At 40.5% G+C, this 72,089-nt stretch overlaps 1 protein-coding gene across 4 annotated transcripts; it reads left to right on the forward strand.

The window, feature by feature from the left end:
- Positions 1-8,254: 8,254 nt before the first annotated feature.
- MYOCD (myocardin) lies at positions 8,255-52,779 on the forward strand. 4 transcript variants are annotated; one of them, XM_063456062.1, is made up of 14 exons: positions 8,255-8,474; positions 24,106-24,171; positions 33,958-34,013; positions 37,138-37,213; positions 37,943-38,104; positions 40,885-41,063; positions 44,539-44,661; positions 44,876-45,120; positions 46,156-46,303; positions 47,019-47,969; positions 48,526-48,654; positions 49,460-49,582; positions 50,534-50,591; positions 51,343-52,779. In XM_063456062.1, exons 1-14 carry the CDS (start codon positions 8,420-8,422, stop codon positions 51,882-51,884), a joined length of 2,913 nt encoding a protein of 970 aa, XP_063312132.1. In that variant the 5' UTR covers positions 8,255-8,419; the 3' UTR covers positions 51,885-52,779. The 4 variants fall into 4 exon arrangements, with proteins under 4 accessions (XP_063312132.1, XP_063312134.1, XP_063312135.1 ...); XM_063456064.1 differs by lacking the exon at positions 49,460-49,582; XM_063456065.1 differs by lacking the exon at positions 37,943-38,104.
- The last annotated feature ends 19,310 nt before the right edge of the window (positions 52,780-72,089 follow it).

Raw genomic sequence — 72,089 nt, forward strand, 5'->3', positions numbered from 1 at the left:
TTGACAGTGGGGGGGAGAGGAATGGACAGTGAGGGGGGAGGAATTGACAGTGGGGGGGGAGAGGAATGGACAGTGAGGGGGGGAGGAATTGACAGTGGGTGGGAGAGAGGAATGGACAGTGAGGGGGGGAGGAATTGACAGTGTGGGGGAGAGGAATGGACAGTGAGGGGGGGAGAAATTGACAGTGAGGGGGGGATGATTTGACAGTGAGGGGGGGAGAGAAAGAAATTAACAGGGAGGGGGAGAGAAAGAAATTGACAGGGAGTGGGGGGAGAGAAAGAAATTGAGAGGGGGAATTGACGGGGAGAGAAAGAAATTGACAGGGGGATGAGAGTGACAGGGTAAGGAGGGTGAATGAGAGTGGGAAGGTGGAGGGGAGAAGAGAGTGACAAGGGAGGGGGGAGAGAGAAATTGACAGGGGAGAGAAAGAAATTGACAGGGGGTGAAAGTGACAGGGTAGGGAGGGGGAATGACAGTGGAGAGGTGGAGGGGAGAAGAGAGTGAAAATGGAGGGGGTGAGAAGAGAGGGACAAGGGGGGAAGAGGGGGGAGAAGAGAGTGACAAGGGGGGGAGAGATTTACATCCATCCATCACACACACACACACACACACACACACTCACACACAATGCACTCCTTACACACAAAGACAATGCACCCCTTGCACACAGAAAAATACACAATGCATTACACACACAATGCATTACACACACAGACACACACACACACAAGCAATGCATCCCTTACACACACAGAAAGACAATGCATTCCTTACACACACTCAATGCACCCCTTACACACACTCAATGCACCCCTTACAGACGCACACACTGCATCCCGTACATACACAAAAACACCCCTTGCAGCCCTTACACATACAAACACAGATTCACACAATGCATTCCTTACACACATATCAGGAAATCCCCTACACACTCCAACCCCTGTGAACAAACTCATTGGTGGAACATGAAGGTGGACCCTGGGACCCAGACCTTGAGCTGTGTAAAGGGCCCCAAAAAAATGGAGCTGCTTCACGTTCTCCCAGAACATTTTGTGACCACAGTTACAAACAGCCTCCATAGATCCTGTTCTACACCAGACCAGTGGAGCCAGACTGCAGCTAGAGCCCATCATCATCCTCATCTGGTTGTAAGTAGGCAATCTAGCATATTATTCGTGGCACTAATCTCTAATTTACCTCACATTAAAGAAACACTATAGTCCCTAGAACCACTGCAGCTTAATGTAGTGGTTCTGGTGTCTATAGCCTGTCCCTGCAGGCCTTTTAATGTATACACGGCGGCACTGCAGCACTGGCGTTATATGGGTGGGGCTTTACTTTTGCCTAGGGCGGAAAAAATCCTTGCACCGGCCCTGATGGGGGGTGACACATGACACTGGAAGTCATGGCACCCCCCTAGTCAGTGGTACTTGGGGAGGGTCGCCCCCCACCCCCCACCCCCCACTTAGTACACCACTGCCTCTATGCCACATTTAGCAAGAGACATTCCACAAGAGAGTTAAGCATAGAGTGGAGCAACAGATAAATGTTTGACTAGCCAGGCTTTAGGTATATGTTTTACAACAGGCTATGAAACTGGCAGTGTCAGCATATTGATAACGTAGGTTTGACAAATAAGTGATTTAAAGCTAGGTTACGGTATCGCTGGGTGCAGATATAGTGAAGCTATGGGTGGTTTGGCTCGAAAAGAAAAGTACAAGACACAGATGCAGAGTATAACTATTAGGCATGTGCTTCAGTATAAGGTATGAGTTCAAACAGGAAAAAGAAATGAAGGATATGATCACCCCGTTAGAAACAGGCTGATCACCTTCAAGCCACCCCAAAATGGCGTCTCAAACAAAATAATAAACAACTTTATTGGAAAAATAAGGGTAAAGACTCAAGCGGCAAAAAAATGGCTAAAAGAAAATGAGTAGATAGGGCTAGGTTTCTGCTATGTGGCTACAGCTATACATCCTAATATCAATCTCGAATGTTTGTAACAAACTGTAACAAAAATGGAAAGTATGGATGCAAGTAGCAATGTAGCTGGAATGTAGCAGGCACCAAGCCCCACAGGATTAACACTTTAAATACAGAAATCGAAAGGATAGAGGAGGGCATAACATAATTTGGAATAGAGTGACCGCACCGCGGTTTATTTTCACTCTATTCCAAATTATTTTGTGCCCTTGAGAAAGGCGGTTTGGACCGCCGAAACGCGCGTTTGGGCTGCCCATGGGTTGCCATGGTGATTTATATTTGAACTGACATAACCTGTTAGCAGGGTACTACACTTTTTTATCTAGGAGCCGTTTTTGAGACTCTGGAAATCTATTAAAGGGAGGTTGGGCTACATTTTTTGGTTTAACTGTGGTTTGATTTTACATGTATATATTACCTCTATCAGGTCTGCTAGGTTATCTCCACTTTATTTTCACTCTTATGTTATGCCCTCCTCTATCCTTTCGATTTCTGTATTTAAAGTGTTAATCCTGTGGGGCTTGGTGCCTGCTACATTCCAGCTACATTGCTACTTGCATCCATACTTTCCATTTTTGTTACAGTTTGTTACAAACATTCAAGATTGATATTAGGATGTATAGCTGTAGCCACATAGCAGAAACCTAGCCCTATCTACTCATTTTCTTTTAGGCATTTTTTTGCCGCTTGAGTCTTTACCCTTATTTTTCCAATAAAGTTGTTTATTATTTTGTTTGAGACGCCATTTTGGGGTGGTTTGAAGGTGATCACTGATCAGCCTGTTTCTAATGGGGTGATCATATCCTTCATTTCTTTTTCCTGTTTGTGCTGTATGCAGGGTTATGCCCTTTTTTCTACCCCAATAACCCTTTTCCTCTGGGGCTCCCTATTAGGTTTTATACCTAGGAAGCACCTCTCTTTCTATAAGGTATGAGTTCACTCTGGTTTGGAGGGCTCAGTGTGTGGCCGTCTGCTCGCTTAGAATCAATATGTATGTACGTAGTGGGGAATCGTGATGCAGCCTAGAACAAAATCTAACCCCATTCAACCCCCCAGTAACGACAGACCACTTAGTATGGATGAAACAGGCCACAGCATTTATTATCACACACTAAATTACTGCATAACACATCCATAACTTTATTTATGAAATCTCTTCTTTTCTGTAACCAAAACGTTAGACATAAATAAGCATAAATTAACATATATACATATATAACTCCACACATAGTGTTATACAGTGACCCAACCGTCCTTGCCAATAAACCTAGAGTGGTTCCTAATCACCACTTCCTCTCACCTCCCCCCTCGTCATAAAAATCATATCTTTCCAATGCCTGCCATCAGCCGACCTTATCCACGCTCGATGGGCACGAGACCTCAGGCAACCTAATGTTTAACCTTTGGAGCAGGGGAGGGTTGAGACCTTAAAAAACTTGTTTATCTCATTCCATATACTTAAACCTCAAACTCAATTGGCAAGGACATACCCCCGCCTAGCTGTGACTAAATATACTAATAGGGCGGGTGGGAGGGAAGCTGTTTGCTGGCCCGAAAACCCAAGTGGCACTGAGGTAAGACCTCCCCCACACTAACTTACACAGAACATAATCCCACCCACAGACTCTTTCCCAACCAATCCCATGCATCTATCCCCACACTCCTACATGTGCCCTTGTCCGCTTAGCTGCGCTATCTCCCCAGGGCTTGTTCCAGCGGTGGCCTCAAGCCCTGCCATGCCGTGGTGTCGTCAGCCAATTCCCTCTGTGGGGTAGTCGCGTGTGCCTTCAAGCAGGTCACGGTAAGCCGTTGTCGCGGTCTCCCTGCGCTTTCTGCACTTGCTGTTTAGTTTGTTGTTTGGCCCCGTGCTGGCTGAAGTGAGCATCCAGGCGCCGCAAGCTGTGTTGGGGATGCTTGGTGCATAGGGTCTGCGTTCGCTTGTGCCGGCCGCCATCCTCCGCCATCTTGGGTGTACCTTGCTGCCCTATGGTGATCGGAAGCAATGGTCGCCGGCTGCCTGTGGAACCCAGCGAGGACCGGGACAACCCCCGCCGGTCCAGGGGGGGGGGGGGTTAGAGGTGAGTACGGTGAGGTTGCCATCTGCAAGGTTACCAACCAGGAGAGCGGCCGCCTCTCCCTGGCTCGGTCGCAGCTAGGCCTCAAGCTGGAATCGTGGGGACCCGGTGAGTTGCGGGTACAAGTCTGGTATCAAAACGTTTTCCCGGGTCTCCCCCACTCTGTAGTCACCTTCCCAGCGGTGTGCGTGCGATGATTTGAGGTATATCCCCCGTTTTAGTGGCTGGCTTGCAGGAGCTATCGTGCAGCACGTCCACTCTGCTAGGCCCCTTATTAGAGCCTTCCAGTGCCTGAGGACCAAAATGGCAGAGCCTTCCTTTCTTATTTTAAATTATTCTTAAATTATAAAACGATAAAACGGGTCAGTGGCAATGCTCTTGCGCTGGCATTTTGGAGTCCAATGACTGGAGAGACAGAACATATTTATCAAAGAGGAAGCTGGCTCAGTGGTTGACTCTTCAAAAGACTCACACTGCATCTTGGAATATTGCCTTTAGGTTTATCACCTGATCTAAAGTGGATTCTCAAAGAAATGTCCTATGTCCAAATACCTTCAGCAGGAACATCACATAATTTATACCGAATTACAGATTTTTGGGAGAGTAAAACAGAAACAATTGATCATGAACCTTCCAAAAGCAAAGAACCAATCTCTGGAGTTACATTATATCGTATGAAATGCTGCTGGCTTGCTCCGGTAATACAGGTTTAGGATGAATGGAATACACACCGAGCAGCTCATCTCATAAACAGAATTTGGATTTCTGGGATCTGCTAAGACATGGCCTGGATCTGAACCAATCAGAATTACAAGCTGACTCTCATCCTCAATTCTCTGCAGATATTTCTGAATTCAGGTACACATTCTAACTGGCTAATAACAAAGATAAACCGTTTTTTCCGCAATAACCAATCTCGGAAAGCTCTGCAGGTCGCTATAAACTCCGAAACGTGGTATATTTCACTGTCTGTAGCTGTAGGGAAGGAGTTAAATACTTTTATTTGAAATTATTGTTGTAAAGTCGACTCTCTCTCTATCTAATACAGTTGCTAAATCACTCTTGGTGAAATATTTGTGGTTAGAGATTTCCGCATTTCAGTTTTAGTGAAATGTGCCCACAGGTTATTGGCTAATAGTCTATTCAGCAAGGTTACAGCATATCCCCCCACCTCCAACACAAAAAAAAAAAAGCACAAAACAGCCGCACAGGTAGAAATGAAAATGTCCTCGATGCAGCAAAGAAACGGTCACAGTGGGGACCTTTCCACGTGAAGATGGGTCCCGTTACCAACTTCGGTAAGAACCTCTATATCCAATATAGGTGGCATTATTGTGGTTGACTGTTTCGGGGAGTGAATGATTGTTGCTGTTTTTTCCAAGATGCTGTGATGCTGAGAAACGTGAAAAACTGGAGAGTTTGAAATTCCACAATTTCCAGTTTACTAAATAACACTGTAATATTTAAACATTTAAAAAATGTCCACGTTTGTCACGTACAATGATGCATTTCATTCATACTTTGCGGCTGGTATCATGCATACAAGTATCTTTCTTCCACTGCGGTAGTTTGGTATATGATCTCGACATGTTTTAATAATTCTTACAAATGCTTAGTCACGTCCCTCATTGTGCAATGTTTTCTTATTGCACCAAACAGAATACACATGGAACCCTGTTAAAATTAGCATCTACTTTATGGATTGTGAACAACATATTGGGAGAAGTAAGAAACAGCCAAAATATTTAGCAGCCCGAGTTGTGTTTTCTCTACAACATACAATCCTGGATTTAAAGGATTTAACCCCTTAAGCACACAACTTCTGGAATAAAAGGGAATCATGACGGAATATTTCCGTAATTTGTCCTTAATGGGTTAAAGAGGTATTATCAAATCCCAGGATTTTTCTTATCATATTTACTAATGTTTATATTTAAAGAAACACTATTGTCACCCAGACCACTTCACCTCTAAGAAGTGGTCTGGGTGTAGTGGCCCTGTCATTTTAACCCTAAAATTGGAGGGCTAAACATACCTCTAGTTGCTTTCAAACTGACAACCACCAGAGGCACTTCCTCCTCCAGAACCAAGTGAAACTTATAGTAGCATTTGATTGCAGGAGCTCGGAGTTTGGCCGTGCATGCATATGTGTTGTTTGTACCAGGGATGTATTTACCACAAGGCAAACAAGGCATTTGCCTAGGGCGGCACTTTCAGGGGGGGGGCGCCAAAAAATGCCACCCCAAACTCCCAGACAAATGCCTTGTTTGCCTCGTGTTCTGGGGCTGTCCACCTTACTGTGAGTAAGTGAGTGAGTGAGTGTAGCTGTCAGTGTGTGTCTGTGAGTGAGAATGGGTGTGCCTGGGAGTGTGTCAGTGTGTGTCATGTCATGTTATGTGTATCTGAGAGTGTGTGCCTGTCAGTGAGTGCTGGTGAAAGTGTGTGTTGGTTAAACAGTGTGTGCCAATGACTGTATGTGTGTGCCAATGACTGTGTATCTGTCAGTGAGTGTATATCAGTGCATGTTTTAATGAGGGCATGTGTCTGTCAGTCAAACAAATGGCCTTGACACAAATCGGGGGGGCAAATTTAGATTTTGGGGTTGCCCAAATTTAGTCATGCCCAGGGCAGCACAAATCCAAAATACACCACTGGTTTGTACTGAGAGTTATGCCAAAAATGCACTTATTTATTCAAGTGACACTCAAGACTCCTAAACAGAAAGTATGTCCTCTTTTTTATTTTACAAAAAGTGCAGATTTCAATAAAAATGTGCACATTTTTAAATTAACCTTGTTACACCCTCCTGGCTGTCAATCAGACAATTAGTCCCATTACTTCCTGGTTTGGTTAGCTCAAAGGAGCTAGACTCAAGAGGCAGCAATTGCTCAGAGCACTTGCCTTGCAAAGACTTTTCATTGAGCTGCATTGGGAAGTCTGTGATTGGACAGCCACAGAAAGTCTGGGCAGGGTTAAAATGGGAGGGCTTACAAAGGCTAAGGACAAGAGATCTGCAGCTTTTGAAAACTGTTAGATATACCCCTACTAAAAAAGGCATACTTAAATGCATGTTTTCACTTGGGGTATATCTACTAAACCGTGATTTTTATGGTAGTTGTGGAGTGTCCCTTTGTATGTACCTTTCATATATTACATGGTATTGAAATGCACTGTTGCACAACTTTCAGCTATGAGTTACTATACCAAGTGCCACTTTTGACTAGTTGCTAGTGTCTAGTTGTGATGTGTAGTGAAAGTACCTCCTCACGAGTTGTAGATTTAACCTATTTAAATCTAGATTTAATCAAGGAAATCAAGAAAAAGAAAGGTATGGTAGAATAGATGAGGAAAAGAGAAAAGACGGGTCCTTAAGGATATTAGGTAGCAGAATACGTAGAAATATGTGCGCATGGCCAGACAACAAGTAGTAGTTTACACTAATTGTTGTTGCTGTGTGTACTTCAGACAAGAATGAATTATGAGAGGTTACATACCACCGACATAGAGGGGCAGACAAAAAGTATTTCTTGCCTGCTTTGTGTGACATATTTATTTTGTATTATTATGCAATGTTTAGGCCAGTTAATTTTACCTTCCCCAATTTCCCCAAAGCCGGCAACTAATTTCTCACGTAGAATGTTATACAACGCCGAATGAAAATGATTTCGCCATTAGAGTCTATGCTGGCGCAATGTTCTGTGGTCATACTCAATTTCAAACTGCATTTTTTTTGAAGATGCAATGAACAGATGTTTGGTTCTTTTTCCTGTTAATACGTACATATATCCTACTTTACTGTACGGGGCTGCTAGTGCTGAAATCCGTAAAGAGCTTCGTGAATTTCTGAATGCTAAAATACATGAGCTTTGTGCAAGGTTTAAGCTTTTGCAGCCAAGATAAATGACTGGCTGTCTACATCACTTGGGTCTGTGCGAAGTGAAGTCCCAGAGCAGAGCTGCAGAGTAGGTCTGCCTGTGGTGAGGGGAGGCAGTTCGCTGATTGGTTGCCTTAGTTTTTTGGTGGTGATGAGGATCAGATATCAAACTGATGCTTTTAGCACGAGCCACTAGTAGACAATGACATCAGCTGTATCCCAGTGATGCTGATAGTAAACTCTGGGGAGGAGTTGCCTTTTTGGATGAAACTTAATTAGTTCAGCACAGCTGAAGTAGGAGCATTTGCCTCTTGTAGAAGGTCAGTGTCTGATGGGACCAAATCCTTTGAAGCTTCAGACGTCTCTCAGCTGTGAAGCCAGAAGCAGCTGATCGAGTCAAGGGCTTGGATGCATTCGTATCATCCTCATGGTTTTACTGAGGAATATTTTTTGACGTTGGAATTCTGATCAACGGAACAACATGACACTTTTGGGCTCTGAACACTCACTGTTGATTCGGAGTAAATTCAGATCAGGTAGGGGGAGTTTGAAAAAAAAGAGGCAAATGATGCCTACGCCAGCAAATGTAAAACTGTTTTATTTTATGGCTTGATGTCAAAAAAAGTCTGTTCCATATGTTTTCTGGAAGAATGTAATCTGTAGCATATTCTATAGAAATCATACGTCTCTAAGAAGTCAAAATCAGGCGGTCTTTAATAATTCTTATAAACTAAAAAAGAAGTGTTATTACGACTTCAGCTGCTGCAGAATTTCTTGGTTAGCAGTCCTGTCAGTCAATTTTTGTTCTGTATAACAAGGGGCATGACTTTAAGAAACATAGTTGACAGCTCCTTAGAGTTCTGAAGCATTGCCTGTACCATTGGACCTTCCAGGCATACCGTTGCGATCTGGAATAGTATAATTTGATAATGCATTTAATAAATGTTTTATTCTATTTATAATTAATTAAAATATTTAAATGCTTAAAGTTAGCAAACCTCCTTATCTATTATAGATCTGAAACTGACTATTATTCTGAGACCCTCACTTTTTTAAAAGCCATAAAATTATCTGTGTGTTACCAAGTGATCTCTATCCCCCCCTTAAGCTACTGTTTTTTGGCTGTTTGCGTGCTCTTTAAATAAGCACTTTTCGGAGAAGCAAGCCACTTCCTACCACAATCTAGTTAAGCTTTTTAAATGGAAAATGCTGTGTTTGGAAATAGTGCAAATAGCTCTTTATGTAACCATCTGCATAAGAGACGGCAACACATGTGTATATAGATAAAAAAAAGTGTGTGTGTGTATACACAAAGTGTGCTTGGTTGCATATATACTGTTTATGTCTTGGCTAAACATTGTTGTGACAAGCTGTCATTGGCTTTACATACATTAAATGGGATTAAGAGGAAGCTGTTGTTCTGTCATTGTTTTGACAACCGGAGCAGTTGGTGTTTGTTTGTCCGGTGTAACTTGAAGGACTGCGAATCTTCATGGATCATAGGAATGACCTTCAGTATTTACCTGTAACAATCCTCTCTTGCACTATATTCGCTAAACGGGAAAATTTGTAGAAATGTTAAAATAAATTGCAAACTGTATTTGAAAAATTCTTCAACTCTGCTGTTGTTCCATTTGGGTTTATTTAAGTCTAATAATCCACAATTCTCTTATTAATTATTTGTAATTCCCGATTTAGTAAATTAACCCCCGAAACTGACTTCATTAAACCATCCGTGCATGCAGAAAGCAAGAACCATTAGCTATCCTGCAGAGTGTACCTTAATATTTTGCAGATTTAAAATATCTATAACGATGGTGCTGCCTATTACACCTTACCCGCCTGCAAACTTTTTTTTTAATAACAAACTTACAGAGTATGTATTGATTATAACAGCTGTGGTCTGTGCATGGTAACCCAAACAGTGTTTGGATATTAATCATAATAAAGTATTCAATGTATTACTAAAATACGCCATTATATGTCGGTTTAATTCAAGCAATGTTTTATTTTTTTTACATTTTTTTTTTAAGATGGCTTTTTATGCTGTAACGTTGAGTTATAATGTACGGCGATAGACATTGCTTCATTTCACAGTAGCACAGGCCTGGAAAAAAAGAATAAAAAATACTAATATATAAATATATATATTTATAGCCTCTGAAACAGGTTGAATAAGCTATATATAAATGTGAAAAAAAAAAAAAAGTTTTGGGATCCCAACAGATATTGCTTTATCTTGAATTTATAAAGTGCTTAAATCCAATGACAAAAGTGACAGTACGATAAGGGAACAATGTTTTCTGTCACTCAGACCCCAGGCTGCCTTTTCATATCAAATGTACCTTAGGAGCAAGATAAATGATGTCATGGTGAGGAATTCAGCCCCAATGCAGATCAATACTGCCCTCTGTCTTAAGAGATAGAAATGACAAGCATCGATGTAGCTTCGTAGCTCTCCCCCTCCCTAAATTACAACCCTGAGGAGTCAAATATAAACCGATCTTTATTTTATTTTTATCAGCCATTACTGATGTCATTTTAATTTATTTTGCTTTAAGTTAATAAATGTATGATTTTAGACGGTGGTATACCTGGAATTGTAGCTTTTAAATAGTTATAACTATTGTTTTTCTAATCCTAACGTTAAAATTTTAGGACATTAAAGTAGAGGTGTGTAAATAGCATCGTCGGATATTAGGTAAAAACGCTGTAGCGCTGAAACTGGAGTTTCACGTTGTACTAAATGCTATAATATTTTATAATAATCTGTTTTGTAAATACGCAATCGCCAAGTAAGACAGGTTGTTCGGGTAGATGTTGTATTTACTGTCGTGATATTATATTCCATTTCCGAGTGATTCTGCTTTTCACGAACGGCAATATTTAGTCTACTTATCTGTCAAATTTATATATTTTTTTTCCTTCAAAAACTATTTTTGTAATTTTGCAGTTTGTAAGTTAAGAATTGTTAAAATTGCGTTTTTATATAGCACAATGGCTGTACATATTTGTTCACAGAACACTCTTGCATAATTCTATTCCACCTCCCCACAGAAATGTTTTGTCTGTACAATACCACCATAAAATATATTTTGGCTGTGCCCCCTCCCCCCTTCCCCCTTCCCCTAAGAATTTATTTTGGCTCATAGACCCCTGTATATGCCACCTGCCACAGAATGTATTTGCCAATTATATTTCACCTCTAGAAACCTCCCTATAGCGTATCCCCCAATATAATGTATTCTGATACTACTCATTGAGCAGGGGTATTCTCTACCCTCTAAACAGAATACTTATATTAAGTGTACTTGATATGCATCTCCCCTTCCCTGTGTATCCAAACTCCCCACAGAATGTATTCTGAGACTACTTGCAGTGTAGGGATGTTGTGTACCTTCTCTCCAGTATTTATTGCATTCGGAGTATACTCACTCTATACCTTCTAAGTTAGTATATTCAAACTCCCGACAGAATGTTATCTGAGTGTTCCCACTGTGTAAAGATGTCGTATACCCTCCCCATCATATATATAAACCATACCATATAATATATATAATATATATAAACAGACTGTATTCTGAGTGTACACACTGTGTACCCTTCCTATCATATATAAATAAATTCCTCACAGAATCTATTTTGAGTGTACTTGCTGTGTACCCTCCCCAACATAGATATAAACTCCCCACAGACTGTATTCTGAGTGTACTTGCTGTGTACCCTTCCCATCATCTATAAATAAATTAACCACATAATGTATTCTGAGTGTAGTCTCCCCAACATAAAATATATAATCCCCCACAGACTGAGTGTACATACTGTGTACCCTTCCCATCATCTATAAATAAATTAACCACATAATGTATTCTGAGTGTACTCTCCCCAACATAAAATATATAATCCCCCACAGACTGTATTCTGAGTGTACATACTGTGTACCCTTCCCATCATATATCAATAAATTAACCACAGAATGTATTCTGAGTGTACCCTTCCCAACATAAATATATAATTCCTCACAGACGGTACTCTGAGTGTACTCGCTATCTAGGGATGCTCTGTACCTTCCTCACTAGTATATCCATACTCGCCATAAATTGTATTCTGGATAGTTAGTAAACCGATCTCGGTGGAGGGTTATTTTAACACATACCAATCTCCATTTTGAGAACAGTTTTGTGTGATTTTGGTGTGACACCTTAATTTGTAGAGAAGTAATGTTGCGCAGCCACTTAAGTCCGACATTCGGTGTAATTTATTAAAAATCTATCCAATCTACAGCACTCTGCAGTAGTATTCGTTAAAAAACCCCACAAAAAACATACCCCTTCAGTATACCCAGTCATAATGCCCCATCCTACAACCATCGGAGGGAGTTTATAGCTCCTTATATTTACAGGGGTGGGTGCTATATGTTTAAATAAAGGCTTATAAACGCGATGCAGTGAAGTATTTTTCCAGCCTAGATTACTATGTAACTTTCTTAGAGGCAGAGTATGTTTACAGTTTCTTCGAGTTGGTGCATTTTCCTATTATTGTGCATGGTATGTCAGATATGGGAACGCCTTCTCTCCACAGGGTATAATAACAGATAGCAATTCCTAAGCTGGTCAAGCTGAGTGTCGAAATGAACACCAATACTGTAATGAAGAACAACTGTCAAGCCAGGCTATGCATTTGGGGGTGTCTTATCCTATAGCAGCCTGTGGAAACAATGTATTCTGCAACCTCTGGACCTTCACAGAGGTGCAGTCTTGCATCTTTGATCTAATATACATTGTAGGATTCAGGTTACACCGTTAACACGACTGCATCAAGAAACGTTCTACATTCTGCGCATGCACATCTGGACCTCTTTTTTACAGGAAGTTCCACTATAATAATTTGGAAAATGTACATTAAAACTCCAGGAACAAATAAACCCCTTCGCACAACTTCATATAAATTCTTTTAGGATTTGTGCTGAATGTGCACTGCCACTGTGACTATCCCTGTTCAAATCACTAATTACAGTTTGGGTGCACTAGAAATTCTGAAGCAGTTGTGTGCACGCATGGCACTGTCTTCCAGCAGAGGTGGTAACTAGCTGAACACAATTTTAGGAAGGTTTTAATATTCTAAGAAGGAAAACAAATCAAACACGGTCTATCCATTTCAGATAGGGATGCCCAAAAAGTAGATCCCCAGATGTTTTAAGACTACGGCTACCATGATGCTTTGTCATTGTAAAGGCATTTTAAAGGCATGCAAAGTATCATGGGAGTTGTAGTTCTACAACATCTGGGGATCTGCCTTTTCGGCATTCCTGTTCTAGAGCTTGCAAGGAAATACACTTTTATCCCGGGGCACCTCACCTTAGATAAGTGACGGATGGTCTAATCTGCATTCTTAATTTCCTATATTCTGTTCTTAATTAAATATTACATTTGTAATGTTCTGTTTGTTTTTCGAGTGTATTTAATGAAATTAGTACAGTTTTTAGTTTGACAAAAAACAAACTACAAAACATAATGGCAAAACGCACAGCAGTGATGGTTTGCATATGATGCCCACATCAGGTTTTATGAGTAGATCAGCTCCTAATCTCTCCAGTTCCTGTGCAGCCAATATACACTGCGTTCTGGCTTCTTGTCACTGTAACCATATGTTTTTAACTTGATTCTAAACATCAAAAAGGAAGTGTCAGGAAGAAAGGCTCCAGACAGTTAAATTATGTGATGTTACTCATTAACTCTTGCAGCAGCCTCGGGCCCTTGTTAACCAAAACAACAGCTGTGTCTTCTACAGAATCACTCTCACAGTGCGAGTGGGTAAAACAGATGTGCATCATGCTTTCTGAAACGGAAAGGGTTAAACCAAGGGAGGAAGCGGTACGAATTTAGCCGAATTACTGCCATCTCACCTGTTAAAATAAAGATATCCAAGAAGAGGCATTCTCTGTCTGACGGCTGCTATGGACTACAAGTCATATCATGTTCAGCCACCCTCTGCAGTGCTGGATTATGAGCCTAACGGGCACGGTGCTGACCATTATGGTGGCCTTATTCAAGACTTGTAGATTGATAACACTAGAATTGCCATACATCCCAGGTGTCCCGGATCTGGTAGGACAGTATCAATGTGGGCTCTGTGATACTGGACTGGAGAGAGACAAGAGAAGCGACCACGGTGCACAAAACCAGCATTACGTTTACTCTTTGATTGCCAGTCACTCCACAATAAATTTGCACCCCTACTTTCAACAAAATCCCCAAACTGCCCCCCTGCACACAATATTCCAGAGAATGGTGGTGGTAGTGATGTCATATATCCTACATTATTATATATAAATACTATATTTGTAATATTTCGAATCCATGGACGTATTAAAGGGTCTGCAGCTGCAGTTCCAGTTGCCCCCATATTATCTGGCCCTGGAACAGTAGGTTCTACCGAAACTGTCCACACACTGGGCAATGTGATGGTTTCAGTAGTATGAGCATGATCCAGTCATATTTTGACGACAGATGTTCTAAGTTCAGTGCTTCGGGCTCAGAGTTCAAGTTAAATGTTTGGGAGCAGCTGCTGTAGCTGTGGTTTAGGAAGTGAAAGGGTTTCCCCTCCGCCTCAGCCCTGTGCTTATTCCTGGTTAGTTATACCTCGTGTACCGAAACACTTTCATTGGTAAGGTATCGTGGCCTCGCGTTGGAACTAAAAGTGTGCCCGGGGCTACGAAGAACCTGCCCACCATGCTGTAACATTTTTATTAGTAAATTAAACTGTCCCCGTTAATTTCACAGATTGATGTCAGGCTCAGAATTGCAGAACTCATAATTTATAAAATGATCTCAAACGCTCGCTCAAGTCATAGTATCTAAAATGATAAAACATTTAACTCATCCACATTAACACTGAAAACAGATTAGAATGGTCTTGTAATCTGCATTCTTAATTTCCTATATTCTTTTCTTAATTAAATATTACATTTGTAATGTTCTGTTTGTTTTTCGAGGCTTGGGGAGATTGGACTGCTCTTCTGAGAGCTCACTCAGTGGACCCAGCAGCAGGCTGTCTGCATCACATTCTTTTCTGTATCATAGACAATATATATAGAAATACACTGGGTTTATTAACTAAACACCAATTTTTAATGAATACAATCCAAATTGCAAAATAAAGGTTCAAATGGCCAATTTGCGAATTTTATCAAATCATTTTTTTTGTCTATAATTTACAATTAATATTTAAATTCACTAAATGTTTACAGTTTAATTAATAAACATCTGTAGTTTATTCTCTAAATTTATTGTAAAACCAGACTACAATGTTAAGGCCAGATTAATTTATTAGGATTATTAGGATTTGGAAAAATTCTGCAGTTCTCTTTTTTTTTTTTATCTGTATGGCTATTTATGTCTTGAATTTCACAATTTATTTTTGATGATGCTTTGGGTTAATGCATTGTATGTTATAGGAGCCCTACAAACACATGAAGTCATTCAGCTTACATAAGTGCTGCTGTATCTTATGTGTCTGGAGTTGTCATTTAAAAAAATAAATAAATAAATAACAATACGTTTATAAAAGCAGATTACAACAGAAAATTGCACTTTTACAAGTGGACGCCCGAACACCTCCAGACAGTCACGTATTTTATGTGCCCACACCTTCCTCGTTCTCTATTAATCTCATCTCCCTATACTCAACTGTATCTCTTCTCCTTTATCAAACCTCATCTGCCTCTCTCTTCCTCTGGTATCCCCAATTGGTGTATCCTACTGTGCAAACCCCAATCTGTGTCTCTCCACCTGTCCAAACCTAAATACGTATCTTTCCAACCCCCAATCTGTGTCTCTTCTCCTGTCCAAACCCCCATCTTTGTCTCTTCTCCTTTCCAAACCCCCATCGGTGTCTCTTCTACTGTCCAAACCCCCATCTGTGTTTCTCCTCCTTTCCAAACCCCCGTCGGTGTCTCTTCTCCTGTCCAAACCCAAATACGTGTCTCTCCTCCTTTCCAAACCCCCATCGGTGTCTCTCCTCCTTTCCAAACCCCCATCGGTGTCTCTCCTCCTTTCCAAACCCCCATCTGTGTCTCTCCACCTGTCCAAACCTAAATACGTATCTTTCCAACCCCCAATCTGTGTCTCTTCTCCTGTCCAAACCCCCATCTTTGTCTCTTCTCCTTTCCAAACCCCCATCGGTGTCTCTTCTACTGTCCAAACCCCCATCTGTGTTTCTCCTCCTTTCCAAACCCCCGTTGGTGTCTCTTCTCCTGTCCAAACCCAAATACGTGTCTCTCCTCCTTTCCAAACCCCCATCGGTGTCTCTCCTCCTTTCCAAACCCCCATCGGTGTCTCTCCTCCTTTCCAAACCCCCATCTGTGTCTCTTCTGCTGTCCAAACCCTCATTGGTGTCTCTCCTCCTTTCCAAACCCCCATCGGTGTCTCTCCTCCTTTCCAAACCCCCATCGGTGTCTCTCCTCCTTTCCAAACCCCCATCGGTGTCTCTCCTCCTTTCCAAACCCCCATCGGTGTCTCTCCTCCTTTCCAAACCCCCATCGGTGTCTCTCCTCCTTTCCAAACCCCCATCTGTGTCTCTTCTGCTGTCCAAACCCTCATTGGTGTCTCTTCTCCTGTCCAAACACCCATCTGTGTCTCTCTACATGGTGACCCCCATTTGTGCCTCTCCTCCCGTTAACCCCATCTGTGTCTCTCCTCTTGTTAACTCCATCTGTGTCTCTCCACCTGTTAATCCCAATCTGTGTCTCCACTTGCCGGTCCTCCCACTTGTGTCCCCCCCATCCCTCACTTAGCTGATCTCCAGGCTGGGAGCTGCTGGCTGCACTGTCTGTGCTGAATAACTACTCCCCTGCGGATTCAGTCAGGAGATAGAGGCAGAGATGAGATGTAACTTCCTATCCGTGCCTCTCTCCACACCACACCCTACTGGCAGGTACTGGTATTGCAGTCTAATCTCAATCACAGAGAAAAATGCTGGCATTTGTATTGCTGCTTATTTAGCAATACCGGCCTAGCAGCCTTAAATCCTGGTTGTGCCAGTAAAATACTGGCCAGTTGGCAACCTAATAGTAGCAGAGGGCCCAGAGAACGCTAGCAATCAGAGCTGGTCCTATTTTCCTCTGACAGCTCTCGTTCAGTTAGGTTTAATCCCCAGGGCCTCATAGTCCTTTTCTGTTTTGCAGAATAAAAAACATATGTATGCATGTGTGGGCATGTGTGGCGGTCTAACACATGGGTTCAATTTCTAATTTATTTCTAATCAACATAAATAATTTTCATTTATTTTAGTGTCAAAATAATCCTTTAATGATTGAAGTGAAAGATCCGATTTTTTTAACGTATCCATGCCAAACTACACTGAAATAAATCTGCCCCTTAAAGGAAAAACCACAAGTACCTTAACTACTATAGCTCCCCGGGAATGCCCTGGCACCCTTACCTGGGGTCCCCCCTCTTTGCAGCCAGAAGTGAGAGCTAGAGGCTCCTGCTAGGAGCTCCATTAGATCTTCTTCCCATTGTACAGCGCTACGGAATGTGATGGCGCTATATAAATCGTAAAATAATAATAATAATAATCTTCTGAGCAAAGCTCTGCAGTGCACGTCCAGTTCACTGTCTGACAGCGTCAGCTGCAGGAAGAGGGAGCCGCACCGCAGGGACCCAGCTAAGAAGTGTAACCTATACTAAACGGTCCAACAACTTAACATTGCGGTGGCGCCAGGGCACTTCTGGCAATATAACCACTACTTTGCGTGGTTTGAGTGAATTTTTTTTTTTTTTTTAGGGAAATTTATGGTTAAATGTGTGCCCTGTGTGATGGCATATCTTACACAGACTGCAAATATAAACATTTTCATACACTGACAAAACTGAAGATATGAAAACTCCATTTGTTTTTACATTAAGCTGAAAGATGCTGGTTTTTGGTGATTGCTGCGACACAGGGTAGATGTTTCTGGCTAGCGAGCCGGTAAGTAGGCCTTCAATTGTCCAGCAAACTCCTTGTGAGTTTAGTTCTTCAATAAGCAGGATTGGGGGTTATTGGGTTGGCGATAGAAGCTGACAAAGGATTCTGGGAGTTGTAGTTGCACATTAGCTGGAGGACTGGATGTAGGCTTGGTTCTTACCGGTATTGTAGCACAGCCAGCCTTTCCAATACTAGATATCAGTTAACTGTTCGTAACATTCTCAGGTCACTCTGACCAAATGCTACAGGAAATTCTGTTTACAGAAACATATCGAGCCCCAGCGATTATATCTGACAAAGTGCTGTGAGGAATTGCTATCTTGTAGACGAGGAATATAAATACAACGTGTTGCAACAAAACTTAGAGACTTACCGTTGTTGTAACGGCTACATCTCTGGCAGACCACACACTCTAATAATCTCAGGGACCATCGCATATTTTTCTCATAAATCGTTTTATTTTTACTTTTAATCTTTTTTTAAGCAAAATTCTGTGGTTTTCTGCAAAGTGGCAACTCATCAGTTACATCATTTAATGGCTGCTTTCCTGCCTGAGATACACAAACCGTGAAATTCAGTTTGTAGATTTATTTTGAAGAACAATTCACCACAAAAAATACAAGTTAACTTGAACAATCTGTCTACCTCTCTTAGTAAAATGGAAGGGGATAGCACCTGTATGAGTGCTTTGATGGAACAGCCATATCTCAATAAAATAACCGAGGACGGTTTCTTTACTAACATGGCGTTTGCAGAGAACAGAGAAAGGAAATGCAGATTTTAGGTGAAAATTTTAAAGTTTGAGATTTTTTTTCAGTTGCCTATATTGGCCTAAACATTACAAGTCCCTTGTCTGCTTTTTTCTGACGTGGAATAAACCCCTTTATTCAGTGGGCCCCCAATAATGCCATCTGCATTATAATATCTATCGAGAATGACTTAAAATCTCTTAAAGGGACACAACAGGCACCCAGGCCGCTTAATCTCATTGAAGTTGTCTGGGTGAAGCGTCCGACAAATCAATCAAAGGATTTAAGAAACAATGAGAGAGCGGTATGTTTAACCAAATCATGACAGACAACAGAGATTCTAGAAAACCAGTGTAGCTTGCTGTGACTGTACATCTGGTAAGAGGCGGGTGCGGTGGCCAAAGTATGGACGTTAGGGCCTGTCAGTGCACCTTTATAAAAATCAGTATGAACTAAAGGGAGAGATAAAAACGTCAACCAGTTATCCATCTCAATGCAGTGTGTGTGAAACAGAATATTAACATTAGTTATTTACTGAAGGGAGTTTTGAAAGTTAAGGCCAAAAATTGACAAATTGCAGTTAACTAAGTTAACTAAGTTTTAAATTTAGCTACTCTGGCCTTAAATATAAAGTTTTCTCGGCATTCACTTTTAATTCTCACTTTAGTGTATAGTCCTGGCAGAGAGGGTTATTTGTCGGCGTTCCCTGTTCCCATGTATGGTTGTTATTAGCAACAGTTAAAAGCAAATGTCTTTTTTTTTTTTTTTTTAAGTTTTTGTTTACTTTCATTGCACCATATAATTTAGTACGGTGCATATTAAGTTGGATTTTGAAAGTACCAGAAAGAATAGTACTTTCTCCAGGAGTAGGTTTACATCCCCCCCTTTCTTGTGTCCCCCAATGCTGCTCTGGTATCTGGCTCCCCCATTCTTGTGTCCCCTAAAGTAGCTCTGGTATCTAGCCATGTAGTTGTTTTGTTTTTTCTTTAAAAAAAAAACAAAAAAACACACAAAGTAGAATTGTTAATTTACCTATGGCCTCAAGAGGAGCCTATTGCATGTAGCAACACTGGTCTATGTTTGTAATCTGTCTGAGTCTTTCTATGCTCCATCGTTGGAACAATACAAGTGTACACTTGGTTTGTTGAGTTATGCTGCATGTTGAAAATGTAGCTTTTAAGATGTCATTCTAAAAGCCATTCTATATTTACTAACCTAACTCCCATTCTGAATTCCCTAGAGCTCCATTTTGGATAATATTTGTACTATATATAATGGTACGAATTCAATATATTTCATCAGACGAGTTAAACTATATATATTCCACTATTCTTTTTTTCTCCTGGCCTGAGTAGATTTAAACTTGGCAGCATAGCTAACACTCACACAAGGCCTGTAAGAAGAGAAATTCAAGTTTCACGCACATTATTATTGGTATTTATATATAGCGCCAACGTATACTGTAGTGCATTACAATATTATAAAAGGGGGGAATTTGAGTACAAGTGATACTATTACAAATTTTGCCTGGAGTATTAGGTTGATGACGCTTGAACAGAATTTATTCATAAATTTGAAAGTAGCCGCAATCGTCTTCTTCCAAAAACTGCATAGGTACAGAGAGAGATGGGTAAAACTAGTAAAGATACTGAAAAAATGGGCCTTTCTTGTACTATATTAATTTATAATGCAGCTTGATGATAATTGTAATCAAAAGCAAAACTTAAAGAAACTGACATTGCATTAACTCCTTTTATTGCTTATTAATTAGATCATCGAGAAACATACGAACAGAGAACTTTGGCGTTCTCTTACCAGTCCAAAGACCTTTGTAAACGTGACCCCACAAAGTTTTGGCACATATAATGTCTTTGTCAAGCTTGTGTGTAGCCGTTGTATAACGATATACATCCTTTGTAAAGTGAAACGCGACAGGAATGGGCAAAACAAAGTAATAGAAATTTATCAAAGTGTTCTGAAAAATGTATTTTGGGGGTTCAATGTCAGTTCCAACTCATTAAAGTGTTTTGAAAGTAGTATGAATTGTAGGCTCTAATAAATGTTTCTGTCCCCACATTGATTGTTTACTCGCTAATCACACAGCACTGTGTGAATATTCCAATTGTATTCCGTCTCGCTTTCTACGCCAAGATGAAGTGGTTTAAGAGGACGCCAGACAATAGAATACTTTTCTGATGTTAGATAGGACAGAAATATTAATAATTTAAATGAACTACAGGAAAAGTGTTGCAAAAGAAAAAAAAAAGACGGAAAAGAGACAAAATTAATAAATAGTGGAAAAGACAGAATTCATTATTCACACTCGAAAAACAAATCCCCCAAAAGGCGCGTTTTATTTCAAAAACATATTAACAAGGGGCCCTAATGCTGCCCTCATCATATGACTCTGATTAATTTAAAAAAAGTTATAAACCTATTAGACCCAGGCTTCACCTATTACTGCAACTATTTGTTTGCCAAGTTAGAGATAAAAAGACAACCGTTCTGTTATCAACCTGTAGATCTCTTCTACATTGTTTATGTAGGAAGCATTCTGGCTCTCGTTGTGAAATATAATCGCATTCGCTATACTGTTACCCAGATTTAGAGACACTCAAAGCAAGGATATAGCTGGTTAGGCAGTGCTGAGCCTGCTCATTTATACATACACGGGAGAGACAGTCATGGGTGTGATATTACATTTTTATATCCTACTTCCTATATCCTACTAGCTACATGATGTGATTGTAAGCTCTTCAGCTACTATTCTCCTATCTCATACATGTTTTGTTAGAATAAAATATTTGTCTTGTTTACCTATGGTACATCGCTGCTGTATTTGTTGGCGATATATAAATTATTGCAATTGCACTTGAGGTACAGTAGAAGTCAATAGTTAATGTTCAAGACAGAGCATGATAAAGCCAGAAAAAAAGGATACATTTATTTAAAGGTCTCACGTTTAGGGGATGCACTCACTGCTCTCCAGATGCATCCAGTGTGCTCCTCGTGTGGGGTAACGGTGAAAGTCTAAAGCCTGATTTGTATGCTTAATCTGAGTGACCTGTATTGGACACATGCTCAATTCTGTTCCACTCTTTCATATTACAGTGATGTAAGGATTCAAGGGAAAGAATGTCCCCCCCCCTCTCTGGTGTGATGTAATTCAGAGACCTTCTCCACATGTCAAGCAGGGGGTCATATATAAACTGTACTGCTTGCATACAGGGCTGCAATTTTAAACAGACTGATTCGGCAGATCATTATTAGCCAATAGTTAGATCTCCAGTTTTTGTGGACAATTCATAATTCATGTGATACTCAGACGGCTATAAACTTAATTTAGACTTGCAGTTCTACCACAACTGGCAAGCAACGTTATGCCTTTCCCACATCAACAGGCCAAAAATTAAAGACCCACCTCTCTGTGGAGAAATAAGGCGATTAAACTTACCCCGCCTCCATGGCTGAGATCATCAATACTGATGATCTCAGCCAATCCAAGGTAGTGTTTACAATACTACAGGCTATAGACACCAGAACCACTACTTTAAGCTAAAAGGAAATAAATCTAAACTTGCATCCCATAAATTCATAATAATACTTAAAGCAATTTCTGTGCCTTTTATAAGCATTACAGGCTCCAAGAAAATAGTGACAGAATTTTGCATATGAACCAGTTCTGGATTAAACCTAAAATGTAGGTAAATGGCTCTAAAGAATAATGGTGCTTCTTTATTGATGTGTGAGTGGTGTCTAGTGTACCATAACTCTCAGGCATTTCGCTCAGCATTGTGGGAAATTCCTAACGATTAAGCCCCTTACGGACAAATAACATTCCACTCAGTTCCCACAATTCATTGTTAAAGGACCTATAGCAGCATAGAACTCTGCGGATGCTTAATTATCAGAAAACTCTATGTGAAGAGATTTTAAATACTGCAGTTTATTGACAGCACAAATATAATTGCCATTACATGGTTAACCCTTGAATACTGACTTTGTTTAAAAAAAAAAGAAGTAAAATTCATTTGAAACGTAGAATGCATTGCTAGCTCATAAAATTTTTTTTACATTTTTGTATAAAGATTACTGTCCAAGGATACATAGGAGGTAAAAGAAAATACTGCGGATATAAAGAAATATTGAATGGATGAAAAGTATTAACAATTGTGAAAATTAACCTTGGTGTAAAATACCAGCGCACTGCACACGGGCACATTAAAGAATGGTAAACTGACAGGCGGGCAGAGTAGTTACGAAAGCCTTAAGGAAAACCGTTAGACGATTGCTTTACGTGGATTTCACTAAAATCCTACTGTTTTATATCCCATAAAACTGGAATTATATTTTCTATCAGCTTGGTGAAAGAAAGTCTTGCTAATACATAAATGTATTTATATAAAAATGATACAGCTGTGTATTTTCAGGCCCTGCTAAAGCAATTATTTACAAAGTCTAATTTCTTCTATATCGCACCGACCCTCCGTCTGCCTCCACTTTCTCTGCATATGGTCCTGGTTAAGCTTAAAGTAGTTTTCTGTCAGGCATCAAATGGGATGTTAGAATGGGTCTGAATCCATGAAAATGATATGTCTGCTTCACATGATCATACCTGTCCTGTGACTTCTGAGTCACGTCTCCTCAATTACATTTTAATCCAATGAATTCCTCGTCTTTAAGTAGATTCAGACAGTGATCTGTTTACATCCTTAACGTAGGAACTTATAGAGGTTAAACGTAGTGGTGTTTATTTCATTAGAACAATTAATTTACTAAGTTTATTGCAAGTCAGGCAAGGACGGTATTGGGAGCAGAAATCTATGTGAAACAATGACGTTTATTTAACTTTTTTTATTTTGGTAACCACTCCGAATTTTCGGTTTTACCCGAAAGATTGGTTTGATATGAAATTTGATCTGTATATATTAAACATCAAACAAACAATTTATTAAGGACTGCTAAGATAAAATCTTTTGTTAATATTTGGACATGAAAGTAGCAGAGGCCTGAAAACGTTTAGATCACTTGGGTCGACGTATTGAATTTGTATTTGCAATTACTAACAGTAGATTAGACAGGTGTATTCGGTTTGAGGAACAGAAATTTGATCTTCGCAAAGTGAAACTGAAACTCGCACATTTCTCATTGCGCAAGAAGTGTAAATATACTTTTATTTACTGTGGTCAAGGTTCTAATATCCCTGTTCACCAGCCTGGTGATAACCTGTGTCTATAACAGCATTTTTGCATGTCGTCCTACTACATCATTAACACCAACTTTAACCTCCGGACAACTGACTTCTAATCCTCCCTTATCGATGAACAAGAGTCCTTTGGCAGGAAGTGCATGTTTCTCCGTGGAGATGTAGGAACGCTGCCACTGGAACTAAATTTCTCTGAATATGGATGGGGGGAACGTCTGATTCCTGACTTTCTTCTTCTAATAGTTTTACAGTTACGGCTTCAGCAAAGAAGGACTCAAGAGCATCTGGTGGACCAAGGCATCATGCCCCGTGAGTATACCTAGATTACATTCGTGTGTCTTGACATCCGGTGATCCTTTACAATAGACTTTTTTCCATGTCTGTCTGCCTGCACCCCCAACAGTGTGGGTATTTGTGGCTCCTCTATTAATAGTAAAGCTGGATCGATCAGAAAACCAGATACCTCGACACGTGAGGAGATTCAGAAACTCTGCAGGTCCAACATGAGACCTTTAATAATACGGCCTGGACAAAGTCCACAAGACCAACATCTCTGTCTGTAGAGTGAAATCTGATAAACCTATCTTTTCATTATGTATCATTATACACTAAGTAGAGCTAAATTAACTAAATGTCTTTTTGTTCCAATAAATATAACATTGGAGTAATTCTTCTGTAATCATTTATGCTGCCTATATAAAATGCAATTTAGCTATTTACAAAATATTGTTTTATACCGAGAAAAGAAGAACTGAAATTCCTTAGAAATACTTAAAGATCAATATACAAAATGTGCATATTAAAAAAAAAAAAAAAAACTGAGCTAGTTATCAGTGTAAAGCTTACGTAATACTTGATAAAGTTCATATCAAGTTAGAAACGGATGATAGAAAAAGATCAGCCAATAAGAATGCAGATTGCACCACCAAACTTATGACATCAGCCAATAGGAGCATGAATTCTATCACTGCCCTCCTCCTATTTAAGAATTCCAAAATGGAAGCCCTTAGACAAGCTGGTAAAATCATAGATTGCACCCATACAAAATACTGAATAGAAGCTTGGATAATTAATGCCCAGTATTAATAACACCATACATAAAAGTATGCATAACCCAACGCGTTTTAATCATGGGATGAGTTGGCCCCTTTAATTTTGTAAGATACTAAAACCCATGCATTTCTCCATTTTATAATATGCTTTTTTTTCTTTCACAGAATTATAAGCATTAGTCTGACGGAACTTAGCTGCAAACAGGTTCATGTTAATATCTAAATATGCAATTATGTAATGCAAGAACACTGCCAATGATATTGCATTTATAGGGTGAACCACAGACCAATTTTCGCAAATCTCAAATAACGCAGACAGTAAATAATGGAGCAGTTCACTTTCACGGGAAACACTGAACAAAACATTTGGATATAGCAGAAAATTAGAGACATCCTTCTCCTAATGCAAAAAATACTTCCATCCTTCCATGACTCTCTTAAATCCCAAAATGACCATCTTTCCTAATCTAATAAAAGATCAGCTGTGGTTAGCGAAAACCATTTTACATTAATACGATTTTCCATTGTAGACTTTTTTTGCTACCCTGATTTGTTTTAGTGCTGTTGAAGAAATTAAATTAGTTTTTGTTTTGTTTATGACTTAAACGTTTATTCATTTATAGAGATGCTTTGACTATAGCAATGGCCCGGCACAAAGTAAGATGATCACTTCTAATGAAATAAAAGGTGTAGGAATGTCTCTATTGGGATGGCTTACAAGACAGACAAACTCCAACAATTTAATGTTTGAATGCATAGTAGAACCTTATAACAGTGCTGATCAATACAATGTTTGGAACACAGACAAGCATGTGCTTTTACGTTGCAAAGGACAACAAGGTGCAACATAAAGGCACGATTGGTTCTATTCCGATCACATATATTTCTTCATCATTAAGCAGGAAAGTTATTCGAAGGGCTTAATTTATCAGAGTAAAACAATATAACTGAGAGATTTGAATATTTTTTTTTAATTATTCAAGTTTTTTTAAATATATTGTTTGTTTAAATCTGTATTCTAAAATAAATAATGAACAGGAGAAGATAAGTGGAATAAAAAAATGAATCTGAAAATGCCATGAAAGCCCGGATTAAATGGATTCTTCTTACTAGATTACCCAGAAGGGAAATTTTTTTAGCAACGTGGCTATGGAGGGGCTTGGCTCTGGGTGCTGGGGAGAGCCCATGTTTTTGTCTAACACCCCTGAAATAGTTTGACAATGAAAGAGGGGATAGCACCTGTAAATTGAAATTGAAAACTTTATTGAAAACCATAGACAACTGCAAATAGAAGACGGCTAACTGGTGAACGCTATCAATCCAATTTTGTAACTTTTACTTTTTGTTGCTTTTAATTCTTTGTTGGTAAATAAGAAAAATGAATACTAAGAGATAATTCAGGCATGTGGTTTGTAGAGGATAAAAATAGTATTTATGGCCAGGCAGATAAGACCGCATCTAGACTAGAGACAGATTAGGAGGCTCCTTAATGGTGGAGACGCTCCCTAGTGAGACCACCGTCAGCTCATGGACGTATTTTACATTTTTTTTTTGCTTCAATTCCTTTTTAATACTATCTATATAATGCACTAAATAAGATGGGTTTCTACATTAAAAATGTGCTACCAAAAGCAGGTCTTTTAATTCATTTTTATTTTATTTTAATAGATTAGATTATTTGAATTGAGTTTTACCCGGTGCTGTGCTGGTGACACAGAGTGCATTAGGCTGTGCGGTAATTTGGGTGGAACAGGCATAGATTGTATATTGTTTATTTATTTTATTTTATTTATATTGAGTATGTATATATGTGTATAAAGTGAGTAAATGTATCTATATATCACAAATACATATCCAATGGAATATATATATGGAAAGGTAGTTCAGAATGTGTGACTTTACATACTATACTTACAGCGTATCTCCTATTAATCATTTCACTGTGAAGGAATCTCTGTCAATGTATATTTATTATGTAAGATGTGTCAGCCACCGGGGGACTCTCACTGGTAGACTTGGGTTCTGGTATGAGAAGCATTGTCTCAAAGAAATATCGTACAACATTTTAACTAGCATTTAACAACACTTTTGTTTTCTGGGCATTTTGAAGGCTTTTTTTTAATAGTGTTGTCTATATAGTATGGTTTTGTCAGTTGCCATGTTAACCTTCACTGAGCACGACAGTTAATAAAAATGTATTTGGCCTCTATTTTAATTCATGGTGTGGCACACAACTCTTACAAATCTTACCTTGAGTATTGTATTCCGTTCTATAGAGCAGATCCCAGGAAGATATAGAGAGGTAGTGATAGTACGTTATAGATCCCTGGTAAGATCTCACCTAGAGTATTGTGTTCAGTTATATAGAGCAGATCCCAGGAGGACATAGACAGGTAGTGATAGTACTTTATAGATTCCTGGTAAGATCTCACCTATAGTATTGTGTTCCGTTCTATACAGCAGATCCCAGGAGGACATAGACAGGTAGTGATAGTACTTTATAGATCCCTGGTAAGATCTCACCTAGAGTATTGTGTTCAGTTCTATAGAGCAGATCCCAGGAGCACAGAGAGGTAGTGATAGTACTTTATAGATCTCTGGTAAGATCAAAAAAATGGGTCACAAGAGAATATTGAGAACGGGCAGCAGCTGAAATAGCTTGCCCTTCGGTGGGTCCCCGCTCAGATCTCAAGCTGGTTTTTGTGCCATTACAGCGAGAACATCTCTGAAACATATCAGACTGGTCCCACCCATATGGGCAGTCCAGATCCGAAATGCCAGCAAGTTCCCTCTGCACGAGAGACACAGCAACCCCACAAGATGAGCTAGAACCAGCTTGAGCTCCATAAGTTTAAACGGTAATCCAGACGTGGACCCCTTGCTCACGGTGCCTAGAGAGATATCAGCTATGCCTCACTCCCAAGCAACCAAGTCCTGCTGAATCTTCAGAGCAGAGACTGGGCCCCTTAAAACAGCATTAACACCCAGCACTCCCAAGCAACCAAGTCCTGCTGAATCTTCAGAGCAGAGACTGGGCCCCTTAAAACAGCATTAACACCCAGCACTCCCAAGCAACCAAGTCCTGCTGAATCTTCAGAGCAGAGACTGGGCCCCTTAAAACAGCATTAACACCCAGCACTCCCAAGCAACCAAGTCCTGCTGAATCTTCAGAGCAGAGACTGGGCCCCTTAAAACAGCATTAACACCCAGCACTCCCAAGCAACCAAGTCCTGCTGAATCTTCAGAGCAGAGACTGGGCCCCTTAAAACAGCATTAACACCCAGCACTCCCAAGCAACCAAGTCCTGCTGAATCTTCAGAGCAGAGGTATCATCTCTGGAAGATCTACTCAAGAATACCTGTATTACTGTTTCCTTTAAACTCTTATTTTAAAATTGTGTTCTATTCCATCTTCCTCCCTATACTATCACTACTTAATTGATACCTATATCTCCCATCCCGATCTTCTGTTCTTGTTTTGCTTAAAGCTGCTGTGATCATGTCATTTTATGTTCATTCTTTAAGACTTTTTGTTAATTGTTTGTTTACCTAGTGTTACTACTCACTGATAATCTTGTAAATTTATGTTCATGGTTTATGACTTTCACCTATCTGATCCTTCCTATCTTTTTATCCCAAATGTTATCTCCTTTTAGTTTTTCATCTCTAATTAATTACCTCAATAGCCCCATGTCTCCCCACCCATAATAGTGTGTTTTATTTCTTTTTTTTTTTTTTTTCCTAACCTCAGACCTTATATTTCAGACTGGGCCCCTTAAAACAGCATTAACACCCAGCACTCCCAAGCAACCAAGTCCTGCTGAATCTTCAGAGCAGAGGTATCATCTCTGGAAGATTGCCCACCCACCCCTCCCCACACCATCCCGCCCCATGGTCGACAACTTACTTATAGATAGTGCACATCAGCTGGTTTCCTTAACACACCAATCAAATCACTAAACCTCTCCTCACCTGAATATATTTAACACACTGCATCCTTACATTGGTTTAATCACTCATTGATATTTGTGTGTTTGTATATATGATCTACATATCTATATAATACACTTTTTCTAATGTTCTCCCTTCTATTTTTCACTTTAACACTAACTTCTCTCATCACTAAAATATCGCTATCCTTTCACTCACCTATCCCTAGCAACACCATAATTATTACTTCAACCTTACTCCCCTCCCCTCTCTATTCAGCCCATGCACTCTACACATACCTTTCCAGCCTATCTCCACCAACTCCTCACAAATCCTCTACATACATACCCTCCTACAAAACTTTCAAATCCTACTCCCACCTTCACTTCCTTTCTATCCTTCTGCTCCTAGCTGCTGGTGATGTCTCTCCTAACCCCGGCCCCCTCGCAACAAACTCAGCACATACTAACCCAAGGATCCACACTAATCTCATACCCATCTCATGTTCCTCTAAATCCTCCTTCAATACTGCCCTCTGGAACGCACGCTCTGTTTGCAATATAACTAAATCCACTGCTGTCCATGACTTCTTCATCTCTCGTTCTATAGATTTACTAGCCATAACAGAAACCTGGCTCTCCCCCTCTGACACTGCCACCCCTGCATCTTTGTCCTTCGGTGGTCTCCAACTTACCCACAACCCAAGAAACTCTGAATGTAAAGGTGGTGGTGTTGGGTTTCTCCTCTCCCCTCACTGCTCTTTTAAACCTCTTCCCACCCCCCCTTCTCTCTCTTTCCCATCATTTGAAATACACTCAATTCGCCTTTTCAAACCCTTCTCTGCTAACATTGCTGTTATTTACCGCCCCCCTGGTTCCCCTCTTCTCTTCCTTGACCACTTTGCTGCCTGGCTACCCTATTTCCTCTCTTCTAACATTCCATCCCTAATTCTCGGGGACTTCAATATTCCTATAAACCCACCTTTGACCTCTGCAGCCACCAAACTACTTTCCATCACTTCCTCCCTCGGGCTATCGCAGTGGGCAGATTCTCCCACCCATGTAGCTGGCAATACCCTTGACCTAATCTTCACTTATGCATGTACAGTATCTAATATCTGCAACACTCCATATCCACTCTCTGATCACCACCTCTTATCATTTGCTCTCACATACCCCCTCACCCAAAAACCTCAGCCTAACCCCCCTCAACTCAGGAGGGACCTTAATTCTCTTGATCTCCAACAGTTGTCATCTGACATTGATTCACAACTGCTGTCCATCCCTTCCCTCTCCTGTCCTTCACAGGCCATCTCCATATATAACTCTACTCTTACATCTGCCTTGAACACTGCAGCGCCACTCCAAACAAGCACCTCAAGGAGGACCCGCCCCCAACCATGGCATACTAAATCAACGCGCTACCTGCAAAGATGCTCCCGTTGTGCTGAACGCTCCTGGAGGAAGTCTCGTACACAATCAGACTTTCTCCATTATAGATTCATATTGTGCTCATACAGTGCAGCCCTTGCCCTTGCCAAACAGTCCTATTTTTCCACTCTCATTAGTTCATGTTCCCGCAACCCCAGGCGTCTCTTTCACACCTTTAATTCTCTTCTTCACCCTGCTGTGGCCACCCCCAAAACAAACCTTACTGCTGATAACTTCGCATGTTACTTCACTGACAAGATTGAACAGCTAAGGAAAGAATTCTCCCCTCCTTGCCTTTCTGTTTCTCAATCACACATAGATCATGCCTTTCCTACCCTTCAGACATTCTCCCCAGCTACTGACCAAGAGGTGGCTGCTCTTCTTTGCTCCTCTCGCCCCACCACTTGCCCGCTCGATCCTGTCCCATCTCACCTTATTAGATCTCTCTCCACTTGTCTCGTGCCTTCTTTAACACACATCTTCAACTGCTCGCTCTCCTCTGGCATCGTCCCTGCTGACCTTAAACATGCCACTGTAGTACCTATACTAAAAAAACCATCCCTCGACCCATCCACCCCCTCTAACTACCGTCCCATATCCCTGCTCCCTTTTTCCTCAAAGCTTCTGGAAAGACTTGTCTTTACCCGTGTGTCTCATTTCCTCAATTCCAACTCTCTCCTTGACCCTCTTCAATCTGGCTTCCGCCCTCTCCACTCTACAGAGACTGCCCTTATCAAAGTTACTAACGACCTAATCGCAGCTAAATCCAAAGGCCACTACTCCATACTAATTCTTCTTGACCTCTCAGCGGCCTTTGACACCGTTGATCATGCTCTCCTTCTTCAAACTCTTCAATCGCTTGGTCTCTGTGACTCTGTCCTCTCATGGTTTTCCTCTTATCTCTCCCAACGCTCATTCAGTGTCTCCTTTTCTAATGATACCTCCTCCCCTTGCCCTGTCTCAGTTGGAGTTCCCCAAGGCTCCGTCCTTGGTCCCCTTCTATTTTCTCTTTATACTGCCTCTCTTGGCAAACTTATTACCTCTTTTGGATTTCACTACCACCTGTACGCTGATGACACCCAACTATATCTCTCCTCCCCGGACCTCTCCCCTGCCGTCCTGCAACGTGTCACTGCTTGCCTTTCTTCCATCTCTGACTGGATGTCCTCCCGCTTTCTGAAACTCAATCTCTCAAAAACTGAGCTCCTTGTCTTTCCTCCTCCTAATACTGATCCTCCTCTTTCGCTCTCCCTCCAAGTTTGTGGTACCAACATCAGTCCATCCTTGCAAGCACGCTGTCTTGGCGTCATACTTGACTCTGGTCTCACCTTTGAGCCTCACATCCAGCATGTTGCCAAATCCTGTAGATTCCATCTTAAAAACATAGCCCGCATCCGCCCCTTTCTTGCACCAGATACTACCAAGGAGCTTGTCCATGCTCTAGTAATTTCCCGCATGGATTATTGTAACCCTCTCCTGATTGGTCTTCCCAAAAGCCGTACTGCACCCCTACAGTCCGTAATGAACGCTGCTGCTAGACTGATTTTCCTCTCTAGTCGTTTCTCTCACACCTCACCCCTCTGCCAGTCCTTACATTGGCTTCCTGTATGCTATAGGAGTCAATTCAAGGTACTAACTCACACCTATAAAGCACTGAACAACTCTAGCCCCTCTTATATCTCCTCACAGATCCATAGGTATGTCCCTTCTCGGTCTCTCCGTTCTGCCCGTGACCACCTCCTGTCCGTTGTCCGCACTCGTACGGCCAACTCGCGCTTGCAGGACTTCTCACGGGCGGCTCCCTTCCTATGGAATAGCCTGCCTACCGCCATCAGACTCTCCCCTAGTCTTGCATCTTTTAAGAAGTGCCTTAAAACCCATCTCTTTAGGAAAGCTTATGGCCTCCAAGACTAACCCTTACCTCACATACCTGTCTCTTTCCCTCTCCTAAAGGGCAGCCCACCTTATTTGATTGTAAATTCCTGTCCTAATGTGTTTTACACCCCACCTCCTATAGAATGTAAGCTCGTTTGAGCAGGGTCCTCTTCAACCTATTGTTCCTGTAAGTTTATTTGTAATTGTCCTATTTATAGTTAAATCCCCCTCTCATAATATTGTAAAGCGCTACGGAATCTGTTGGCGCTATATAAATGGCAATAATAAATAAATAAATAAATAAACTGATGATGCCTAACAAGGCTGAAATGATCCTCTGGGGTTGCTGTGTCTGGGGAAAATAGGGACTGCAGTGCGATGATAGAGGCAGTAGTGTTAGGGGATATGAGCAGTAGTATGAGGGGATCGGGGCTGTAGTCTAAGGAGACAGGGACTATATGGTAGGGGGCTGTAGTGGGTTAACAGAGGCTGTTGTCGGGTGGTAGGAACTGTAGAAGGTTTAGGGGCTGTAATTTGGGGATTAGGAGCTGTAGTGGGGGATAGGGGCTCTAGTGGGTAATAGGGGCTGCAATTAGGGTAGGAGTTACAATTGGGAAGCTAGGGCCTGTATTTGGGAATAGGAGCTGTAGTGGTGGTTGATACTGTAGTGGGGGAAGGGATTGTAGAGGGGGTAGAGACTGTATTGAGGGGATATGGGGCTGTTGTAGTAAGGTGAGGGTCTGTAGTGGGGGTTATAGAGTGTAAATGAGATGTTGGGGGCTATAGTAAAGGATAAGGGCTCCATGTGGGGGATAGGGGCTGCAGTTTGGGGAATAGGTACTCTAGGGGGGATATGGACTGCATTTGGGGGGTAGAGATTGTAGTGGGGGAGAGGGATTACATTTTGGAAGTGGGGACTATAGTGGGGAAAGGGGTTGCAGTTGGGTGGTAGAGGCTGAAGTAGGGGTAGGGGCTGCAGTGGGGGTCAGGGGCTGCAGTTGGGGATAGGTATTCTAGGGGGGATAAGGACTGCATTTGGTGGGTAGGGACTGTAGTTGGGGAGAAGGGCTACATTTTGGGGGTTGTGACTATAGTGAGGAAAGGGGGCTACAGTGGGGGTAGGCACTTTTGTAGGGGTTAATGGTCTGCATTGGGGTTTAGGGGCTGCAGTGGGGTCATAAAGGCTGTAGTATAGGGTTAGGAGCTGTAGCGGGGCTGTAGTAGGGCATAGGAGCTGAAGAAAAAAACTAAAGTATATTCCACTCCCCCTGAAGCTTACCTTGGGCCATGGAGGGAGGAATCCAGTTCCCTGGTGGCCTGGTGGTAGATGTGCTGCTTTATCTGCTCCTTCCAACCTCCTCTGGGGAAAAATGAGAGCATTATCATGGTAACTTGTGTCAACGCTCTGATACTTAGGAGGATGGAGAAGTGGTTCTGTCCAAGTTCTCCTTTCTACCCCTGCTTCCAGGGGCCATTGCAGGTGAAGCAGATCTTTGATCTCCCCACCGGCCAGCTGTGCAGCCCCCTGTCTTATAGATCCCTAATAAGACCTAACCTAGATGTTGTGCTCAGTTAAACATACCTCTAGGAGAATATACAAAAGTCGTTAATAGATCACTAATAATGCTAATAGATCATAGGAGCCTAGAGGTGCATAGAACAAGTGAATGTGTTTGCCTTTCAATGGAAATATTAGGAAATGGCAAAAGTGTCATCCAGGAATATAAAAGACCTTCCTTCACAAGCAGACATGTACAGATGCAAATGCAGTTGTTTATATTAAACTACTTTGTTGTTTGCCATTTCTAGCCCTGAAGAACCCAGCTGCATTCCACGAGCAGAGGAAAAACTTGGATCGAGCCAAGGTAGAGTCTAATATCTCTTTACTTTTCACAATAAATCAGAAAGTGTGCGTTTCCTGTTCACTTTGGACATTAAATACTCTGCTGTGACTTATTTTTTTGTTCTCGAATATCCCTTCCAAATGTGATTTTCTGAAAGACGTAAGATGAGAAAAATATAGATATAAAATGACACTTTGGTTTTGTAAACAGAAGTGGCGTGCAGTGCGAGCCCAACACAATTAGTTTAGTTAAACACCAGATTTACGACACAATTTGGAAAGCGTTATAGAACTGTATACACACCGCATTCTAGAATTATTTGTAGAAATCAGATCGTTTTTAAAGAAGAAAATGTTTAGAGCGTATGGCACAGAAGCCAAATTACTAAAAATTAAAGAACCATTAAAGGAGCACTATAGTGCCAGGAAAACAAACTCGTTTTCCTGGCACTATGTAGTCCTTAGGTCCCCCCCACCCTCATGGCCTCCTTCCCGCTGGGCTGAAGAGGTTAAAACCCCTTCAGCCACTTACCTTTCTCCAGCGCCAGGCTCCCTCTGAAGTCATCAGGAGGAGGAGAGTTCCCCTGGGGAACTCTCCTCCTCCTGCTGACTTCAGATCCGAATGCGCATGCGTGGCAAACCGCCCATAAGAAAGCATTACTCAATGCTTTCCTATGGACGTCAGCGTCTTCTCACTGTTATTTTCGCAGTGAGAATCGCGGAAGCGCCTCTAGTGGCTGTCAGTGAGACAGCCACTAGAGGCCGGATTAACCCTCAGTGTAAACATAGCAGTTTCTCTGAAACTGCTATGTTTTCAGCTGCAGGGTTAAAACTAGAGGGACCTGGCACCCAGACCACCTCATTGAAGTGGTCTGGGTGCCTAGTAGTGGTCCTTTAAAGTCACCCAGATCACTTCATCTCAATGAAGTGGTGTTGGTGCAGTGGCCCTGTCATTTTAACCCTTTTTTATTTTTTTTTATAAACTGCAGGGTTAAATTCACCTCTAGTGGCTGTCATACTGAGACCCACTAGAGGCACTTTCCCTGCACTGACCGGGTAAAACACGAAAGCTCATAAGAAAGTATTGAATTTAATCTTTCCTATAGGGAAGCTTGGTTGAGTGTGAGATACTCATCGTGCATGCACATCAGGTCCCCAGTGAATCTGTATGAGGACAAGCAGAGGTTTCTATTGCTAAGGCTATAGTGTTCCTTTAAACAGAAAAATTAAACTCAAAACCTGTGTGAACATAAATCCTAGGTTCAAAGCAATGTGTCCATGCTACAGACCCAATAGAACGTTGGAGGCCGATTCTAACAGTGCTTCTAACAAACAAACAAACTGCGTACATGGAGACAGTGTAAGGATGTGTTCAGTTGTAATACAAATGGTCTAAATGTCACTATAATTATTTTAAATGGATCTCCTGATCTCGAGGTCAAGTGCAATCGGAAAAAATGTTGCAAACTTGATGACAAAGTGAAAGCAAGGTCTGGAATATTTGTAACTTAGTAAACAATGCAGGAAACGTATCAAGACAAAATAAGTACTATTTTAAAGGAACACTATAGTTACCTAAATTACTTTAGCCAAATAAAGCAGTTTTAGTGTATAGATCATCCCCCTGCAATTTCACTGCTCAATTCACTGTCATTTAGGAGTTAAATCACTTATTTTTAGTTTATGCAGCCCTAGCCACACCTCCCCTGGCTATGATTGACAGAGCCTGCATGAAAAAAAAAACTGGTTTCACTTCCAAACAGATGTAATTTACCTTAAATAATTGTATCTCAATCTCTAAATTGAACTTTAATCACATACAGGAGGCTCTTGCAGGGTCTAGCAAGCTATTAACATAGCAGGGGATAAGAAAATCTTAATTAAACAGAACTTGCAATAAAGAAAGCCTAAATATGTCTCTCTTTACAGGAAGTGTTTATGGAAGGCTGTGCAAGTCACATGCAGGGAGGTGTGACTAGGGTTTATAAACAAAGGGATTTAACCCCTAAATGGCAGAGGATTGAGCAGTGAGGCTGCGGGGGCATGTTCTATACACCAAAACTGCTTCATTAAGCTAAAGTTGTTCAGGTGACTATAGTGTCCCTTTAAGGGCAAAGTGTTCAGAGACATTCCACTGGTTTCCATGGTGACTGCCCTGTTTTGACTTCCTATATCTCTCCCAACAGCTCATCGTTTGTGGGTGTAAAACGACAATCACAAACATACTTTTTTTATAATTATTTTGTTTTACTTATGATCTGTTTTTATGGTCCGGATGCATCGGAATAAAGCATCGTGCATGAGTGCAGACCAGCAAATTGAATGCACACAATAAACATTACAATACTCCCAAACTGCCTGCATTCAAAGAAATAAGTCTTTTTAGAAACAGCTGATATGATAAAACGTTACCGGAAATGCACTGACTCATTCTTCACTAATCATAATATTTGCCTCCTGGTTTTCAAATCAGAGAATAAAATGTGAGTTTTTTTCTGAAACTTAAAACCCACACATTGTCATTTGAACTTGCATGGGAATATCATAAATTGCTTTTGACAACTGGTCTGCTTCATCCAGGACTTTCAAGGACAAGTCTTTAACCCAGCAAGTGCTATAAATTATCGAGATCCCATTTGTGGTGTCAGCGATATGTATGTGTGTGTGCGGGCATACACATACAATATATCTATTATATATAATTTATTTATTCATTCAACCTGACACCGCAAGTTCAAATCCTGCCTTTTTACAAAAGTATGCCAGGATAAATAAATACAATTCGGACGGAAAAGAAACTCCACTCTAAATTACACTTGGTTCCTACAAGATTTCTGCTTCTATAAGGAAGAAGATGTGGCTGATATTTTTTTAGCCAATCTTCGTTTTCCCCATTGTTTAATTATGCATATCCCATAGACTCCTATCCAGCAGTGGTTAATGGTATACAGAGTCCTGCATGTGTGAGTAGTTTTAGTCATGAAAAGACATGAGTAAAAATCAGCTGCCAAATAGCTGTGCTTTTCGATCGCTACATAGAATTTTTATTTTTATTACTTGCTGTGGGCTTGGATTTAACTGTATTACATGAGTCCACTGATCAATTAATGTTTCCTTTTTTATTATTTCTTTTGTTTTATGTAAAGCCTGAAGACTGTTTAAAGCACAAGATAAGAAACAGACCGGAGAAGTGTGGACTGATTAACATGCATATCTTTCAGGGTAAGTCCAAAAATCACCAATGTATACATAGATTTGTACTTGGTCAAACCACCTACGAGCTATTGTTCTTTGTCTGGCTCATACTTTAAGGATGACTGTGTCCTGTCTACTTGGATATAGTTACTCACTAACGTGATTTGCAATAATCACATGGCGTCCGTGTCCTCTTCAGTGCCGAGGAGGAGTCTAATGAGCATGCGCAACGAGTTCAACATGCATTAGACCTTCCCCATAGTAAAGCATTGAATCAATGCTTTCCTACGGGGGATATGAAAATGTGGGATGTCCTCATGCAAAGCGTGAGGACATCCAGCATTATTACACAGAGTGTTAAACTCCATGAAACAGCAGGAAGTACCTCTGTGGCTTTATCTAAAACGGCAATATTTTAAATTGCAGGGTTTGGGGGACATGGACACTGCGCCCAGACCGCTTCAATGAGATGAAGTGGTCCAAAGGGCGATAGTGCCCCATTAATAGTAATATTCACATAAGGATGGTGCAGAATATAGCTGTTCAATAAAGCTGTGCTTTTTGATTTTTTTTATTAGGAAGATAAATTATTCCAGTTTGGTGTCACAGATATTTGGTGTTTTTTCTTACAATCCCACCTTAACAGAAAATCTACTCAAGTCATACCATATGTTGGCTTTGCCGACTTGCAGACCAGTTACTGAGCTAGACAGAGAAATGGCTGGAAAATGACGTCTTTTGAATTTGGGTTTCTAGATTCAGCTGCAGAGGGCTCGGCTCAGGCTGCCCAAATGAAGCTAAAAAGAGCTCGCCTTGCTGATGACCTGAATGAAAGAATTTCACTCAGACCAGGTCCACTTGAGCTGGTGGAGAAGAACATTATTCCTCTTGAGTCCAGTGCCAAAGAGGCCATGAAAGGTATAATAAGTCATTAGCTCTCCTCTGCTTCTACCACCTTCTGGTCCGAAGGCTGAAAGTATCTCAGTTCTTTTGTTGATTGATTGATTGATTGTGATGCAGTTAATAAACCAAGAATGGGTTTATTGATAATGGAAGTTTTTGGACATATCTGCATTTGATTCTATTGAACTTTTTCGTTACTGCGACTGTTACGGGGCCAGTTAAGTCCTATGTATCTGCTAACTCTCATGTATGAAGTTATTAGTAGTAGTAGTATTAGTTTTATAGTGGCAATATATTCTGCAGAGCTTTATAATTATAGAAAGGGGATATTTAGAGAAGAAGAAGTCCCTGCTGAAATGAGCATACAATCTATGATGATTTGAGGTTGGCCGATATATATCATTGGGTTCTATTTCCAAGGCAGTGATGATACCTTCGCTCTAGCCAGCTAATTATAGTGATATTCTGTAATGCTCAAGACTGGTACCCATTGTAGATTAAGGAACTGCTTGTAGAACAGACTCCAGGATTTTGGGAACCCCTTTCCTGCTTTTTGCTTGTATAAAGAATCTGAGGCTACCCGTCAGGCTTTTTATCGTTGCTGCTAAGTCATTAATGATTACAAGTTTCACGTTTACAGTAGAGCGTGAAACTGCTATGGAGTGTGAAGGTGTTGTGTACAAATGTCGTATGACGATGGCATGCAAGTCTGAAACAACTGATGTTTTTCTGTAGACTTGCTCAGATTTATCAAACCAGAGATCAAGATGTTTGGACCATTTTGTTACAGATCTATTAAAACAATTGATTAAATATGTCCCAGCGGCTTTAAAAACATTCACTGGTCCAAATCTATGAAGCACGAATTATCTGGCTTTAACGTCTGCAGATAAAATGTTTAGACGCTGCAAAGTGTAGTCGAGATATTGACGTCATTTATAACAGGATTGGAGAGGAGACGTTCCAAAGCTTTAATAGTTTCCAAATGCCAGGCATCTCACACTGTGCTCCAAGTTGGCACATAGCTGAAGACTGATATCACCAGCCCATTACCAGGTTTCTTGTCAGCACCCAGGGCTCACAATCAGTGGGGCTAGAACAACGTCTACTTCTCTAGAGGAGACATCCAAGACATACCACAGACCAGTTTTTCGCCTGACATGTAGATGTGGGGAGCAATGTTTTCAGATAAATCAGTTAGTCAACGTTAGCCACCAGCATAGGCCACCTGCTAGTATAACGAACACAATACACAAAACCACTACGAAAAGTCTGTTTTAAGTTAGGTTACAATATTATACCCAGACAACCAAATACTGAAATGCAAGTAACGTAAAACAGATTCTAGAACAAGTGATTGTTCCCCAACGTTTAAATCCTCTACTCTGCTAAATACCTGCTTCATAACTAAACAAATCCATCTGGAATATAAGCAATATTCTAATTGTCCAGTTCTTGCCTGGCAATAATTCTTTGATTACATCAAATTTTACCCCATTCAGTTTCTGCGGGTCGGATTAATTACACATCTGATGTAATTGATTATATTTCTATCCCCTGCCGCACACTCTGACTGTCAGCTGTCTAATTATTTAGGTCGATAAATTATATGGTGGGGGGTGAAGATAATTGGGTACAAGAGGCGTTCTAAATATATATAAAAAGTAATTATTACACACTATAATGTCTAAACAAGCATTAATTTAATTAACTTGGAGGACAAACACAAGTCTAACCACTTGCTGGCCATGAAAAATTGCTATTAGACCCAATCTATGATGTGTAATAAAGTTGCACAGATCTTTAATGCCCTGTGAATTAATCAGATTTTAAAAAAGAGAAAAAAAAAACTCTTTCAACTTGTCGTCATATTGGGGGATTTGATACAAACAGGGGACAAAATGACTAATCCTGATAAAGTAGGAAATCTCTTCAACAAACGTATTAACCATCTCACTGAAGTCCCCAGAGGGATGGCTCCCTGATAGTCTGACTGGTGCATGGCTTTTAACGAGCTTTTGGAAACTTGTTTCGAGAACACGTGAGCCATTCCCACTCTTTTATCAGGTCCAGGAGATAGGGTGATGCATGCCAAATGCCAATAGTAGCCGTTATCTGTGTACTTTTTTTCCTACACACCCCATGATTAGTCACCAATACACTTTAACTAATCAGTGCCACCCAGGAATCAAGAGCTACTAGCAGATTGTTCCAGGCCTGGAACATCTCCTGAGTACGTGTCACAGACAGAAGTAACACATTGCATTCAATCAGTTTGTGCAAACAACCAGACTCCTCCAAAACGTCACTGGATACTGGAGGCTGTTGAGAAACAGCTCCGAATTTGTTTTTACTAGTGAAACCTACAAACAAAAGTTTGGGGCTTTATGTTAAAGGTGCATATGCAAGTTCTGCTGAAAAAGGGTCAGCCAGGTTTATTTATGTTTTTGTTTATTTTATATTTCACCATTTTAAACCATTTTAAAAGACGGTACATTTGTTTTTTTCGTTTAAAGTTTTATAGACAGTGTACTGCTCTATAATGAATGGGGGAAAAAAAATCTTTACCATTGAATCGGTTCTACCTAAAATAGTAAGTAGAGGAAACCAGGTAATTTTGGTATAAATCGATAAAACCCGTGGTGTAATTTGTCACTTTCTGTAAAATTTTATGATGAACGTACATTTTCTGTAGACTCACTAGCAGAAATAAACTGTATAAAAAATTATTATTATAAAATTATAATTATGTTAATTATATATTATTTCAATATGTCAACTTCTTATTCACAAAGGTAACCAAGTACACTTTCCAAAACCCGTGGATGCCTTTGCCTTTGAGGAAGACAGCAGTAATGATGGCTTATCCCCGGAACAGGAGCACCGTAAAGAACTGCAAGTTCATGCATCTAAATCTCCACAAGAAGTCAAGAACCTGGAAGCCACTAATTCTCCCCAATCCCGTCTGGCCCAGGTAAGCACCATGTTGGTCTGATTTAAAGGCTATTCGTTTTTTAAGTTGTAACCTTCTGAATATTTTAGTTTTAAGGTGGAACATTTTGAGTAGAGACTTTTTAACCTCGATTGCTGACTGCACAGTTTGCCATCTTTTATTGAATATTATTTAGTCAAATTCCTCAGCTATCTTGTAAATCTGAAAGGCATAACAGTTATAAGAAAGGATACAATGATATATGAAGAACCTGCGGCCACTGGTAATAGCATGAGTCATAGGATGGAATTATAGGGAGAAATGTATAGGATTCAATGTAGACAAATGTAGCGTTCAACATTTAACAGAGAAAACTGAGCATATATGTTAAGCAGGGGTTGGCAACCTTTAGCACTCCAAATGTTCTAGACTACATTTCCCATAATGCTTTCACAGTCAAAGCACCAGAGGAGATGTAGTTCACAAAATCTGGTGCACCAAAGGTTGCCTACCATGGTGCTAGTGAGTGTTCATTGACGTAATCCTCGATGAAGACGGGCATGGAAAGACTTGATTGAGATAAACAATGTAGCTATGCACATTCTCAGGCATCCAGGCACAGGGAAGGAAGAGAGGTCCAAAGACAGGAGGAGACTGGTATTCTGGCTACAAGGTAGCACAATTACTAAGAGCAGATTGAAGTATGCTCTAGGTTTTTAAAAGTTCAGCAGAGAAACATAGAAACATAGAATGTGACGGCAGATAATGTCGTCGAATGTACGATCAGCGGTGGATTTGGGTGCCATGATGTCTGATTAGACCATGAAGAGATAAGCAACTAAATAAGAGGCGATTTAAGCTCTGGGGACAAACTTTCTAAACTGAGTACTTTCACCCGGGAGAAAATATGATCCTCCTTATATAAGCATATTCAGGTTAATATAACAAACTTTAAAATGATTTCATGATAAACAGGATTTTTTACGACATGACATGATGTATAATTCCCTGAGAGATGAAGTCATCCTGGTGAATTCAGTCAATAATTGGATAATAGCAGTTGGATAAGAAATCTAAAGGGTTATTCACTAATGTGAGAATTTAAGGTTTATTTCAAATTTAAGGTCAAAATTGTGGAAGTGGAAAAATTCTCTAAATCCGCTATTCTTTCCGTTCAACTACTCTGGCTTTAAATTTAAAATTAGAATTCTCATTTTAGTAAATAACTCTGCGGTTTAATAAAATACGCTACAATAAAACCTTGGCATGATGCGGCTGTTCTAATTTATTAACTATTAACTAATCATTTTTCGCCAGGCTGGCACAATTAAACTTCTTACATCATCTGACAAGGCAAATGAGACGTGTAATTAAGGATGTAATGATTAGAATGATCCCTTATCTGAATCTTTTATCGAAGGATAATGAAAAACCTGTGTCTGGAGAAAAAAAAAAAAAAAAAAAGCAGAACTAGTGCGTTTTGTTTAGAAAGCGTGGAAGTTGCTTTAAATGAAGTAAAGCATAGCTTTCTAACTCTCTGCATTTTAAAAATGCCCTATGACATCCCGCAGTGTTCTGCATAGACTACGCAGAGCGATTGCTAACCCCGGTGTGACAGATTGCTGGCCGGGCCTCTCACTCCTCATTCCTGGGTCTTTGTTACACAGTGTACTTGGCATTGTGGGCTCTGATTTTCCAAGCACTTAGGGCAAAAGGCCAGACTATTGTCTGCCTGGTATGTCTAATTGTAAGCTAATAAAGCACAATTGGTCTCAGAGGTTTGCTTGTTGGAGTGCGGGCATCATGCTTCAAAACCAGCCCTTGTAATTTTTAGGTGAAAAAAAAATCATTTTATGACCTAAAAATGGACTTTTACTTTTTAAGGCCTAACGTGTAAAAGAAAGTAGTCTTAGATTTTAAACAGCCATAGTGAATAGGATATTTGGCTGTAGTCCTTCTGGGTTTTGTCAAACCGTTTCCAAGCAGTTAAAAAAACAACAACAAAAAAAACAGAAAAAGCTACCACAGGACCTACGGCCCAGGCCCTCTGCTGACAGCGACATAATGCGGACGTTGTATTCCGTACAAATTAATTCAGGGTTGGATAGCAAAGTCAAGATGCTAGTGCTGTGCTAAGCTCCCTTACAGTAAATCAGAAAGTGAAGTTAATAGAGTGTTTAGAATGTCACTTTTAGTAAAAGGGAAAATGCTATTTTGCATTTGTTGTGTAAAAACAAACAAACAAAAAATATAAATAAGTTTATGGTCAAGTACATAATTGTGCTTGATGCTGTCCCTTTTAAATAAGAAAGGCGAACTTTACGTTATTAGATCATGAGAATCCCCTTTCGATCATTCTGTGTCATGTAAAAACATTAGCTCTCTAGCTCCTGGGTGGCAGAATATCCGTGAATTGGTAGCAGATATTTTTGGGTGGAAAGTAATCTAAGGAGTTTTACTAAGCATTGTCTATCAAGCAATTTAACTTGAGGCTATTTTACTGCTTATTTTATAGACTGTGCAAAGCTGGTATTGTAAGGGCTTTGTCATTTTCCAGACAGCGCATAGATTAAAGGACGGCCCTCTATGTCATTGCGATTTCCAACTTATATTTCAAATGTTTTAAGAGATCAGCAGACAGTATTAAGAATAGTGGTTTCTGGACCGGAGAAAACATCTGGTTGGAATGGATCTCTAAATTACCCTCAACTCCGAGGCAAAATCTTCTGAACCTTTCTTGTCCCGTGTTACTAATTAATATCACAAACAATGACTTCACACTAAATCTGGTGTGTTTTGTCAAATTCATTTTATTTATCCTTCCCATATCTATTCCATCTTTGTTGTCTTAAATGGATTACTTTACACACCCTAAGTGTCGAGGGTTGCAAGTGTACTGATCTATAATGAATGGGAAAAAAATTCATTACCAGTGAATCGGTTCTAGCTAAAATAGTAAGTAGAGGAAACCAGGTTATTTTGATATAAATAGATAAAAACCTGTGGTGTCATTTAGCACTTTCAGTGAGCCACTTCCTGTGCAACAATAACAGCTAAAGGGCAAAGCTTGGATATCTGAGGTCTGATTGGTATATAAATGATGGTGTGCCTCACCTTCTGGACAGAATGTACATGACATGTAGCTGTAGCTATGTACTATCAGTTTATTTAGAAAAGCCGTTAAGTAATTTGGAGAAATAAAAGTGATTCCTGGGTCCACTTATTTATTTTTAAAAGAAAAAAAATGCTTACCCAACAAAAAATATAGCGAGCCTTCCGCGTAAGGAGATAATAAAAATTCATTACTCACTCGCAGGTGATTGCGTTACTTTGGGTTTGTTCATTGTCAGTACAGGTATTCCGCAAAGCACTTGGTACAAATGGAAAATAACCGCACTCATAAAGAGTACCAAGAAATGACGAAGAACTTATCTTCATGAGTGCGGTTACTCTCTGTTTGATCTGCTTATTGTCTGAGCTCCGTAACTCTAAGTAAGGCTCTCTCTTCTGTTCTAAGAACCAGACTCCAGAGAATGAAAAAGATCTTCAGGATATGAACTCACCTCCAAGTCACTCGTGTTCTATGCACTCGGAAGGTCAGCTGTCCCCGTCCGTTCCACTCACGGGAGCCGCAGTCAAGGTATAAACTTTTACCCGAAATATCATTTTACTAGAAATGAGGAAAGAGTATTAACACAAGTTATTGCAATTTGGTATAAATACATTCCTGAATGAACAACGTATTCCATATTTTAGTGCAGCTGACAGGGATTGTAAGTAGTAGGAGTCAAAAATGAGCGTGCAACTGACAATGCCACTTTTTTCCATTTTTTTTTTTTTGGTCTTTTTAACAGTCTAAATCCTCAGCAGATTGTAAGAACAGACACAAGAAACCAAAAGATATCAAACCAAAGGTGAAAAAACTGAAATATCACCAATACATTCCTCCGGACCAAAAAGCGGAAAAATCTCCGCCTCCAATGGACACCGCTTATGCCAGACTACTACAACAACAGCAACTATTCCTCCAGCTTCAGATTCTCAGCCAACAACAGCAGCAGCATTTTAATTACCCAAACATGCACCACTCTCAACTCAAGTAAGCTTTCCATTTGTACTAAGTCATCTTATCTAGAACTGCATTGCTTCGCACAGAAATAGCGAGATTAAGGATAAAACAGCTCTTTATACTTTAAGAGAAAAACAAAACACTAATAAATAAAACGTGGCCCATCCTTAGCAAAACTGCAAATTCCCCTTTCCTGTCCCTTCCAAAATAAAGTCCGCACAACAAGATATAAACTGCCACCCAATCTGCATGCAAAATTATTATTGTGCAATACAGGCTACAATTCAAATATTATGAATTTACATATAGGGAAAATAGTTCACTTAAACCAGTTATGGCCATTCCTGGCTCTAATTTATGATCTACATTTCCTACGATGCTCGACCAAGCTATTTGTTTACATAGATTAAGAAACATCTGTATGTTTGCAAAAACAGTGGTAGTGGTTTGTGGCTAATGAAACCTTTTTGGGTTACACTGTAAAATGAAAAGATTCCACCATGAGATTAAGTTACTTAAAATATGAAGATGGACGTATATAATAAATAAGCAAGATATTATATTATATATATTACTATAGGGGTGCAAATGTTTCTATTGTTCCTGAAGACGTGCTTTACTGTAGTCTGTAGGTGTCCCAGTGGTATTATCAGTTCCAGATTAGTACTGTGCATTACCCTTATAAACCAGATCACGGAATAAAAATGTAGCACTCCTTAGCTGCAGATTTCTGCTATCTGACAGATTATCGGTGGATTGCATGTGAATGCACTTTTAATCACATAGAACTGTCTGCATGCGAGCAGAGGACCTGCAGCTGGGCTACTATGTAATCAAGTTACTTAGATCTCACCCTCAATTTCTTTGAGATTTGGAAAGGTATATAACTAAATGATAGAAGAAAATAACCATATATAGATATATATATAAAGACACACACTTTCTTTCTCTCTTCTCCACAAGCTTGGCGTGAATATAACTTTTAATGCACAAACTCTGACTCAGTACTTACGGGTTTTGTTAGGACATTTTCATATTTTCTGTTTGTCTGTTTTCTTTTTTTAGGCAGCAGAATGATCAAATGGTTCGGAATTCCAACCAACCTAATATCAACAGCCCATCTTTGTCTCCGGTGAAGACCACGTTTCCTGGACAACCAAATGTATCCTCCATGAAACCAGGTCTGCTGCCTTCCAATCTCGATGACCTGAAGGTAAGTTAAAATGTATTAAAAAGTTCATTTTATTCCAGAAACCACCCATAGAAGGATTAAAAACTAAATTTAAACTATCTTATGGCTCATTTATAGTATGCACTACTATGTGCTAGGTATTAATCAGAATGGATCCACCACACTACCCCCCCCCTTAGCCTCCTGTACCGATATTGAGATGCAGTGCTCTTTAAATTTCTGTGTACTGTGCATATCGCCTCCTATCTTCCCTATTTTAGATCCTTCTGACTAAGCACGGTATTAAGAATGGGGTAAGGTGGAGATTTTAATATAACTGCTCAAAACACGATTCAAATATTTCAATCAAAATGTTAAACTGAGATTGACCTTTAAGATTCTGAACATCTTTTTCGTTAGGGTCACAACAGCAATAAGTCCATGAGTAGAGTAGCTACAACACCAGATATAAGGCATTTTACAATTAAAAAGCATTCTTGGCACAATACTTGGGTGATCAATCATTTGTAAATGTATTACTATTTTAGCTCAAGAGCTACAATCCAATAAATAATCAGTCACTGTCCTCGGCTTTCAAGATTAACAGCACTCTTTTTGCTTGAAGATCCTGTGATTTACCCTATTAGGTTGAAAGCAAATGAATATATGTGAGGCTTTGCTTACCTATTGACCCTTGCGAAGGTGAATATTTCATAAGCTGTACATCTATAAAACAACTGTTTTTATTTGTTTCCAGGTATCTGAACTGAGGCAACAGCTTCGAATACGAGGACTACCTGTGTCTGGTACGAAAATGTCACTTATGGAGCGGTTGCGACCTTTTCAGGACTGTGGAGGGAATGCAGTACCAAACTTTGGTGAAATAACAACTGTCACCTTCCCAGTGACACCAAATAATGCACTTTCAAACTACCAGACTCATCCCTCCGCAGGAGTGTTATCCAATAGTTTCTACCAGTTTGGTAGTACCAGTTCCACTCCTCCAATATCCCCAGCATCATCCGACCTCTCTGTAAGCGGATCTCTGCCTGACACCTTCAGTGATGGACCAATGTCTTCTCCTCAGTTTGGTCTCCACCCATCCCCTATCCATCTGAGTGCTGAGGAAAGTCTAATGAGCAGCATGAACAGTGGCAGCTACCAAGCAGAACTGGAAGGAATTGATGCAGAGAAAGATAAAATGCTAGTAGAGAAACAGAAGGTCATTAATGAGCTGACATGGAAGCTTCAACAAGAACAAAGACAGGTGGAAGAATTACGGCTGCAACTACAAAAAAGGAAAGGAAGCGGTGCTCCTCAAGACAAGCAAATTCCATCTCAACATTTTTTTGGGGTGCCCATTAAACAAGAAAATGTATCTAGCTGTCCATTTGCCTCAAAGCAAATGGCTTTGAAAGCACAAACATCCAACCAAAGTGAGAAATTGGGTCCATGTGGTTCACAACCAATGTCCTGCATGGTTAATAATCACTGTATGGAGACATCTGTTCAAAACTCCATGTCTTCCACATTTTTGAGTCCACAGTGTTCTCCGCAACATTCACCTCTTGGAACTACTAACAGTCCACAGCATATAAGCTTGCCGCCATCTCCTAATAACCACTACCTACTGTCCGTGTCTCCGAGCACACATGGAGATGGAGGCACTGTTTCACCACATGTAAACAATCGAGTTCACCCAACACAGGTAATAAAAAAAAAAAAAAAACCCACACTATACTTGATTTACATGATCTGCTGAATGTATTATTGGAGCTTAGAAACTGATGCAAATCTTATTTGAAGGAGTAAAACCAACAGCCTCGTATCATCTTGATCTACGGGCATTGATAAATCTGCTAATGCCAAAATATATAAGAATGTAAATTAAAATAGCATGTAAAGTCAACTTATACTGTTTTAGTGCATGTCTTCTACAGATATATAATTAAATGAACTCTCTACTAAATGCACATTTATTGACACAATTTAGTAAAAGCTTGTAATACAATAAGCCTTTATTAAATAACCATCATTGATATCAAGCATGCAATACGCACAACAATTTTAAAAGACATTTGGGACTAAAAGTGCTAAAAAAAAAGTGACAATGTAACTTGTCTCTCAAACCAGAGTGCGAGAAGGGCCAGTTTACTACAAAAATTAAATATATAAAAAATAATTATAATCTATATGCGTGTGTGTATTTACACCATTAAACTCAGACTTTAACCTTTTTCTTTTTCTTTTGCTTAATTTTGCAGAGTGCTGTGAACACAGTCTGCTTTTCTCCAAACAAGACTAATCTTCAGTCATCGTTCATCGACCAATCGGAAAGCAAGCAGAGTAATAAAGATGGCGTCTCTTCCAAGAGTCCAATTATGCAGCGAAAGGTAGAGTAACTATACTGTGGGACTCATGTCAAAAACTTGAGAAGCATAATAGATCAGATGTCTTTAGAAAATCATTGACCACATATCCATCTAACCTGGACAGTGGTGGCATTGGTAATGCGGAAGCAATAATTTCACATTACTGATGCAGCTGTTGAGGGGGTGGTCCCCAGTTGCTGGGGAAAGCCATGGTTATTGCCAAACCACTTCTAAACAGTTAAAAAATGAATCAGGGGACTGCGCCCAGACACTCGAGTAACAAACCCCCTACAATGAGCTGTAATTGCATTGGTGATTAGAATGAGCCTTTTCATTAAACTGGAAGATATAGGAAAAAGGAATACATTTGAATTACATTAGATTAAATGATTATTTATTTTAATGTCCCATACAGTTGTTTCACTAAAGGACTACTGACATAACTGATTAGTTGTTACATTGTAACTAAACTTAGTAGAGTTGTAAGAGTCCATTTATTCAGATTTTTATTTGGAAACTCTTGTGAAATTTGTATAAATGTAGTTTTTGAAGATGGAAGCGTGTTGGCGCATGAAGCTCATTGGATTTTCCCATGGTGATTATATCTGTACCTGTATCACTATCGCTCCTTAAAAAAATGACTGCTACTAAAGTATAGGAGTTCTAAGGGTGACTGCTGTGTAGATTAAGATCGCATTAATACAATTCACTTTAAATTGAATTCTCTAAGCATGGAATTGTGTTCAGTAAGAAAAAAAACGAAAAAAAATAAACTTTTTTCAAACACACAATTAATACCCATATATTTACTTGTATTTCCATACAGATGACTGTTTTACAACCATCTCCCCAGACAGGGCAAAAGCTTTCAGTTCCATGCCCGAATTTCTCTAACGCAGCCCCAGCTGTCATAAAGCAACCACCCTCCTATGAGGATGCAGTCAGACAGGTAAAAAAAACAAATACAAATACAAAAGATTTTACCTGTCTCGAAAAATAGGCAGAACTTCTATAGTACTTTATTTTGTTTCGTTTTAAGAAATAAATAATTAACTTTGCATTAAAAAGCAGTCTGATGTTTAAGGAATTCAACAGACATAGAATAATGATGTTGCATGAATTTAAAAGGCAACATTTACACAACCTAATTCCAGATAGTAATGGTGGGTTGTTTGTTTGTTTCATTTTTTTTGTCTGTTTGTTTGTATTTCTTTGCCATGAATGAATTATGTAATAGGTCCTATGCTTTCACGATAGTCACCATGGGATCCAATGAGGCTCTCTGAGCTGCTTTCACAGAAGAAGCTGCAGTGATTTACCTGATCGCTACATCTTTCAAAAACATTTAATAGTTAAAGGTTTCGTAGTTTGTAAAAGGTTTGTAGTATGTCCTGGTCACCAATAGACATGGGAACTTGTTGAAGAAGGTTTACCTTCAAAATGCGACCATGTGCTGTGTTCTAGGTTAGGTAGAATTCACTTAGAGATTATCGGACCCAGGTAACCAAATACAGGAGAGGATTGTCAGGCACATATTTTGACTGGACTCTATAACTGTATAATTGGACAAAAAAATATGATTTATTAAACTAATATAGACGCAAAAAACGAACACCTGTTTCGTTGACATTTGTCTATTCATTGAAATTATGGTGCCATGTGTATGTGTACGTCACTACGAAAGGCTTATATCAACGACAAAGTTCTGCAGAGGTGAGCGTGTTTTGTGCTTTCCTTTGATTCACTTATGATCCCAATAAGAGCTTAAATAGCTTTCATTGGGATGGGGAAACGAGGAACTGTAGCTTTCTGAGAAAAGACTATGACATTTAAGACAGTATCTCGGCATCTTTCATGATACAAGTCATTTCTATTCCTCAACAAGACTTTTGTTTTCCAGCAAACAACAAGAAGCCAGCAAATGGATGAACTCCTTGATGTCCTCATTGAAAGTGGAGGTAAGATTGCCAAAAAAGATTCCCTAAACCCACCACTAGCTGTCTTTCTTGCAGATATGTCTACGTCAAAACAATGACTTTTTAGCACACCATGCTTCCTGCTTGCCTGCATTATCATGATCATATCAAAATGTTAGGACCAAGAGGAGATTCTAGAGCAGCTGTTTTATAAAGATAGATTAAACTAATCCAATGGATAGTTAGCGTTTGCTAATTAGTATGCTTGTCTGGGTTATTAATTTTATATAAAGTAATCTAAGTAAGAAAACATTGTTGAGGTTTTCTAAGTTGATTTTGCACAAACTTTTACTGATTCTGACTATTGGTAAGTTACAACTTGTGATAGTCTATACCAGAAAGTCTAAACTCTAAAACATAACACGGTTACATAATCCCAGTTACAATGTATTAATACATTTCTATTTCATAAGCATAAACCCCTTAAGGAGTCCAATGACTCTCTGTGATTATAACAATCTAAACTTTAACCCCTTAAGGACCAAACTTCTGGAATAAAAGGGAATCATGACATGTCACACATGTCATGTGTCCTTAAGGGGTTAAAGGCAATGTTCCAAAGCGGAATGTTTTGGTTATACATGGATGTGCTAGTGTTAAACAAGGGGGCCTCCTAGGCTACCATAGAGTCTGAGGAGCAGAGTATGTGGGCGATTAAGGACTTGAGAAATACTGTTGTGCTGCTACCCATAGCAAATGATGAATACTTATTTGGTCTCTTGTGTTACCCTAGAAATGCCAGCTAATGCCAAAGAGGAGCGACCATGTGCACAGCAGAAGCTCCACCAGCTTAATGTGTCAACTGGAAACTCAAATCCACAAACGCCCAGTGCTCACCTTCCTTACGACAATGGTCCAAACAGTGACAGTCACCTTGAAGTCTTATTAAATTCCCACAGCCCCGTTGGGAGATCCACTGAAATGCGTCTTCTTAAACTTGGAAATGGGGAGCCTTCCTTCGATGTAGTGATAGATGCATATCCAGGAAAAGCGACAGAGGAGATTCTCCCTTCCAGAGAAATTTTAGACACATCCCTTTCTCCAATGGAGACCCAACTGTCTTCGTCTTCTGCAGAAAGTGCCGCCCTCCATCACTTGAGTTTCACTGAGTCTCCTTGGGAGACCATGGAGTGGTTGGATTTAACACCTCCAAGCTCTGCTTCAGGCTTGGGCACGCTCAGCACTACTGGTCCTAGTATCTTCAACACAGATTTCTTGGATGACACAGATCTCAACCTAACTTCTGCCATGGACCTGCATTTAGAACAGTGGTAATGGACAGCAAAAAAAAAAAAAAAATACTTAATAAGACAATTAAAAAAATAAAACTTTATCAGTGAATGATATGTATTAAGATTAAGCCACAACAACCTTTAGTGACTAATGATGGTTCATTTAGTACATGCACCAGCTTTGTTGACTAATGTCTGTATTGGTTAATCTATGCAGAAGCCAGCCCGATCCTGCTACAAAAGCCCTATGTGAAACCTGCTGGAACAAACAGAACTATCTAAAAGCTTGTATATTACGTCCATCAGCAGATGTTTTTGGAACAGAACCAGTGCAATTATCAAATGTCTGCACTGAGCTTTTTAGATGAAAATCTGTTTTCACTTGAATATGTCCCTGCCCCGACAATTGAAAGCTGTACTTTTTACAATCATGGCTTCCCACTAATTGAAAGTAATTCTACAGACCAAAGACCGTCCTGGAACACTGTTTATAAACTCTGTTCTACTGCCAATTTTATAAACTTTGAAAACTTTTTCTTCTTTCTACGTGATTGGACAATCATTCTTTATCATTCTGAAGAGGATAAGGGGAAAAAAAACATGTGGGTCTTCCATGTACCAACAAATACTGCTAATTATTCCAGAAGACATCGCGATGAATTCTTTCTGCATTGGTAAACCTGTTTTTTAGGAAAATGTATAGGCCTGACACCATGCAAGCTGTACACTCACAAAGATCACATTTTTACAAGCACAGAAAAGGGAAACCACCACATTTTGAGAAGGGTTCGTGTGTACATGTTTTGCAAACTAAAAATAACGTTCAAGGATTTTAAGAAAACATAAAAGAAAGTTCTATCCAGTCCGTCTTAAAATGATTAGCAAGTTCATATTGTAGGGCAGTGGTGTCAAAGCTTGGCCTATAGTTTAAGAAAATTGAACTACTGAAAACATCTCTATCACATATTGAAATTTTGTATATTTTTATATAATGTGTTAATATGTTTATCTGGTGAGAAGAAGATATATTAACTCTAAAGTCCTAAAATGGAAAAAAAAAAAAACGTATAAACAAACTAAAATGTTATTGGTTTGTATAAAACAAAAAGTTTGCTTTGGTACGAACATACAATCAAAGTCTTTTACATTCTGATTAGTCAATTCAAATAGGTCTGTACAATGAACTTGTTCCCCAAATGTTGAACTGCAAAAAAATGCCCAAGTGCCTGTTCTAAATACCAGCCTAGATCACATTAAACAAATAAACTAAGTTGTCAAATAGCAACACCGTCCGGTCCTGCACAGGCAAATACAACGTTTAAGGCTCAGACTATCAAGTTGTAGAATAGTTCGTAAGGTTCAAGAAACTCTGTCTTAATCATAGACTTTAAGGGTGTCAAGTTATTAAACATTGTTTCTTTGAGACTTTATAGGTTAATTCTGAAATCACAGACTTGTTCTCACACATGTGATGAATCCCATTTGGTGAGTTCTATTCTGGAACCATCGGGAGCAATCCCAATATCAGTCTGAAATGTACAGTGCATAAGAGCAAGTGTATGTATATATTATAATATTTGGTGTGCCTTTAAATACTGTAGAAAACAAATGCATGTATGGAACTGTACAGATCTCGTTTTATTTTTTATTTTTGTTTTTAAGGAATAATATCATATTATATTGAAATACACTTTGTTTTCGCGCTACTGGAAGAAAAAGGAAAAAAAAAACACACTAATATTTTCTTTTTCTGACGAATCATTTGTGTTACCAGGGGATCAGCAAAGAGAAATATGGTGACAACGTGGTTAATATTTACGCCTTAAGGAAAAAGAGAAATTGTACAAAGTTGAGAAGTTTAAAAAAAAAAAAAAAAACTCTGCACCAAACTGTAATATTTCCACTTGTATATAAAAAAAATTATTTGTATGTCTTTGGTTTTGAGCTGTTGAACAAAAAAGTTTATTCCAGAAAAGATATTACATCCACTGTTTAAATGCTACCATTGATGCATGCTGTACATAGACGTTTAAATTGACTGCACCATTTTTATTGTACAAATGTTGTTCACTGTGCACTACTAGTATAGAAAAAAATCACCATTTGTTTTAACTATGTCTAAAAGTTTTTTATCTTTAAGACTATAACTTAAAAGCCATTCCATGCAGATCCTAAGTAGCACTTTATGTCAATGTAGTTTCAATCTTTCATTCATGTTGTATACTCAATTCAAGTTAAATTTGAAATATTCCTTTAAAAAAAAAAAATACAGGGTATCAAAAAGTAAACTAATTCAAAACGTCATAGAGGCCACTGTTCTTTAGGTGTGACACAACTATGGGATGTTTTATTGCAATTTGCTTCCCAGAATCCTCTGGCTGAACCACGTGTAATAAGCCACACAATATTACAGCTTGAAGCTACAAAACTAATATCCCCAGAATTCTACGCATACCGTTGTCTCAAGCTACAACATAAGGGTTGTACGAGAATGCAAACACAACACTAATTAGTTTTGTTTTGTGCTAGTTTAATGGATAACCAATTCTGGCTTTAGTTTGGTTAAACATGTGTAGGCCAATTCAATTTAAAATAAAGGCACTATAAGAATGGTAGATGTAATATTTATTGATGAATGAGAATTTTGCCTACAATACTATCATATTTAAAACAAACAAATAAAACATTATTTGAACACTCACAATTAAGACATAGGACCCCTTTTATATGTGATGGCTAAGGAAAATGTTTCAGAGAAGGGTGAATATGTTAATCTGCCCCAGAGTTTCTTAATAGTGACACATACATCCATATACACTGCATTGTAACCACAACCACTATCAGTGAGTTATAATTGTGTTTAGTGCTAGGGATTCTGTGAAGAAAAAATTTTAAACTAAAAGAAAGAATATCTACAAGCACTAATATAATTTAAACATTACATTCATTCATATATTCTTTCTATGAAATGTTAAAGCAGGGCATGGCATGCTGGAGTGTGTGTTGCTAAACAGGATGATATGTTCCCCCTATCCAGGTTACATAATATTTATTCTCACTGAATTGCACCGAGACATAAATATGGACTCTCGATTCACTGACAAAACTTGGCGCAAGCATGGTAGGGCGTGTGGGGGTCTTAGAACCTCCGAGCCGGTAAAGCGGGGGTAAGGAGAGAGCAGTAACTACCAGACAGGAGGACAGCACAGATAGTTATACAAAGTAATGGCCAAGCACGAGAGAACGGGTGAAGGAGGTAGACATGTTTTACTGCCCGGCCAGGCAGAAGTATGGGAAGATTCAGGAAACAAACATATTGGGGTCCCAGGTGTTTTTTTCCTCTTTCCATTCAAGTGGATCTGGCTTTTCTTTAATGTTATCAACCAACTTCTCTCTTAGTTTGCCATTTCTTTTTCTTAATTTTTTTTGTTTTAAAAGCTTAAATTAATAGTTTCGTAAGGACTTCTTTTCCTTATGTAGAGCCAGCAGGGTGATAAAAGTTGACAAAGGGTGGAGATATCGTCAAGTTCCATTGCCTTTGTAACTTTGTCATTGGCCCCACATTGAAGTACTCGCCTGCCTCCAGCACTGGGTCACACAATGTTGACTCTTGCACACACCCAACTATTTCCTATCAGTGAAATATACGGGCGCCGCCATCTTAGAAAACTGAAGATGGCGACACTCATAAAGAAGACCCAGAGGGACCGGCAATCCATTAGTAACAGTAAGTAACGCCCATCCCGGGAGGCATCAGGGGGCAGAGATGCACAGATCACTTGGCTTTCAGCAGAGGGTTCCGTGATGTGACAGATCTGCTTAAACTAGAAGTCTGTATGTTTTTAGTTGGTAACAACTAATTAAAACATTGATAAACAGGCCCCAGCAATTCTTCTAAACTCATACTATAAGCAATTGTGACCTTGTAGATATATGTTTAATTCCCCACAATGACCAGGTCAACATTAATAAATTTGTATCTATAAATAACACAGAAATGTTAGCATTCTTCAGCTGAAAATTACATTGCTAGCTCTTCTGAGCTGATGCCACAGATTTCTAATCCTAAAATTTAAGAAAATGGAACCGACTGTAGAGTTGGCTAAAGAAGTGATCTTGTTGTAGATGTCTAACTTTTTTATTAAAAGATTCATTTTTTAATGTTAAAATTTTCCTCTAAAGCAACATAGTGTTATATCAGAATGATAACACCATAGTGATTGCCTCTTGTCGAGCCATTTCTCACCTGTGGTTTGCTATTGTGTACTGGTTACAGGATGTGGCCAGTTGACAACACTCGACAAAGTCACGTAGACGCTGTGGATCTCTGGATATTGATAAATATCTAGAAGTAAGCTACAACACCCTTGTCATCTTTAGCAGAATTGCGTGCCAAGGGAAGATTGATATGCTACTCCATAGGCCCATAGACATAGTTACAATGTTCCAACACAAAAAAGATTGCCAGGACCCTGAGCCTAGCCTAGGAGAGCTCCTAAATTAGTAAAAGTGGAATCTGGAAAACCTCACTGACAACCACTAGCAGTAATTGCTGTTGGACCAAATATACCTTAAATAAACTGAAGGATTCCTGCATAAAAGTATACAGATATTCTGTAATCTGAAAAAATCACATTATTTTAGGGACACCTTAATCCTTACAAATCATGTGCAAAGTCTATGAACTTTCTCCGTGTGAGATACATTTTTTGTAAGCCAATACATAGAAGCCAGAATGTCTTATTGTAAAATGTATTCATCTACCATGTTTCTAGCCGTGTTAAGTCTGGCGCCACTGAATGCACTTGGCATTTTCTCGAATGCTCAGCGAGAAGGTAAAATATTCACTCTTCATTTAACATCTGCTATACTCTGGATAATCTTTATCTGAAATATATTAATTCCAAATATAAGCATGTCTGTCCATAAACAATTAATGATACCAGTAGTGTTCGGCCAATGTGCTGTTAATATGTTGTAAGGGCCATTATTTTTGGCAATTTCAGCAGCAATATACAGCTATAGAATTCAGTTTAACTCCGATCACTAATGTATTGATATATAGGATTAGTGATGAAATTCAGAAAAGAATTACCATAAGTAAAGAAAACAATTTAAAATATCTCCTATCTCATGTAGATCTGTCAGGGCACATTTCACCTGAATATATTAGGATATTATGAATGGCTCTGTATACCTTCATATATCTATAGATCTTTTTAATTAACAATTCACCATACCCAATGAGAAAACATAGGCATTGCTGATAAACATAGAAACACAGAAACAATGGAATTGTCCGCAATGCACATCCAGGCTAAAGGGATATCAAAAATGCAAACGTCTTCAGCGCCAAGTCCACCCGTCCTGTATACCTTCTTGTGCCTTAAAAAGTTAATGGAAAGTATTTAGCACATAGATAATCACATTGTATCTGTCTTTCCCTGTGGTCTAAATGCCACATTTAACATTTAGACATATACAGTGTTATTCACTAAGGTGAGAATTTAAGGTGAATTAAAATTGAATTTCAAATTCAAGGTACAACTAACCAAACTTGAAACATTCTCGAAGTCCAGTACTTTGACCTTCACTTTGAATGCTGACTTTGGTGAATATTCCTGTTAGAGTGTCTTAGGCCATCCATAATTTTCATTATACAAAAGTGTTTGTGTACGATTCACCATCCTCCTGCTAGTTTTAAGCCCTCTCTTTCTCACACTTGATACTGGGTTCCAGACATTTGTGATCAGCAACAATATACAGTGGCATTGACAGCACAGAGCATGGTTCTCCAAAACTCTGGCCCTCCAGATCTTGCCGCATGACAACTCACATGGTTATTTGAATGAAATAGATAGCCAGAGGATTATGGGAGTTGTAGTTCAGCAACATCTGGAGGACCAGAGTTTTGGAGAACCCTGGGATAGAGCAACGGCAAGAGTTTAAATCGTGTAAACAAAGTTTGGCCATCTCATTCCGATGCATTCCCTGACCTATCTGCAAACATTAGTGACCTCCCAGTGCTAGCATTAAACATCAGCCTCTTAATACTCCCTAAGGACCTGCGCTGGGAACAGCTAGCGTAGCACAATATAATTAGATCCTACTATTTCCGTCTCAACAATGATGCGCCCACTGGAGTATGAAACCCTAGATAAACACACAAATAAGACCATGCCATAAAAAATTCTCCACCATAACTATCGGTTCTCTCCCGGACATAGAAAAGCTATTAAAAGGATCAATACAAATATTTTCCAAATGCTATATATTTCTATGCATCTCAAAGTGTGTAAGAAAACTGCATGTACCCATACGTGTGATGTCTTTCTTGGAATCCAAAGCAAAGGTTAACAGAATCAAAATGTATATAATGTTGGACTTTTTTTGCGTCATATAGTTCAGACAGCACAGCCTTTGATATGGCTCGTGTGTAATAGCAAGTCTAGGATAAAAGAATTCTGGGGGTAAACATAAATGCTAGTGCCTTTATCTGTCTGTGGTCATATGGCGCAATAAAAGGACTGTGGATCTAATAGGAAATGGGTTATACATTGTGCCTTTTATACAAAGTAAATATACATCTGTTTAGTTTTTTTTTTTATAAAAGAGGATTATTTTTAATGCCCAGATACACACTAAAATATGTTTTGTTTTTAATATAAAATTACTGTAGGTCTTTGTTAAATAAAGTATTTTTTTTTCATTCCTTGAGAATTGTGTAAAATATTTTATGGCCTTTTTGTATAAAAAAAAAATCTGTAATTCAATTTTGAAATATTTTCCTTTTTTATGCATTCTTTGTTTAAATATTAAATATTGCAAAAACATACAATGGTGACTTTTTGTCATTTTGGATTATTTGCAGTGAAACAATGGTGGCAAAAAAAATCTAAGGGAAGAATTGTTTCTATAGAGAAGCATTTGTGGATATTGTGGTCCAGGAGAAAAGCTCCCTTTGGCTAATAGAGCCTAGGCAGCGTCTATACGATGGGTTTGGTAATTTGGTTACAGGTGAAAGGGAAAATTGGAATTGGAAAAAAGGTCTTGTTGAGCTTAGACAGCTCACTGCAGCCCACTCAGTCAAAATGCATAGTGTTTGCCTTCAGAGTTATAATGTATAATAAGACTACATTTAAAGGAGCACTATAGTGCCAAGAAAACAAACTTGTTTTCCTGGCACTATAGGGTCATTAGGTCCCCCTCCCCTCCCCTCCCCACCCCCCACCCTCAGGGCCCCGCTCCAGCTGGGCTGAAGGGGTTAAAACCCCTTCAGCCACGTACCTTTCTCCAGCGCCGGGCTCCCTCTGTGCTGGGGAACTCCCCACCCCTTGCCGACGTCAGATCCGAATGCACATGCGTGGCAAGAGCCGCGCGCACATTTTAACAGCCCATATGAAAGCATTACTCAATGCTTTCCTATGGACGTCCAGTGTCTTCTCACTGTGATTTTCACAGTGAGAATCGCAGAAGCGCCTCTAGCGGCTGTCAGTGAGACAGCCACTAGAGGCTAGATTAACCCTCAGTGAAACATAGAAGTTGCTCTGAAACTGCTATGTTTTCAGCTGCAGGGTTAAAACTAGAGGGACCTGGCACCACACCACTTCATTGAGCTGAAGTGGTCTGGGATCCTATAGTGGTCCTTAATACAATATGCTACCTCGTGTTCAGAGCTGTAACATAAGCTTCAAAAACCATGATAAGCAATCAAAGCAGTCTCTAGTCTAGACTATTGGTGCCCAAAAGGTTGATCCCCAGATGTTGTAGAACTACAACTCACATGATGCTTTGCATGCCTTTACAATGCCTTTAGGATGACAAAGCATCATGGAAGCTGTAGTTTTAAAACATCTGGGGATCCACCTTTTGGACACCCCTGCTCTAGACACAGACACTTAGTGCACACTGTCATCTGTCTACTGTGAAAAACGGGCTGTGAGATTGGACTAGCCCTGGGGTAAGCAACCTTTGGCACTCCAGATGTTGTGGACTACATCTTCCATAATGCTCTAACAGCCAAAATGATGGCAAAGCATCAAGGGAGATGGAGTCCACAACATCTGGAGTGCCGAAGGTTGCGTGACTACGCATCTGGCTGACTTCGCATCTGGCTAACTTCATCCACAAGGAAGACAGATTTCACTGTGGCTATCCACTGCAGGGCAAGTCAAAGCAATCTAGTATTTTAGCCTCCCCCCCCCCCCCCCCCCCCTCAAAAAAAATAAAAAAGCCTATATAGTTATTAAAAGTCAATTGGAAACCGTCAGTATTCATTACATGATAACCGACCAGTTGAGTTGTAGAGACAGTTCCGTCTGTCATAATGATGCCTGATCCTTGTAACAGAGACATGAATAAGACAGGATCTTCTAATTTGAGAAAAAAAAATAAAAAGATTGAATTACAGAACCATTGCCAAGTCCATTTTCACATTCTGTTTCTGTGGCATTGCAAACGCTTTTTACAATCACTAACCAATGCTAGTAAATTTCTCTGAATCGCAAAGTCTTTTTCCTCCTGCCTCCTCCTCTGTCCCCAGAAACCTTGATCCCTGTATCATCCCTTTCTGTATATCTAAGCAAGAATTAAATAGAACAGACGTACAGAGAAGTCATCAATTTCACTGTAACACACACTGTGCCATCTTGCTTGGGGATTGTCAGTGTGCTTATATTGCAGGACTGCGTGTGTACACAAATCATAACACAAAAAAATAATTCATGCCCGTGGCATTGCTTGGCAGAATAACAGGAAAAATCCACACAGCAGAAAATAAAGCAATGAGTTCTGTTTCCATAGCCTGCAACTCGTCAGGCTAAACAGAAGTTCTTTTTTAAATTAAATAAGTTCACCGGTATGGAGATGCCAGAATGAAAGGATTCTAAATTGTATCCAGCGGCTGTTTTTAGAGGGTTAGCCACCAATGTCTTAGGGACCCAGTGGATAAAAGGTATAGCAATCATTATTTCACTATTAGTTATAGTATAGCCTAATGCACTAAAATGCATAAAGTGCTATATAATTATATATTATTATTATGTGATATTTAAATAAGCCAAAAATATCTGTATGGTTTTTAATATTACACTTAGCGTCATTGTGTTCCAGTTTAAATAAATTTAGAGCAGAATAAAACTATAGGACTTGCACGAGACTGTCCTCGGACTTAACTGGGCTTGTGTATTTTCTTAGATACTCCAAAAATGCGCCATCTTTACGCAGATTATTATTTAACACATGACATGGTCTTTGACATGGAGAGCAAAGTCAACAAGACAGTGTCATCTCAAACAGTTTAACACTTAAGATGTCCCTAGGCACTGACCTCTTAATTTCCTCTTCTGCTAGGCCTAGTGCTGAAGCAGTGAGAAGCCAGCAGTAATTGGATCTTGGTCTGTCATTGGCTGCCCATCGTGGGTAGATATTTGTAAATATTTTCATTTGCCCATGATGGGCAGCCAGCGATAGAATGAGAGTGTCAGTTGACGCTCTCAGCCAATCACTGCTGCCTGGGGAATTAAAGTTAGGACTGTATCTGGGGACTCCAGGCATGATAAAAATGTAATTAAGGTGACATACTTATGGTGCCCAGAGGATTCCTTTAAATTGTCCAAGTTCATGTTCATTCAAATTTCAATGTCAATACTTTCGGCTGATACAGCAGTACAGGTCATAAGAGAAACAGATATAGTACAAAGTAGGGATGTGCATCGGCAAAAAATTTGGTTCGGTTCTTCCGAAATTCGGGACTTTGGCAATTCGGGACTTCGGTTTGGTTCGGCACTTCCGAAATTCGGGAATTCGGCACTTCAATTCGGCAATGCGAAATTCGGGACTTTGGCAATTCCCTAAGCCTACCTTACCCCTAACCTAACCCCTAAGCCCAACCCTACCCCTAAGCATACCCATAACCTAACCCCTAACCTGGCCCCTACCCCTACTACTAACCTAACCCAACTTTAAAGAGAAAACCTGTAATAATCGACTATAGACGGCACATGTAAAACTTTATAAATGTATTTCTAATTAAAAACAATGCTACACTTTTACATTTATACTATTTAGAATTAGATATAAAAATGGTTAAAGTTTTCCTTGCACCTTCTATATTCAATTACAGCAAGAAGAGATGGCAGGGATGTGAGCAGTGCTGTGGGTGCTGTTACTGTGAGTGTACCTGCTGGGATCCCGCAATCAGAAGAAACACAGGGCTGTAGTGTTTATGGTACTTGCAACGCTCTTTTTAGCTGTTTAACCCCTTAAGGACACATGAAATGTGTGACATGTCATAATTCCCTTTTATTCCAGAAGTTTGGTCCTTAAGGGGTTAAGTAACAACAGTAGGCAGAGGTTTGCAGATAAAATATATTGACAGATTTCAATGGTTAACACTTGCGTTCAATGTCTCACCTCTACTCATAGTGAATGCCACTTAGCACTTACACTTTTGCAATACGTTAAAATTAGTGTTTTCCAATTCATTCCCACAGCAGATCCAAAAATGTAAAGGATTGTTGAAAGTATATGCTCTTCACCAGCAATCATCTCAGCAACAAACATGTATTCCTGACCCTATAGTGTTCAAAACCATGCTGGCCCCCCTGCCCTTCCTTTGCCCCTCCCTTAAATAACTAGAAAACTGACCTTACTTCCAGGACCGCGCTGGTCCGCAGGTGTTTGGCTCTGCCTCTATCCGCCACCTTGGCTGACAGCATCAGAATTGATTATCTCAGCTTTCCTGTAGGAAAGCATTGGATTGGCTGAAATTGTCAATTCTCATGATCTCAGCAAAGGAGGTAGGGTAAAGGCAGAGCCAAACACGACCTTGGCCAATCAGTATCTGAGAGATGCATTGCATCAATGTACCTCTATGTGGAAAGTTCGGCGTCTCCATGCAGAGTGCGGAAGCACCTCTAGTGGCCTTCTGAGGAGTCGCCACTAGAGCTGTTCCTAGACTATAATGTAATTATGGCTTTTTCTCTGAAAAGGCAATGTTTACAGCAAAAAGTCTGCAGGGACTGACTATACTCACCAGAACAAATACATTAAGTTGTAGTTGTTCTGGTGTCCTTTTAAAATATGAAGTCCTATCCTACTAGTTGTCATGGTTGGTTAGAGGATCCTCAGCAGGGGGAGAAGAGACGCCTTACATGACCTTAGAGTGGCCGGGCTTAACATAAAGCAGAAATTAGGAAGTAACAGGACTAGTAGACAAAAAGTTCAGGCCAGAGAGGAACACAAAAAAATAAATGAAAATAAATATAACTGTGTGCCACACAAAAAATACAAGCTAGTAGGATGACGGACTGGAACAGGTACATTAAATAAGAAGCCAGGTCAAAAACAGGAACAAAATCAGGATAAACGCACTCAGAAACCATGGCAGTCATGATGCCTCCGGTTAGAGTCCCTTCATGGTGACTGTTTTTTTTTTACATATATGTTCAAATATAAAATGTATTGACAGATTACATTTACACAGCAGGGTTCCCTTAAAATCCAACATATGCCAAATATGTAGCCCATGGATCAGCGCAGCTAAGAGGAATAGGCATTGACAGAGCCAGGAGGTAGGCATAGCAACCACAGGAAGTTAGTGACAGCTAGCATGCTGGGTGGGGCGGAGCCATAAGGGGTGTATTTATACCAGCCATTTTATGAAGTGGCCATTGTAAATGAAATTAAGCTTACCTGTCAGTTGTACAGGTCGGCGTCAGGCCCGGACTGGATCTCCCCTGCCGGTCTATGCAGGGCCGGCACTATCCTAGCGCCGGCCCTGCTGCATTCCATGGCGAGCCGGTGGGAAGATCAAAGATCTCCCTCACCGGCCCACATGCTGTCAAATGCGGCCGCCGGCGGGGAGAGAGGGAGGGAGCCAGCCTGCCTGGAGAGAGGACCTGGCGGAGCTGTAACACTGCCACTCTGCCTCCCAGTCCCAGGTAAGAAGGGAGGGGGGGACATAATGCCTGTTATTTATTTGTTTATTTACAGCCCCCATCCATTCTAACATTTATACACAGCAGCACGCTCACACCCATCACACTCAGCACTCTCACACACATCATACACAGCACTCTAACACACAGCACTCTCACACACAGCAGTCACACACATCATACACAGCACTCTCACACACAGCGCTCTCACTCACACCCATCACATGCAGCACTCTCACACACAGCACTCTCACACACATCATACACAGCACTCACACACAGCAGTCACACACATCCCACTCAGCACTCTCACACACATCATACACAGCACTCACACACATCATACACAGCACTCTCACAAACATCATACACAGCACTCTCACACCCATCACACTCAGCACTCTCACACTCAGCACTCTCACACACATCATACACAGCACTCTCACATACATCACACTCAGCACTCTCACACACAGCACCCTCACACACATACACAGCACTCTCACACACATCACACACAGCACTCTCACACACATCATTCTCACACACAGCATACACAGCACTCTGACACACAGCACTGTCACACACATCACACACAGCACTCTCACACACATCACTCTCACACTCATCACACACAGCACTCACACACAGCACCCCTCACACACAGCATCCATCACACACACATACTGCACCCCTTACATACACACAGAACCCCCCCAACACACTGCACCACACACATACACAATACTTCCAAATATATATATATATACACATATACATACACACACGCACACACACGACACTCTTAACACACACACTCTGGATCCCCTATACACACACTAGATTCCTTGTAAGCAAACACATAACACCCCTAAACACACACTTTCTACAAACACTACATCACCTATACACACACACACACACACACACACACACACACACTATAGCCTGTATGCACACCCTTGCTATATCCCCTATACACACATTCTCTACAGCCCCTAGCCACATATGCATCACATAACACCACAACACAACATGACTAAAACCAACCTTATTACACAATACCACACCACAATCAGCTCACTCTACACACACGCAATACCACAAGCAGGCTCCAAACACATGCACAGTACTCTTTCCTAGCATTTTTGTCTCCTGATATCCATTTATAGAGACACCAGAGACAAATTGCAAGGAAAGACAGTGCAAGCATGTTATTAAATTTGCTTGCGCTGTGCAGAACAAATACAGGGCTTTTTTTCTCATGCTAGAGCTCTTCAGCAGAGCTCTGTGCATGGTCTGCCCTGGAAGAGCATTGAACCAACATGCTCACTTTGAGAGGAGGCGTGCTTGTCATTGGTGATGACAAAACACACCTTCTCTGCCCCGCCCCCTTAGTGGGCCGCTGTGATAAAAAAATGCCCGGGCCGAATTTTTCTCCCAGTCCGGCCCTGGTCGGCGTGTTTTGTGCCTTTTTTCTTGCAGGTATGGCGTCAGCTGAAGTAATCCGGGCAGACTTGTGACTGACGGGAAGGAGAAGAGGATGGCATGGTGGCAGGACCAGCGGGTGGTTCGAGCACGTCTTCTCCCCCCCCCCACGGTGAGGGAACGGAGGCCAAGGAGATGGGCGCGACCGGCCCAACGTATCAGCCTGGGAGCGGCGTCGGCGGGAAGGAGGCAATGCAGTTCCAGCTAAGAGGAATAGGCCTTGACAGAGCCAGGAGGTAGGCATAGCAGCCACAGGAAGTTAGTGTCAGCTAGCATGCTGGGTAGGGCGGAGCCATAAGGGGTGTATTTATACCAGCCATTATATGAAGTGGCCATTGTAAATGAAATTAAGCTTACCTGTCAGTTGTCCCTCCCATCCTCCCTGTAGTTAGTTAGGTTAGATGATTACCCGTTTTTCCAGCGGCGGGGAATGGCCTGGTTAAACCGGAGGGCAGATGGAGGAGAAAGTGGGCATCCTGTGGTTTTAGTGTGGATTGGGCAGTGTTGCACGTGGTTGGTAGGTTCGAGCCCGTCGGTGGCTCCGAACCTGGGGGTGTGGCGGTGTCTTGGTACACCCTACACTGGAACTCGTGGGGAGCGGTGTCTTGGTACACCCCTACAATTGATATGGTGGGTAGCGGTGTCTTGGTACACCCCTACAATCGATAAGTTGGGTAGCAGTGTCTCGGTACACCCCTACAATTTAACCTGGTGGAAACGTGGCCATATTGGGCGGCCAGTTTCTGTATTAACATGTTATTTGGATTGTTATCTATTATTATTATTGGGGGGTCATTGCTAGGGGGATGTTATGTATGCGGGGGATGTTAATTATAATAAGTTCTGTTGGCAATGACCCCATTTGTTATTCCTTAATTTATTTATTTATAATTCAATAAAGCTGTGGACTAATATCTCCAACAGTATAACTTGTGTCCGTGTCTTTGATGTAGATTAATTTAGAAATAAACAAATATGTTTAAATGTCTATCTGTTCCTGTCCAAATCTGAGATGATCAAATTGCGTATACGCAGAAGTAAGTTCACACTGACACACGGAGTTCAGGTTAAAAGCACTTCGAGAAAATTTAATGGCATCTGGTAAAAAACAGGCTTGCAAGCCCTTATAAGAGCAAAATTACATCATCATTGAATATCAAGATAACAACAAATAAACATCATTAATTGGTCTATGTATTAAGTGGTAAGTTAAATGCCCTCCCATCTGTATTAGTAATTGGCTCAGGGATTTGAGTGGCTAGTGGGGCATCCTCCCATCATGGGATGTCGTAATTTCTGACAAGGATTCAGTCGCCATTGCTCTTTAGCACGAGGCTCTCTCGATGGGAGGGGGAATCTGGCAGCTAGCCATTTTGAGTACTTGGCACCGTTTTGGGTAGTTAGTGATGTCAGACTCGTGATCAGGTTTAGGGTCCTTTTTTATGAAAGAACATTTCATTAGAGCAGCTTTCTCATTGTCACGATAGTGACCCCTTCACGCAGAGTGTAACCTAACTAAAGAACGTATACCGGACCTTAGAATGGCCGGACTCACGTTAGAGTAGTCAAATGGGATAGCCAGAGGTCAAGGGATAACAGAATACGGGAAAAACGATAAGCAAGCCAAAGTACAGGGAACCAGAGAGTAGAGTAGTCAAATAGGGTAGCCAAAAGTCAAATACCAGGAGAGAATACAAATGTCACATAAATAGCACTAGGGGAACCAGCAAGAACCACACTAGGGCGTCTTACTGCTGTCAGGACAGCCCTTTTATAGTGTGGTGTGTGTTGCCTTAAAACCACGCCCCCAAAAGGTCCGGGGGCGTGGCTGCGTCAGGATCTTGTCGGCTTCAAGCCGACGGCAGTGGCGCGCATGCGCCGAACTTAGAAATTCCGCTCTGTCTGAGCGGCCGGCGTCAGAGGTGCCGTGCCGCTCAGTGAAGGAGGAGGCTGTAGTGCGTGGGTCCGAGGATGAGAGGTAAGGTATCGTGACAGTACCCCCCCCACAAGGACCGCCCCCAGGGCGGTTAGAACGCCTCCTTTCAAACAAACGAATCAGGCGAGGGGCGTGCACATCAGAAGCGTCCACCCATGAACGATCCTCAGGACCATAACCCTTCCAGTCCAAAAGGTATTGAAGTTTACCCCTAGAAAAACGAGAATCCAAAATAGACCTCACTTCATATTCGTTTTGTCCCCCCACAACTTCAGGAAGAGGAGGAGGGGTATTACGAGTAAACCGATTACAAATTAATGGTTTGAGAAGTGAGACATGAAACGAATTCGGTATTTTCATATTAGAGGGCAAACGAAGATTGTAACAAACAGGGTTGACACGTTTGAGAACCTGAAATGGACCAATGAATCTGGGAGCAAATTTCATAGATGGGACCTTAAGTCTAATGTTACGGGTACTTAACCACACTTTATCCCCGATCATGAACGTGGGAGCAGGTTTCCGATGCCTGTCCGCATTAGCTTTGTACACACTAGCCCTTTGAGTCAATATTTGTTTAACCCCTAACCAAGTCTCCCTCATGTTCCTAACGGTGTCATCCACACTTGGCACTCCTGTAGAATGAATGTAACTTGGTAAAGTTGTAGGATTAAACCCATAATTGATAAAAAAAAAAGGGGCTGTGTAAAGTGGATTCATGGACATGATGATTGTGAGCAAATTCTGCCCATGATAACAAGTCCGCCCAGTCATCTTGATGAACCGAAGTGAAACAACGGATGTATTGTTCCAGGCATTGGTTCATTCTTTCCGTAACCCCATTAGATTGGGGATGATAAGAAGAGGAAAGGTTAAGGTTGATACCCAACTGTCCACAAAACGCTTTCCAGAAACGAGAAATAAATTGAGGCCCTCTATCAGAGACAATATCATGGGGTACCCCATGTAAACGGACTACTTCTCTTATAAATATATACGCCAGTTCAGATGATGTAGGTAATTTATAAAGAGGGACCAAATGAGACATCTTGGAAAATCTGTCAATTATCGTTAAAACGACAGTGTAGTTTTTAGAAGGGGGTAGGTCTACTACGAAATCCATGGCAATACTTGACCATGGAGTCTCCGGAATAGGTAAAGGCATGAGGAGTCCTATAGGACGACCCTTAGGAGATTTTGTAGTGGAACAAATATTACAAGCAAGGACAAACTCACGTACATCCTTCTTGTAGGAAGGCCACCAAAACCTTTCCGCCAGTAATGATGTGGTTTTATGTATCCCTTGATGCCCTGCCATTTTGGAGTCATGCATGAGGGATAGTATTCTATCCCGATAGGTTAATGGCACATATAGTTTTCCTTGTGGAACAGTCAAGGTAGTGCGATCTTGGAATGTAGAGATCTCCTCTATTAATCCCGATGAGACTTTAGCATAGACAGTTGCGATAATACGATTATGAGGGATTAAAGAGGACATAACTTCATTGGAGGAAGTAACAGGTTCGTATTGGCGGGATAGGGCATCAGCCTTAATATTTTTTGACCCTGGCCTGTATGTAACAACATAATTGAAACGATTGAGATATAAAGACCAACGTACTTGTCTGTCAGACATTTTCTTGGCTTCACTGAAGTAAGAGAGGTTTTTATGATCTGTAAAAATGGTAACAGGGATGGGTGACCCTTCAAGCAAGTATCGCCATTCTTTAAGGGCAGAAATAATTGCTAACAACTCTCTCTCCCCTATATCGTATCTTTTTTCAGTTTCCGTTAATTTCTTAGAAAAAAACCCACATGGATGCAATGGTTGATCATCCGAAGGTCTTTGAGATAGTATTGCTCCTATCCCTGACTCGGATGCATCTACCTCCAGTATAAAAGGACGAGAAGGATCAGGGTGTCTTAATACTGGTGCTGAGGAAAAGGCTTTTTTCAATGAATCAAAAGCTCTTGTAGCTTCTGTACCCCATTCCCTGTGATTTCTGCCCTTCTTAGTCATAGCAGTAATAGGGGCTGTTATAGAAGAGAATCCTTTAATGAATTTTCTATAGTAATTGGCAAACCCCAAGAAGCGTTGGATTGCTTTAAGTCCAACTGGTAAGGGCCATTGCTGAATGGCTTCTAACTTTTTCGGCTCCATTTGGAAACCCGTACTAGAAATGATATATCCCAGGAAATGCACTTCTTCCTTGTGGAACAAACATTTCTCCAGTTTACAATAGAGACCATTCTCTAATAACCTTGAAAGAACCAATCTGACATGTTCATAGTGTTCGTTCATGTTTTTAGAGTAAATCAAGATATCATCCAAGTATACTATTACAAACATTTGTAAAAAGTCTCGCAACACATCATTAATGAAGTCCTGGAAGACTGCTGGGGCGTTACATAACCCGAAGGGCATAACACGATACTCATAATGACCATAACGAGTATTAAAAGCAGTCTTCCATTCGTGCCCTTCTTTTATTCTGATTAGATTATATGCTCCCCGCAAATCTAATTTAGAAAAGACAGTAGCTCCTTTCAACCTGTCAAATAGTTCAGTCATTAAGGGAATAGGATAAGCATTACGTATAGTAATCTTATTTAACCCTCTGTAATCAATACAGGGTCTTAAATCCCCCTCTTTCTTAGATACAAAGAAAAACCCAGCGCCCGCAGGCGATGAAGATTTAGTGATAAACCCTTTCTTTAAGTTCTCGGCAATGTACTCCTCTAATACTTTATTCTCGGCTATCGACAGGGGATAAACTGTACCTCGTGGAGGCATAGTACCGGGCAACAATTCAATAGGACAATCATAGGGACGATGAGGAGGTAATTTTTCTGCCTCTTTAGGTTCAAAGACATCTTTAAGATCAATATATTGGTTGGGTATTTGGGTGGTCAATGGTTCCATAGTAGGTATATTGATTAACCCCACTGGTTTAATCGGAGTAATGCATTTACTGTGACAAGAATCTCCCCACTTAATAATCTCCCTCTTTTCCCAGTCAATCGACGGATTATGCTGGGCTAACCAAGGAAACCCAAGGATTACAGGAAAGATAGGAGATGTTATCTGTTGCAGAGTGATAACCTCCCTATGAAGAAGACCTGTAGATAATACTAGAGGAATGGTCTCCTGGGTAATAAGAGGTATCGATAACGGTCTACCATCTATGGCCTCAACGGCCAAGGGTGCCGATCTTTTTTGGAATGGAAGGGTATTTTTCTGCCCGAATAAGTGATCTACAAAATTCTCAGCAGCCCCAGAATCAATTAAAGCAAGGGTGGATACTTTCTTTCCCTCCCATTCTAAAGTAATAGGTAGAAGAAGCCGGAGATCTTTTTTATCATTGAAGGAGGACATACACATAACACCCAAGGCCTGTCCCCCCTTAGAACTTAGGTGCGAGAGTTTTCCGGCCGGTTAGGACAATTCACTCGTGTATGTCCCTTCCTGCCACAATATAAACATAAACCTTCCCTCCTACGGTATTGTCTCTCTGTCTCAGACAATCTTGTAGCCCCTAATTGCATGGGTTCTGGAGGGGTTTCTGACGAGGGATAGGTTAGAGCAAGACGTTCCGGTACTCTCCTAGGTCTCTATCTGGTATTCTGCCTATACCTAAGGCGTTCATCAATATGAGCTAAATATGTTATTAGCTCCTCTAGAGTGTCTGGTAAATCTCTTGTGGCCATTTCATCTAGGATTCTATCAGATACTCCATTTAGAAACACATCCACGAATGCTTGTTCGTTCCATCTTACTTCTGCAGCTAAAGTAAGGAACTCCAAAGCATAATCTACTAGAGAACGGGTACCTTGTCTTAGACGTAATAAGGATTTGGCAGCGTTAGTTTTTCTGCCTGAGGTATCAAAAGTTCTCCTGAAAGCTGCAACAAAGTTAGTGTAATTAAAGACTATTGGATTGTCATTCTCCCACAAGGGATTAGCCCAGGTTAAAGCCCTATCAACTAACAGGGTGATAATATACCCAATCTTAGCTCTATCAGTAGGGTAAGCTCTAGGATGGAGTTCAAAGTAGATGCTTATCTGGTTTAGGAACCCCCTGCATCCGTTAGGATCACCCCCATACCTGAGAGGTGCTGTAGCCTGATTGGAAGTGCTTGTAGGTAGCACTTCCATGGGATGTTCTTGGGGTCTCTGACTAGGAGTCTGCTCCTCCGGCTGGAGATAAGCAGTGCGGTTAATTAATGTCTGTACGACGAGGGCGATCTGGTCCATACGATGGTCCAGTTCCTCAAACCTATTGTCCGTACCAAGCCCAAGAGGGTTAACACCTGCAGGGTCCATGGCCCTAGTGTAATGTCACGATAGTGACCCCTTCACGCAGAGTGTAACCTAACTAAAGAACGTATACCGGACCTTAGAATGGCCGGACTCACGTTAGAGTAGTCAAATGGGATAGCCAGAGGTCAAGGGATAACAGAATACGGGAAAAACGATAAGCAAGCCAAAGTACAGGGAACCAGAGAGTAGAGTAGTCAAATAGGGTAGCCAAAAGTCAAATACCAGGAGAGAATACAAATGTCACATAAATAGCACTAGGGGAACCAGCAAGAACCACACTAGGGCGTCTTACTGCTGTCAGGACAGCCCTTTTATAGTGTGGTGTGTGTTGCCTTAAAACCACGCCCCCAAAAGGTCCGGGGGCGTGGCTGCGTCAGGATCTTGTCGGCTTCAAGCCGACGGCAGTGGCGCGCATGCGCCGAACTTAGAAATTCCGCTCTGTCTGAGCGCCCGGCGTCAGAGGTGCCGTGCCGCTCAGTGAAGGAGGAGGCTGTAGTGCGTGGGTCCGAGGATGAGAGGTAAGGTATCGTGACACTCATGGCCTTGGCTATACTTTGTTGCATGT

Source organism: Pelobates fuscus, chromosome 5 (genome assembly GCF_036172605.1).
Source record: "Pelobates fuscus isolate aPelFus1 chromosome 5, aPelFus1.pri, whole genome shotgun sequence".
In the NCBI taxonomy this organism is placed as follows: domain Eukaryota; kingdom Metazoa; phylum Chordata; class Amphibia; order Anura; family Pelobatidae; genus Pelobates; species Pelobates fuscus.

Coding starts and splice junctions, on each gene's coding strand:
- MYOCD (XM_063456062.1), top strand. CDS start 8,420: ATGACACTTTTGGGCTCTGAACACTCACTGTTGATTCGGAGTAAATTC. Junction 37,214..37,942: donor TAACATGCATATCTTTCAGG/GTAAGTCCAAAA, acceptor TTGGGTTTCTAG/ATTCAGCTGCAGAGGGCTCG. Junction 41,064..44,538: donor CCCAATCCCGTCTGGCCCAG/GTAAGCACCATG, acceptor TTCTGTTCTAAG/AACCAGACTCCAGAGAATGA.